The sequence below is a fragment of the Suillus subaureus genome, assembly GCF_016647635.1.
Source record: "Suillus subaureus strain MN1 chromosome Unknown BJ212scaffold_50, whole genome shotgun sequence".
NCBI lineage: Eukaryota > Fungi > Basidiomycota > Agaricomycetes > Boletales > Suillaceae > Suillus > Suillus subaureus.
Window position 1 is genome coordinate 1 of NW_024538606.1, and position 66,476 is coordinate 66,476.

At 47.8% G+C, this 66,476-nt stretch overlaps 14 protein-coding genes across 14 annotated transcripts in view; 7 read left to right on the forward strand and 7 right to left on the reverse strand.

Annotated features, from left to right (window-relative positions):
* Window positions 1-7,425: 7,425 nt before the first annotated feature.
* BJ212DRAFT_1390238 (uncharacterized protein) lies at window positions 7,426-9,137 on the reverse strand. The gene is made up of 4 exons (XM_041336982.1): window positions 9,080-9,137; window positions 8,650-9,019; window positions 8,422-8,595; window positions 7,426-8,372 (listed from the first exon to the last, which is right to left on the reverse strand). The coding sequence occupies exons 2-4, from the start codon at window positions 8,969-8,971 to the stop codon at window positions 7,753-7,755; spliced, it is 1,116 nt and encodes a 371-aa protein (XP_041187425.1). The 5' UTR covers window positions 8,972-9,019; window positions 9,080-9,137; the 3' UTR covers window positions 7,426-7,752.
* BJ212DRAFT_1390239 (uncharacterized protein) lies at window positions 9,043-11,530 on the forward strand. Its single transcript, XM_041336983.1, has 8 exons — window positions 9,043-9,150; window positions 9,207-9,395; window positions 9,452-9,718; window positions 9,767-9,952; window positions 10,005-10,102; window positions 10,155-10,222; window positions 10,281-11,275; window positions 11,327-11,530. The coding sequence occupies exons 1-8, from the start codon at window positions 9,091-9,093 to the stop codon at window positions 11,369-11,371; spliced, it is 1,908 nt and encodes a 635-aa protein (XP_041187426.1). The 5' UTR covers window positions 9,043-9,090; the 3' UTR covers window positions 11,372-11,530.
* Window positions 11,531-11,769: 239 nt separating this feature from the next.
* BJ212DRAFT_1486136 (acyl transferase/acyl hydrolase/lysophospholipase) lies at window positions 11,770-13,225 on the forward strand (the record flags this gene model as incomplete). The annotated part of the gene is made up of 4 exons (XM_041341081.1): window positions 11,770-11,793; window positions 11,844-11,989; window positions 12,045-12,362; window positions 12,418-13,225. 4 exons carry the CDS (start codon window positions 11,770-11,772, stop codon window positions 13,223-13,225), a joined length of 1,296 nt encoding a protein of 431 aa, XP_041187427.1.
* A 798-nt stretch (window positions 13,226-14,023) lies between these two features.
* Window positions 14,024-16,557, reverse strand: BJ212DRAFT_1468757 (Peroxin-3-domain-containing protein). Its single transcript, XM_041338998.1, has 8 exons — window positions 16,523-16,557; window positions 16,234-16,447; window positions 15,722-16,175; window positions 15,586-15,670; window positions 15,163-15,532; window positions 15,002-15,115; window positions 14,344-14,941; window positions 14,024-14,210 (listed from the first exon to the last, which is right to left on the reverse strand). The coding sequence occupies exons 2-8, from the start codon at window positions 16,389-16,391 to the stop codon at window positions 14,133-14,135; spliced, it is 1,857 nt and encodes a 618-aa protein (XP_041187428.1). The 5' UTR covers window positions 16,392-16,447; window positions 16,523-16,557; the 3' UTR covers window positions 14,024-14,132.
* A 2,778-nt stretch (window positions 16,558-19,335) lies between these two features.
* On the reverse strand, window positions 19,336-21,994 carry BJ212DRAFT_1580639 (cytochrome P450). The gene is made up of 9 exons (XM_041342284.1): window positions 21,432-21,994; window positions 21,060-21,381; window positions 20,861-21,009; window positions 20,685-20,800; window positions 20,493-20,624; window positions 20,243-20,432; window positions 19,981-20,190; window positions 19,786-19,921; window positions 19,336-19,737 (listed from the first exon to the last, which is right to left on the reverse strand). The coding sequence occupies exons 1-9, from the start codon at window positions 21,607-21,609 to the stop codon at window positions 19,671-19,673; spliced, it is 1,500 nt and encodes a 499-aa protein (XP_041187429.1). The 5' UTR covers window positions 21,610-21,994; the 3' UTR covers window positions 19,336-19,670.
* Window positions 21,995-25,020: 3,026 nt separating this feature from the next.
* Window positions 25,021-26,659, reverse strand: BJ212DRAFT_1283265 (uncharacterized protein; the record flags this gene model as incomplete). The annotated part of the gene is made up of 5 exons (XM_041331746.1): window positions 25,021-25,201; window positions 25,267-25,468; window positions 25,552-25,812; window positions 25,859-26,040; window positions 26,097-26,659. 5 exons carry the CDS (start codon window positions 26,657-26,659, stop codon window positions 25,021-25,023), a joined length of 1,389 nt encoding a protein of 462 aa, XP_041187430.1.
* A 1,332-nt stretch (window positions 26,660-27,991) lies between these two features.
* BJ212DRAFT_1449504 (eukaryotic translation initiation factor eIF2A-domain-containing protein) lies at window positions 27,992-30,310 on the reverse strand (the record flags this gene model as incomplete). Its single annotated transcript, XM_041338706.1, has 8 exons — window positions 27,992-28,120; window positions 28,181-28,831; window positions 28,852-29,150; window positions 29,207-29,507; window positions 29,554-29,837; window positions 29,900-30,015; window positions 30,074-30,215; window positions 30,280-30,310. 8 exons carry the CDS (start codon window positions 30,308-30,310, stop codon window positions 27,992-27,994), a joined length of 1,953 nt encoding a protein of 650 aa, XP_041187431.1.
* A 2,765-nt stretch (window positions 30,311-33,075) lies between these two features.
* Window positions 33,076-34,151, forward strand: BJ212DRAFT_1390294 (uncharacterized protein). Its single transcript, XM_041336984.1, has 4 exons — window positions 33,076-33,301; window positions 33,352-33,472; window positions 33,540-33,748; window positions 33,803-34,151. The coding sequence occupies exons 2-4, from the start codon at window positions 33,453-33,455 to the stop codon at window positions 34,108-34,110; spliced, it is 537 nt and encodes a 178-aa protein (XP_041187432.1). The 5' UTR covers window positions 33,076-33,301; window positions 33,352-33,452; the 3' UTR covers window positions 34,111-34,151.
* Window positions 34,152-38,176: 4,025 nt separating this feature from the next.
* On the forward strand, window positions 38,177-39,501 carry BJ212DRAFT_843346 (uncharacterized protein). The gene is made up of 8 exons (XM_041344186.1): window positions 38,177-38,279; window positions 38,331-38,587; window positions 38,642-38,671; window positions 38,728-38,790; window positions 38,846-38,908; window positions 38,964-39,026; window positions 39,082-39,144; window positions 39,199-39,501. Exons 2-8 carry the CDS (start codon window positions 38,350-38,352, stop codon window positions 39,411-39,413), a joined length of 735 nt encoding a protein of 244 aa, XP_041187433.1. The 5' UTR covers window positions 38,177-38,279; window positions 38,331-38,349; the 3' UTR covers window positions 39,414-39,501.
* Window positions 39,502-44,125: 4,624 nt separating this feature from the next.
* BJ212DRAFT_1390355 (uncharacterized protein) lies at window positions 44,126-45,182 on the reverse strand. The gene has a single exon (XM_041336985.1). It carries the CDS (start codon window positions 44,713-44,715, stop codon window positions 44,347-44,349), a length of 369 nt encoding a protein of 122 aa, XP_041187434.1. The 5' UTR covers window positions 44,716-45,182; the 3' UTR covers window positions 44,126-44,346.
* Window positions 45,183-52,782: 7,600 nt separating this feature from the next.
* BJ212DRAFT_1390413 (uncharacterized protein) lies at window positions 52,783-54,510 on the forward strand. The gene is made up of 4 exons (XM_041336986.1): window positions 52,783-53,092; window positions 53,141-53,677; window positions 53,731-53,904; window positions 53,960-54,510. The coding sequence occupies exons 2-4, from the start codon at window positions 53,251-53,253 to the stop codon at window positions 54,289-54,291; spliced, it is 933 nt and encodes a 310-aa protein (XP_041187435.1). The 5' UTR covers window positions 52,783-53,092; window positions 53,141-53,250; the 3' UTR covers window positions 54,292-54,510.
* Window positions 54,511-62,206: 7,696 nt separating this feature from the next.
* Window positions 62,207-63,367, forward strand: BJ212DRAFT_1303867 (uncharacterized protein; the record flags this gene model as incomplete). Its single annotated transcript, XM_041333501.1, has 5 exons — window positions 62,207-62,258; window positions 62,406-62,570; window positions 62,623-62,783; window positions 62,840-63,011; window positions 63,066-63,367. 5 exons carry the CDS (start codon window positions 62,207-62,209, stop codon window positions 63,365-63,367), a joined length of 852 nt encoding a protein of 283 aa, XP_041187436.1.
* A 1,003-nt stretch (window positions 63,368-64,370) lies between these two features.
* BJ212DRAFT_1390466 (uncharacterized protein) lies at window positions 64,371-65,395 on the reverse strand. Its single transcript, XM_041336987.1, has 4 exons — window positions 65,238-65,395; window positions 64,982-65,186; window positions 64,779-64,932; window positions 64,371-64,718 (listed from the first exon to the last, which is right to left on the reverse strand). Exons 1-4 carry the CDS (start codon window positions 65,268-65,270, stop codon window positions 64,586-64,588), a joined length of 525 nt encoding a protein of 174 aa, XP_041187437.1. The 5' UTR covers window positions 65,271-65,395; the 3' UTR covers window positions 64,371-64,585.
* Window positions 65,396-66,177: 782 nt separating this feature from the next.
* The window catches only part of BJ212DRAFT_1303869 (glycoside hydrolase superfamily), a gene marked incomplete at both ends in the record, with an annotated part of 2,776 nt that continues 2,477 nt past the window's right edge, over window positions 66,178-66,476 (forward strand). Inside the window, one exon of the mRNA XM_041333502.1 lies at window positions 66,178-66,476. This exon is cut by the window's right edge and continues 6 nt beyond it. Within this exon, the coding sequence (XP_041187438.1) occupies window positions 66,178-66,476 (299 nt within the window).

Here is a 66,476-nt window from a genome sequence, read left to right on the forward strand (position 1 = left end):
ATTGCGGTCATAATATGCTGCCTGGAATGACAAAGAGCTGAGTTTAAAAATGCCCAAAATGCGGCAGTGTATATTAGGGTGTGGCAATATATCATCTGTGGATGCCTGTGGTAAGCCAACACCAGGGATATATCATGGTTGGGTGCTGATTGAAGCAACTGATATATCATACCCACAGGATATTGTGAATGGCTCCAGACACCTGATGGTCAAGCATGGCAGTCCACTCCTGCAGTGTTTGTTTGGGTGATGATGGAAGAATTTTCAAGCACAGTGGAAGCAATCAGCAAGTACACAATATTCCCAGAATTTTCCTTACTGCCAGCTTTCAAGTGGTCCAGCAGTTTGAGAGCTTGCCAGATTTCTTGATGTTCCTGACATTCCTGGCATTAAGATATCAGGATCATTCCACCTCTGCATTGCCAGGTCTTTCTCCACCAAATAGAGAGATCATCCATGCTATGAATGCCTTCATAACTTCCACAAGTAAGGTACACAAACAAAGTCAACTAGCCTCTGAAGCTCTTCACTATGCCTGTCATCACTGGGCTGTACATCTCTTGCGTGCTCCTAATCCGTGGGATGACATACTCAATCATACATTCCAGGCTTTCTGGAATTGACATCTTCTCTCCTGGCTCCAAATGGAGTGGTGTTTGAAGGGTCTGCAGTCTTGCCTCATTGTTTTGTCTGAAGTGCAGGAGCTTGCCAAGGTGTGTGCACAATTCTCGAGGTTCCATCAGCAAAAGTCTTCACAGCTGATATCACTTCATATCAGGGTCAATGATATTTATTTCATGACATTCTTTCTTGAAGTTGTTTCCAGTCAGGACCTGCTGGCATATGGCCCCACACTTTTTGCCAAGAAATTCATCATCACTACATAGTACCATTGACTGTTCACATTATAAAGTCATTTCACGAGAGCTTCCTAACTGTTATTTTTACTCTGTATCTCGTATCGTATCTGTAAGATTACATATCAAGTTTCTCGGTCTCCCTAGCAGTACTACTATACAAGAGGACAGGCGTGGTGCTAGGGTCAAGAACTACAGGAAGACTCGTTCCCGAAATAAAACCTTACATCTCCTGTGCTTCCGCAACGAAGCGCTCGGGGGCGTGAGACCGTTCGGTTCAGCCTCCACTTTGATTGCAGCTGTACGGTAGTAGTACCTGCGGGCAAGTACGACTTAGGCTATATATGTTGTGCTCGTCGCGCTGTATGTGGTGCCTTGCGGCCAGAAATGTCCAGCATAGGGACTATGGTGTGACGAAGGGAGCTGCAGCGGACCATGTAAAGGTCCGGAGTGATGTATTTCAGGACAGGTGAGCGTTGACGTTGAATTTCCCTTAGTTCAAACATTGTTTTCCTTTCGTGCAGCACACATGCGAGCTCTTTGTCAAACAGAGTTGTTTCAATGCACGCGGCCATCTAACTTTACTTCTCTAGTATGTCTGGCATTCCCTTCTAAATATCTTCATTAAACACTTCCCATCGTGATCGTCGTCTATGTATGCATCTACCCTCTCGAAATTTGCTTGAAGTGATCACTTGGTTACCTTTCAAACAAATATCAACGTTTAAATTTCAACTCCCGCACCTCCGAGGCTGACCATCACTCAGTCCATCGAATATGCAGCGCAACGTAAAGCTGAGATAAAGTAGTGACTGTCGGACCTCCCACTCGCATTTCGGACGTCAAGCGGATGGACGAAGAGCCTTTTATCCCATGGCGCTGTCATCCAACACAGCACCAAGTCGACCCTCCTCCGACTCGGCGTCTTGATATATTCAGCACATAGACTCATTATGAGGCTTTACTTGCCATCTTTGCAGCCCCATTCCTCCTCGCCATCCCAATATGAATATGAAACCACCGCGCAGACGAATCAAGCACACATGGTGCGTCGAAGTGGTGCAGACTACCTGTGGAAGATATTTCGTCAGGCTTCCGTTTGTGGTGTTGATGCACCACGATGAAGGAAGTCTTTGCTACAGCCTCGCTCTTGGCATCTGTTCAGGCGCGGTATTTGTGTCACGTATCTCGTATTTTTCTAATTCCGCAGTAAGATTTGACAGGGAAGTAGAAATAGGATATTTGAAAATGTTGTTTGACGCACCAGTCATCTAACCTATCAAGGTCTCTGTGACTGATGAACTCTGAGTCTAATGGATCTTATGATTTATCAGTTGATAACCTTTCTTGCCCTTTTTGCTGCGGTCCTCAAGTTTGACTTTTGCAGCGGACGTACAAACCTTGCGTCGCTTGTGGAATTGGGGAGATGTTGCTGTTATTGGTAGTTTTGAATTTGGGTGGCGATGGCGAGGAAGCGCTGAGTCTGTGTAACGAAACTCGGTTGCATGCGGTGCATACACAGATCTTGGGAATCTACAGGATGATGAAGTGATAGCACAGTAATCTATATGGACAAGTTATTTGATATGCTGGAGTCGTTGCTCGACACGAAAAACACCGAAATTCGCGCGGTTATCCAGGATGGATAGGATCGGGGCGCCAGGAGGTAGTAACTGCCCTATCACGAGTCGATGCGAGGGGACATACCAGAAGCTGTGGAGATAAGAGTCGGGCCCGGTGCAGAGGCGCCAAGAGGATATATTATCGAGGAAGACGGTCATGGTAATAGGCGTAACCGGGATAGTGATGGAGGCGTGGAGGGGAACAGCTTCGTGTCCTGGGCGTCGATGAAAATACAAGGCAGATTAGCGCTGTAAAGCAGCATAAAGCATACAATACACGCACCCCTGCAGTTTAGAACAAGAGACCCACGATTCCTCCAAAGTCGACTTCGACCGTGCTCAACCCCATCAACCTCCAGTAAAATGTCGAAGCTCATTCTAATCACTACACTCACGCGAGACTTCAAGGGTCATGGAGAACGCGCAAACACAGTTGCAGTTTTCCCTGATAAACGACGAATGATTACGGGCTCGCATGACAAGACACTTCGTCTGTGGGACTTGGAGACAGGTGTTGTGTTGAAGAAGATGGAGAGGCATAACAGCAGGGTGTCAAGATTGGCGATGTCAAGAGATGGGAAATTGATAGCAAGCGGTGATGCTGGAGGAGAGGTCATCGTCTGGCACGGAGAAACTGGAAGATCACTCACTAAACCCATCAAAGCCCACTCCGATTGGATCTCGCTGGATTTTTCTCCTGATGGAACAGTGCTGGCCACTGGTTCAAGGGACAAAACGATGAAACTGTGGAATACCAAAACCTGGAAGCAACAGGGAAATCCAATAAAGTGTGGTAGTGAAGTCTACTGCGTTCGGTATTCGCCGTCTGGAGAGGTTCTTGCTATCGCAACACACGACAATATCCAAATTTATAAAGCGGACATCAGGGAATGCGTTGCGTCCTTCAAGGCTCACACAAAATTCAACTACTCACTCGTGTGGACGCCCGACGGCACTCGCCTTCTCACAGGCGGCAATGCGAGCGATTCTACCATACGCGAATGGGATACATTGACCTGGCAGCAGGTCGGTGATCCTTGGACAGGTCACACTGACCAAATCCATTCCATTGCCGTTAATCTTGCTGGCACACTCATCGCCTCTGCATCTCATGACAATCACATCCGTCTCTGGCGGCTCTCAGATCGACAAACTGTTGCCATCTTCAATCACCCATCCTCAGCGAGATGCGTCACTTTCTCCGTGGACGGCAAACACATCCTCAGCGGAGGTGACGATAAGATGATTTCAGAGTGGGCAATACCCAACAACATCAATTCGAAGGCATGTTTCCGTCCTTGACTCGTGTACCACAACTCGAGCATGTTTCGTGCAGGTCCTAGTCATCACAACAGCCCGCGATGCATGCATAAATGGACACTTGTCTACCGCCGAAGAACTACTCACGCAAGAGATCAACATTGATACTAACAACTATACTTCCTACTCCCATCGCTCATTCGTTATGGCCCGAAAACAGGACTGGGACCATGCTCTTCAGGATGCAATCAAGGTGAGATTCACTAACCCACCATCACCCCCTATGAAAGGTTAACCCGATGGTGATATAGTCTATCAGCATCCAACCTTCATTGACAGGATATATCTCCAAGGGTATTGCCCATTGTGGAAAAGGCGACATTCAGGACGCGAGGGCAGCGTTTGATGTTGCATTCATGTACACGGACCAAGATTCGGAAACCGTTCATTTTCTGCTCTTGATCAAGGTATGTTACAGTTACCTCGCATACTCTCTACTTCATGCCAATTTTCAGGCCATCGCGCTCTTCAATGCAGGTCAATATGACGAGGCAAACCTGCTCCTGAGAGAACTAGCTACCGGCTGTCCGAATGCCGATACTCGCGCATGTCATATTGTACAAGTAAGTATCATGCAACCATGCTGGGTCATCAACACTAAGATTCTTTTCAACTCGCATATCAGGCATATCTAAGTGTTCAACTCGGAATCAAAGCCTTGGATGGAGCACGTCATGACGAAGCCATTGACCATTTCACTGCCGCTCTCAACTCCAGCAATTTACCATCTAGATCAACCACTCATGAAGTATATGAGGACCTAGTGGTGGCATGTTAATATACATCCGAAATGCTTTTCGTAACTGAATCCCTTGTCCAGCTCTTCGGCTGGGATCTCAAATCATTGTGGCTCACTGCACACCAGAAACGGTGTCAGGCTTTCCTTTCCGCACGCAAAATCGATGAAGCCCTCGAATCACACAAATCTATGATGGACAACGTCGACGAAATAACGAAGGCCAGCTGCCTTGACTGGCCCACTGGCAAGTCTTCAGTAACGTCACCCGATGTTATAATCCTCACCCATATTTCACTTAGCTTTCACGGAAGAATCCCGCACGCTCTTTCTTACCAACGGAGATACTGCCCTCGCTGCAAGCGATTATGACAGGGCTATTGACCTCTACTCGGCAGTGATCGACATGAATTCTGTATCTGATACCGTCTTTGTGAAGCGCAGCAAGGCAAGGTTGGGAAAAATGTTGCGGACAGACGCACTTCTCGATGCGCAGAAGGTGCGATAGCATTATTGTTTCTTCACCTATACTCAATATGGCGATACACAGGTCATCCAACTCAATCCTTCGTCTTATGTCGGATACAAGTTGAAGCATGCAGCGTTTCATGGCGCACGACGCTATGATGAAGCGATACAGGCCTTCCAAATGATGCTTTCAAAATTGGACAATGCTCCTGACACTGAGACACGAAGTAAGCCCCAACAACTTATACATTAACATGCTTTAATTGTTTTTACAGAGTTGTGCCAGCAGTATCTCAGTCCACCCAAAGTGGACCGTGCTATTCAAAAGGTCACCGATGCTCAGCTCGAGCATGCTCCGTTGCGTGTACTCGACACTACCACCGGTCTGTTATACAATCGAGAGGCGCAGATAAATACCTTTAAATCGAGCACAGAGTACAGAGAGCTCGTGTCATCAATGATCACGCATCGAGATATCGAAATGAATCGTGTCGAAGAAGTGGTGATGACATACTTCCGATACGCCATGCTATCGCACAGGTGGGAAGGCAAGGAACCGCTGCTGCAGGATATCCAGGGCAAGATTGTCTACGAGTTGGATTCGGTTGAAGGCATCACGAAGTTGCAGTCCTTCTGCAAAACTGCTCGTGATTTGGGGTATCGCTGGGCATGGAGCGATACATGCTGCATCGATAAGAGCAACAATGTTGAGCTCCAAGCATCGATCAAGTCCATGTTCGTCTGGTATCATCACTCAGCACTCACTGTCGTATACCTCTCGGATGTTCCACCTTCGTCAAAGTCTGGCGCACTGGCAAAGAGCGCTTGGAACACACGCGGATGGACGGTTCAAGAATTCCTCGCTCCCAAAGTCATTCTCTTCTATCAGGAGGATTGGACTCTTTACCTCAACGATCGGACTCCCAACCACAAGGATTCCGTTGCGATCATGCAGGAATTGGAGGATGCAACGGGCATAGATCAACGAACCGTCGTGAACTTCCGTCCCGGGATGAAAGACGCCCGAGAGAAACTGCAGTGGGCATCGACACGTACTACTACATTGCAAGAAGACATTGCATACTCGTTATTCGGCATCTTTGACGTCCGGCTACGTGTTGATTATGGCGAGAAGAAGCAGAAGGCACTCGGGCGGCTCCTGCAGGAAATTATAGCTCAGTCGGGCGATATCACTGCCCTGGACTGGGTTGGAAAGTCATCAGAGTTCAACAGCTGTCTACCAGCCGACATCACTTCATATGAAGCTTCACCGTGCAAACCGCCACTCCTACCCGAAGATGAGATTCAGTCATCGGTCTCCTCGCTGCAGGATGCTGTGGCTCTAGAGTCGGCTTTGAAATTGTATCAGACACTAGACCACCTGAGCGCTCCTCGTTTCGCGCACCGCCGATTGCATCTGCCTTGTATCGTATTCCCGGTCACAGAAGCCATGTGGGGGCAAGGTCGAGACCAGGATACATGTGTGTATGCAGTGAAGTCAGACGGCCTTCAGTGATCTGCAGATCACCTTGGAAGACAAGTTGATCCCGTTCTCGCCTGTAAGGCCACCACCCGCCTGGCAGACAATCTTACTCGTTCGTCCATGGAGTCGCCATCTCCTCGAGCTGCATGATCCTGCAGAGGATTCACCTGCTGCACAAAACGAGCCGGTTTATTCGGATTCTCACTCGCGAGCATTGCGATTGATTGTTCGTCTTGGACAGCCTTTTAGTGCATTTTTGCTAGCGCGGCAGCGCAACGGAGAATACAAGAGGATCTCGTCGAATCATGATATCATTGCCCAGGTTAAAGACATGACTTCTGTTGATGATATGATGGACATCAAGACATTAGAGATACTGTAGCTGTATGAAGTCTCTTAAAGATGTCTGAGCGGGTTTCGTTTGTACCTTGACGACCAAACCTGTATAGTATCATACAAGGACTCCCCTTCACTCGGCTGTACAACAATATATATAATTGTGTTTGCAGTAGCAACTCAGGAAATACTATAAGACTCCTGTAATATATAATTGTGTTTGCAGTGGCAACTCAGGAAATACTATAATAGCATCGTCTCTGAAAATAGACAGTGTCTCCTCGCATTCTCACTCTCAACAACGCTGTGCACGATCGACTGTGAGCAAAGGGACCAGTCCGGAGGCGTCAAACTTTGACATCCATTAAATCTAGTTGCATATGCGGGTCCCAGAGATTCACTGTCCATAACGAACGGTTTGTATGGAATGCGGGAGATGTAGTGGCTTTCGAATGTATTGGGAAGTTGGACTTTGAGGAAGAGACTTGAATGCAGCGCGACGACGCGCACACGTGCGTTTCTAACCAATCCCATTTCTACTAGGAGATTATACATACTCCAGGATTGGTTAACATTGCAAGGTAGTCGAGTGTGTTCTGGTGTGTTCAATGGAGTCTGCCCACCTTCTTTCAGTCTGTCCGAACTAAAATAAAATTCTACATGACTTCGTCGGTGAAATGTGTGATTGATATCAGTTGCGATACTTGCGAAAATCCATCGACATAGAGGTTGAGAGGAGAAAGGAAGTCAAAATAACGTTTCCGACGTTCCTGAATCCTGACATTACATATTATGGAAGGCACGATGATTATTCCACCTTTGCATTAGCACATAACAAAAGGTTTTGTGCTACATACCAGACAGGGATATCATCCACGCTATGCTATGCGCCATATTGCCCTAGACCACAACTAACTGGCCGATATCCAATTATCCTTCGCTAGGCAGCATCGCTGTGATCTTATCCTTCCGCTGTCTAATGAGATCGATCATGGTCTGTATGCCCTTTAACACACCCTCATCAGGACCTGCACCATCGATAAGTCGAGTATGCGCGAAGTCTATGAGAGAGAGGGAACACAAAGGAGCTTGGGGTTCTTCCTCTTCCTCTATCGCTTCGTCGGGTATAGACTCTAGAACAATCTGTCCGTTTTCATCTATCTCGACCTCTACTTCATCATCCTCGTCTTCTTCAGTCGTGGCAGTCCCGGAAGACGTGGAAAGTGCCTTCGAGGCACGCTCCCAATCTCCCTCATACACTATGAGAGCACTCCCGCCTACCATGCGCATCTCAATGTTCGACATAATAGCTTTCAATTCTTCTAGGTCGGTTTGGAGTGTAGTGAGAACGCAGTGGAGGAGGATAGGGGGAAGACCTGGATTTGACACGTCTGACTCCGGTGTCTCAATAGGGTTAGGCGGTGTGGGATAAGGTGCAGACGAAACAGGAAAGAACAGCTCAATACCATCAGGAAGCTGCTCCTTCTTGATCGATTTCCCGTATGACTTGGGCGTCAAGATAGGTTTGGGAGAGTCGTTGCTGTACACCTGCGCCATTTTCAGCGATAATTGAAATATCGAAACCGTGAGCAAGTACCTGAAATCCCGTGAGGCGAACGCCCGTTTCCCCGCTAGTAGTATTTTGAGCGGCTTTGATCATGCGTGCTTGCTTTTCGGGAGACGCGCCGTTATCGTATAGAACAGTCCCAAGTTTCACATCCAGAATACAAGGCTTCACAAAGCCGTACGCAATATTTTCAAGGACGAGGTGCTGTGCTTAATCGGATAAGAACAAACGGGCGCCGACAGCAATTCAGATTGACATATCTTTATCCTCTGGCGCCATATTGCCATGTACGGGAACTACTTCCACATTTCCGACGCCTCCATTCTCAACTGCACTTGAATCTTTGAGTTGTCCCTCGAGCTTCAACACGCCCAGGAACTTTGGGATCCAATTTCTAAGCTTCGATAGTTCATCGCTATCACTTGCTGCGGTAATTCGTTGATAAAAGTCAATTTCACGAGGAAGAGCTGGCTTGAGCAGAAGGGAATTGTCTTCTGTTGCCTGAACGCCCGCATGGCCACCTACTTGAGCTGCGAAAGGGTAGGTGGCCGCTAACGTTGGCGAGGGCGAAGAATTAGACATGTAGATTAGCACGTGACCTGGCGTGTCTCATTTAAATTTATTACAAAGGCGCGTCAACTTTCAAGTTACATCCGACATCGTCGATAGCCTTCAATCACTTCTTTTCAGTGCTTACAACAATGAGCAGACGTGGAAATAATGTTCGAGGACCTACCTCTGCATTGACTGAGTTCCTTAGGGTACGTTTCGGTTCCCCTAAAATACTTGCGTCGCTTCAATGAAACTTTATTAACAGGAGTCAGGCATTAATCCTACTACAATTGCTCGTCGAGTGGCTACCCAGAATCAGCCCGAGAACCAGTCGCAAAATCCATCTGTGGCTGGTCCGAGCAACTCGGGGGATAATGTGGAAGATGCTCCAGAGGAAGAGCAACCAGAGGAAAGCGCTCCCCGAGCGTCGAATAGCAGACGTGGTCGAGGCAGGGTAAGTTGTGCATATGAAAGCTTCTTATCATTAACCTAACTCTTTGATCGAATAAGAACGCTGGCTACGCCTCAGATGAGCTCGATGAGCCAGCGGAAGAATCTCCTGTCAAAAAACGGAAGAGTACGAAGGGCCGAGCAACTCCCGCCGCGAAGGCCAAGGCTAAGAAGAAAGCCAAAGACGATGGGGAATGTGAAGGCTCCTCTGAGGACGAATACAGGGCAATGTCGAAGAATCTCTGGTCAGCGGGTGGCAACGGTAGTCCCAAACCTCCAGCTGGAAGCTTCGAAACCTGCGCGAGATGCGAAAAGCAGTTCACTGTGGTATGATTTATTTGACTCGGAATACACATGACGTGACGTTGGGTGCAGACAAAGTATACTATGGCAGCCAATCCGCCTCCTGGCTATCTTTGCCACCACTGTGTCAAGGCTTCTGGTACCGACCCTTTCAAGAAGCCTGCAGTCCCTCGCAAACGCGTTAATGTCTCGGAAAAACGGGATATTGTCAGTTATCAGGAACGTCGTTTCCCATCTCTTGCGGCAATGTGCATCGAGGTAGGTCATTAAAAACCTTTCAATGTTATGGCGACCGAGCTTCATGATGCAGCTTATCACCCGCTACATTGACGACGTGGAAGCTTTGGGTGATATTGGTGCCGTGAACATGGATGAAATTGCGAAAGCGCTTTCCAAGAACCGTGGTCTGTGAGTGATGAGTCAGGAATGCTTCTATGAGATTCTCACAGCAGAACAACAGTACCCCTCAGAATGCACATTTGTTCTATGATGTGCTCAATAAGAAACTCAGGTTCTATGATGCAACTAGTATGTTGACTTTCTCTTCTGTTCATACCGGGTGACCCAAGTTCGACTTTTTGTTCAGATTTGACTCCAGACGCACTGATGACCCTTGCTTCCCTCAACCCCAACTTGACCCACTTACATCTCGATTATTGTGGGCGTCTCACATCGCCCGTCCTTTTGGCCTTTTCCACTTCAATGCCGCAGTTGACTTCCCTGACACTCCTTGGCCCGTTCCTCGTACGCGCAGAAGCCTGGATCGAATTCCTCAAGGCTATGCCAGGCTTACAAGTGTTCAAGATTGCACAAAGTCCAAGATTCGACTTAGAATGCATGCGGACACTCGCAGATACCTGCAAAGATATCGGAGAGCTCTCATTGAGGGAAATTGGCCTCATGGACAACGAGTTTGCCGATCCTTTATGCTCTCTGCCGCCATTGAGAGTGCTAGATCTGGCGTTTCCAGGAATAGGCATAGACGAAGACGGTTGGATGAAGATCATAGAAAAGCACGGGAGCACCCTTGAAACACTTGATGCCTCAAGGCATGAAGGATTCACTGACCATGTCCTCCAAGAGAGTGTCAAGGCATACGCCCGTGTTTTGTTGGAATTAAAACTGGACGAGTGTCTTAGTCTCACTGATGAGGGCGTGGCGCAATTCTTTGGCACCTGGGCTTATCCCACATCTGCCCTGAAAGATGAAGACCACGATATGGATGTGGACTCTGACCCTGTGGAGGTCAGACTTACTTCCCTCGAACCATTCACGCCAAATCCGCCGTTGCGCATACTATCCCTTGCCCGAAACCAAGAGCTCTCAAGTGCGGCACTCGCGGCTGCCATCGTGCATTCTGCTCAGTCGCTCACGTGGTTGAGTGTGAATGGACTGCGCAGCGCTTCGTCTGAAGCACTTGCACAACTCAAGAGAGTGAAGGAACTGTGCTATCTAGATGCTGGGTGGTGCCGGGAGCTAGATGATTTTGTGATGAAAGATGTTGTCGCAGCGTGCACGAAGTTGAACGAGATTAAGGTGTGGGGATGTAGTCGCGTAAGGGGTGTTGGTTGGGGTGTGAAGGTGAGTCAAGTAAACTCGTTTACGCCCTTGCAAACTGATCTGGCCTTACAGAGAGCCATCAAGGTTCATGGGATCGAACCGAGCGGGGGCATGTAAAAATATCGTGGTTACCTGGTGCAGTGTTACATGTACATGCTAGAGATGGTGTAGTTATTTACAGGTTTTTCGGCCGCCTTTTTTGTTGAGCGCACTGAAGCCTATTTTCACTACTGACAGATATCCCAATGACCATCCGACATTATTTTGATGTGGTGATTCGCAGGCAAGGCCCATTTTAGAGTGCTGGTATATAATTTGGTAAGGGACGGGGCTTGCTGTGGAGATTCGCCGCCATACCCTCGCACGGAAAGCGGCGCCAAGCCTGTTAAACATCTTGCTGCAAAGCACTCACGAATTTGACGGGGTTTAAGCTGTCTTTTCATTTCCGAGCTCGTCGGTTGCTCCTCGACATTTAACGTTCAACTCTGGAAGTGAAAATTTGCATCCCAACTATCATGGGAGAACTCATACACCCGGAGGTACGTGTTCTATCTCGAATGCTATGTACTTTTACAAAGCGCAGCAACAGGCACCTCTATCCATTCTGCTTGCCCCACTAGACACTCAGGTCGCTGCAATGTCAGAGCACGTGGAGCTGTGCCATGACTCAGGGCGTGTACCTTCAAAGATTGATCCACCAGTCGGAGCACTGTATGAAGACGAAGATCATTGTCAGTGAGTAATCATCCCCATGGTGGGATCTCTCCCCCTCATCTCCACTATCTGATAGAGGATCTGGTCCCAAGCTTTGTGTGGCGTTCGTCGGAATGGGATCGCAACATCCAGCCATGGGTCGTCGGCTCGCGGAAAGATACCCTCCATTCCTTGCTTCCATCAAGGAAAATGATAGGATCCTGATGGAGGTTTATGGCCTACCATCGTTATTGGACCGCACGGGCCTCTTCATTCCGGGCGCTGAGTGCTCCCTGAACGCGAGTGGTGCCTGGTCATTAAATGATGTTATTCTATCATTTGCATACTTACAAATCTCCTTGTGGGATCTCATTCGAAATTTGGGATTTAAAGCAAATTTTGCTGTTGGCACAAGGTATTCAATCGCACTGATCAGAAGTTAAAAGTGCTAATGGGTGTTGAATGTTTAGCATAGGGGAGATAGTGATGGGCTACGCGGCAGGCCATTATGATAGATCAACCACAATCGGGATTGCCGCGGCCTTCGCTACTACCATGTCTGAAGTCGAGGGAAACGGTGCCACCATCTTTGTCGCGGTCAGTCCACGACAAGCACAGTTCATCATCGATGACGTACTGCTTCAAGCGGGGGTGACATCCGGCCTTTGGGTTTCAGCCTTTCATTCTCCCCACGCCGTTGCCATCGCCGGTACCCATCCCCTCATAAACGCATTATTTGCTTTCCTAAACAACTCTAAGACCTTCTCAGATACATTTGCAATGCGGCTTCCTCAAGTTGGGTGCGCATTCCATACACCATTGATGGAACCAATCGAAGTGCCATTCAAGGCAGCACTGGAGAATCTAGACCTAGACCGAAAGTCGGATACGGGGACACGTGAAGTGCGAATAATGTCCACCGTTGACAGTACTTGGCTCAATAGGCCGCTTAATAGCGACTACTTCTGGGACAACGTTCTCCGCCCAACGAAATTCGGTGACATCGTGCAGAAGCTCGTTGATGACGAGGGCGAGAATATCATTATCCTGGAGATCGCTGCTCACTCAGCAATGAAAACTTGCGTAGAACAATGTGGAGCTCGTTATGTCGGGCTGATCCAACGACCTGCCCCGGACTCCGAGTCCTTGGTCGATGGATCAAACGAATGTATTCAGCTTCTTGAAGCAGTCCAGCATCTTTATGATGCTGGGTTCAGGAGCGAACTCCCGCCAGGGGTGTTTGAACAAGCCCTTGAACTCCTTCGTGCCGGTAAATAGGTTACATGATTCGTTTCAGACATGGTAACCCGACCTACCATACTTTCGGTGATTGACGCTGATATAGCTGCCTCCTAGATGAAGGAGTTTCGAGAGGCGCGTCGTCCAAGTGTCGTCTACATTATAAACCCGCTAATGCTGGATATATTCACGCTCAGATCCAGCCATTTAATGTACATCCCAAAGTTTGAAATAAAAATATACTTCTGGACTTACATTGAATCTGTGTTGAATCAGCCGCAATTCGCTGGGTCAAAGGTCGGTGGAAGGACTCAAGCCTAGTATAAATCTATAAAGACAGTCATTCCGATAACTACCATGGCTGTTATTTGTACCCGTGGGTTGCTTCGGACCCAATGTCAAAATGAGATGTGTAGACAATGACAGGAACCGATGGGAAGGAACTAATAGCGGCACTGTTCAAATTATAATGCATCTGTGACTTCCCACCAGCTCACGGGGATGCACTTCCATCAGGCATGAGCCGCGTGGCGTTACTAACGTCGTGTGTTTCTCAAGTGGGCGTCTCTCGATTCGCATTGCATCACAACCAGCAACTGCCGACAAGTCCGGTTCTAATGATACTCTGGTAGCGTGCTCAGGTCAACGCCAGTTCAGCACTTAGTTGACCCCGAAATATCGATCATCGTCTGATGGTGTTTTATACATGTTGAATGCTGGCGCACTGAACGCTGGACGCGCAAGGGGCAGTACGCACTACAGTGCGATGTAGACTCGTAACTAGTTTTGACTACGTTTTGAGATGTTGAAAGCTTGGATGCATCTTCTGTCTCAGTGCTTTGATCTATGCTGACGTTAATGAATTATTCAGGGGGCTATATCCACTAGTCATACATGTCATTAATCAGTCCAAGCAGGTAGTAGATGTCTTTTTTCTTTCTTGACATCAATTAGAGTATCGATTCTCATAATCTGACATGACAATCGCCTCCAGCGCACCGAGTTCGCGCACCGCCATGACATTCTGTTAAAAAAGTCAGCTGAAGCACACAGCATCAAATGAGATGAGCGTAGTGTCCAATGCTCGAAAGAAAGCGATCGCACAAACGCGACAGAAAGCAGAGAACAAAAAGAACAAAAAAAATGCGAACACTCACATCTACCAATTCGTTGGGCACAGCATTCAGCGCCAACTGGCTCCACCGCGCCAGTCCAGGCAAAAGGCCTGCCAACCGTATCTTTATCTCCTCCTTCGTTTCTTCTTCTACAGTCAAATCAATCGGATTGGTCGCTGACAGCCCTTCTGGGACGTTTATCGTATTCGAGTCTATGAACACTTTCGCTCGGAGTCCGTCGACCAGCACCACAGTGGCGCGGTCGAGCGCAGCGCTGAGGGCGTGAGAAAAATCTGGGCCGGCCAGATATGCTCTGGTCTGCGAGAGGAGGGAGGAGAATATTGGATCATTGAACTCAGCGTGAGGTTGTGAGGTTAGGGGTGAGGACGTTGTATTTGGGTCAGGCCGGCTGGAGGATGGCGATGGGGAAGAGGAGGGAATGGATGAGGGAGGGGTTGGAAAGATGCCCACACGAGGGGTGGGACCGGCAACCGGTGGAGAGTCATTGCTGTCGGGTAACGACGAAATGGAAGAACCAATGAGGGGTGAAAATTCAGAGGGGACTTGGGGGAGAGCACCACCTTGTGCAAGTACGTGGGCTGTTGTTTCGGGAGTCGGTGGAAGGAGAGAGCCAAGAAAGCTAAGTGATAGAGTGAGTCAACGAACCCGACGGTGGGGCAGCGAGGGGAACTCTACTCACCGGCCAGGTATGCTTGCTTCATTGTCACCTGGACCGTTCCGCTCAACGCGTCGTCGAACATCAAGGATCAGTACGTGGAGCTCAGAAGGTGACAATTTCGTCTTAAGGGATACTCTGACATTAAAAAATTAGTAAAGCACCTACCTAAAGAAAGTACATACCCCTCAAAGACGGCTTCGACACTACCTCGCACTCTTGCGGCTACATCCTTCCACCCTACATGTAGTATCCACCAGCTAAGTGTCAAGAAGCGCATCTCAGTCTCTTCTGATATGCCTTCGACCTCTTCATTCCAGTCCTCTTGACCTGCAGACCATGCCGGCCATATCACCTCCACGTCAACAACACGAGATACAGCCTCACGGAGGATGAGACCAGAAAGCGTAGGTGCTGCCTCGCTGATGCGTTCGGCACGTTCGGTAGAAAGGACCGAGGTTATGTAGCGTTCACGTGCTAGAAGGGCTAGCTGTATACTTGTGAGGAGGGACAGCAAAGTGGTCGTATAGAGTGTCGTCAGTGTACGTGTCAGTGCTGATATATGTTGTGTGAGCAAATTGTAACGGATACTGGATATAACAACGTACTTAATATTTTTACTTCCTTCCATAATTGTGCTTTCGTTCGGGTGCTACTCTCACTCATGGAGGGAGACATGGAAGCCTGTGGTTCCTAATCTGCGCATAAATATGAATTCGCATATGCCGGATACAAGAAGCTCACATGAAAAGGGGCACCAGGATTGTAGCTCAGTGAGGAACTAGCGGTGGTGATTGAGTCAGATAGTTGACTACCAGCAGAGGCGAGGAAATCGTGAGGTTGTTGTAGCTGCTCACTCGCATTCTTGTATGATGAGGAGCTCGAAAAGCGATCGACCCAACTGTCGGTTGAAGCTGCCATATTCGACGATGTTTCTCTATCAATGCATGAATAGGACGACAATGACGCAGACCCAGCATCTGAATGCACATCTGAGGCAGAGCTAACTTCGGACTCGGAAAGAGACTCTGGATGTTGAAAGCGGGATCGAGGACGGGATGTGCGTGATAGAGATTGAAGCTCGTTGGTGAGCGACTCGACATCCATCTCCTCGAGGATTTGCTCAGCCAGTGTAGGAATAAGTGCCATGATAGTAAAACATGCATCATCATGACTACTCTGAAAGCGTCTTCGAAGTCTGATAACAATGAATGAGCAGGTAAATCAGTGATCTTTGACAAAGTCAGCGAACATACGCCTCTCGAGCAGCTCTTCCTCTGACAACCTTCTCCTTGGCGTCCTCCAATCTCTCATTGATATAGCAGCTCACGGCATAGGCTCCACAGAGAACAACCGACGTCTCAAATAGTCCGCGACGCCGGTCGTACACGTATTTCCTTGCAGCGTCGAACATGAGGTCAGACTCGGAGGAAACTCACTTATGCGACTATGGAGGTCAAAATGGATGATGTAAGCATTACACTAGTACTATGTCCGCAGACTCCGCACGGCGCGCGCCGTAAATGATTCAATCCTTGTTGCAAGTGCAATCACAGTAACTCCAGTCTGACTTCTCTCCGCAATGTCGTATGGTTGGAGTCCAACGCCTCAAATGCCTCGCAGGTCACATGGTGTTGGCGTCCGGATGCTAACCTCGGGCTCTGATTGAACAGCAATTGGTTATGTTGGTATTCGTTGAACACACAAGGCTTTTGATGTTCAAAGCTTACAACCGTCGTGACAAGACCAATACGTCGTATGTACTTCTGTGGCATGTTATGTACTCGTATATTCAGCGCTCACGATTCCAAGTTCTCTTATTGCTCAAGCGGCAGGGAACTTTCTCTAGAAGCAACTTTTCGGTCAATCAGCAACGAACTACTTTAGGCTCACTTGTATCGTACATCAACCACGCTGTGCATCGTTGCAAAACCAGGAACACGATTTACTGCTGCGACATACTACTCAGTCAGGTTTGATATAAATGCCAGACATTTATGAATTGATCCTGTCGAAGCCGGTGAGTCTTGGAGACATCGTGCATAGCAAACTATTCATATCCACTCTTCTCCGGTTCTATAGCGTCCCCGTTGACGACACTTTTCTCCAGGGAAGGCCTTGCAGCAAGAACCGGTGCACATAGTATCATCATCCGCGCTGACAGACCCAGATAATACCAAAGCAGCAACAATAGCAAGGACAAAGGAACGCATTGTACGATATAATATGGGTAGTAATAATTCAGGAGGGGCAAAACTGCTGGCTTTTATGTCCTGATAATAGTGTTCTGAGCAGGACTTCAAAGTTCACTGTGGGTTTAGGCAGAACATACTATCCGAAGGGACGTTATTTGCACGCTGGCAGACCTCAAATCTGATCATCGACAACAGCTGTATGGATTTACGCTCCGCCGTGTATCAGAGCTAAAAAATTCCAGCACCGTAGGATGCCGAATGGCCAATGGCTCTCACAGCACCGTTCACGGACCTGTGTAGTTCCCACGGGATGACGCACGGTGATCATTAGCCCCAGCAAAACTGGTCATGTCGGGGATGATTTTATACCCCTACCTGGAGAATTAAAGCCGAAGTGGAGCAGTTGCCAGTCGGCGTTGATACTATCTCGAGGGACAATGTTTGCCAAAGTACAATCATTCACCAGCTACTGATGTTTTCCTTTGGAGTTGACCAGGGGCCAGACCTATGATAGTCATCGATTCCCACCACAACAAGGAATCCACCGCCCTATAATTCTTCTTGGAGTCCAACTCCTCAACGTTAAACGCATGTGAGACTGTATTCCATCAGCACGGCAGCTAGCTGGCTTGCTGAAATTCCGTTCGGGTGGAATGCGTCTTGTCCAACCCACGAGGCTTTTGATGTTCAAGCTTACAACAAGATCGATAGTATGTCGTAGGTACTTCAGCCGCATGGTCATGGTCTGTATTCAAGTCGTGTTTGTTTCCCTACTGCCTCCATTACTCAAGCGGCAGTGAATTTGTCCAGAAGCAAGCATCTCGGTCGAACCAGCATGAACTACTTATGTATCGTGCATCAACTACGCTGTGCTAACGCCAGAAACACGACTCACTGTCGCGACTTGCCGCTCAGGCTTGATTTATGTCTGACTGCAAATGTTTATAAATTGTTCCTAGCACCACGCCAGTGAGTCTTGACGAAATACTGGATGCAAGCTACTCATACTCACACTGCTGGGGATGTATACCGACTTACATTGCTCACCAAGGCAGCAATCTACAGTCGATTCGCAATTAGTAGGGCATGCGCTGATAGACACAGACGCTGTCAAAGCAGCAACGATGGCGAAAATGAAGGAGAAATACATTGTGCGATGCGACACATGATCAATAAATGTGGGTGGGCACAGTAGGAAAACTGCTACTCTTTATAAGTGTCGTGTTTAGGACTTCACGACTGGGATTTAGGCAGAACCTATTATTCAAACAGATGTGATTTGCATGCCAGCAAGTCTCGAATTTGACTTGCTCTGTCACCGATAGTATGAGTGTAGGAATTTGCACGCTGCCATGCTCTGGAGCTATGTTCCCTCACCATACATAGAATCTTAAAGCTCTCAACGTCCAAATCTCAAACGATATGGTCACCGCATCACAGTCTAGTATAGTCCCGTCGGTCAAGGTACGACGTACTACTGTGATCGCTTACTCTAGTGGATTTGGCCGTGCGCCAACAGTATCACTTTAAAAAAAAATCATATTTATTGTCTTTTGGGGTCGAAGACCATACGTCGAACATAGCCCTTTTCGCGGGAAGCTCGCTGTAACGCTCATCGAATGCCTGCGTCATATATTGGTCTTAGTATCCAATATACTCGCTGGCACTCTCCTTGTTCTTTCTCATTCTCTCCGTTTCTTTTAGATTACTTAAGATACGATACTCTACTATATATAGACTCGCATTGATCTACTGTAGTTTGATCCTTTCTCCCCCCTAATACATTTAGTTCGGACAGTTCTCTTCGTTGGAAACTTAAGTCCATTCTCACAAAAGCCAACTCTTATCGTGTGTAACACATTACAAGTGCCACACTTACTCCCGCCTATCTATCGTAGTTTTATGTATGTAGTCTAATGTGTTTGAGTGGATGAACACGTACTGAGTCCGTCAGCATGGTGTCAGGCGAATGCCAACGTTGATTTGTACATGTCAGTATCGGTTTACCCCCACTCAGGTGAAGCTGCCGCCAGCTGGTGTTGACAAGGCCTGCCTCTAATTTAGTAAGTCTCTCGTTGTCTGCTGATATTTTCTTTTCGGTTGACGTGTCAAGATGAGCCTTTCCCGTTCCTTGACAAACCGCTAAAAAATTAGGTATTCTATCAATAATCACTGCAGAACAGTGAAGTCAAATGTTTTGGTGGTGATTTCAAGTGTCAGACGGATCCAGATTGTCGATTTAGCACGGGATGCCTACACACTTTCCTACACGGTGCACGCCGTGCATACATTACGATGCCAAAGTGACTAGAAGTCGTGCGAAAATGAGTGTTAGCGAAATGCCAATGACGGGAGTGGACAAGGATGAAATAGACGAGCATTTATCCCAGTCAATAGGCTAATACACTGACGATATTGAATAAGATTCATGGCTGCTAGCGCGAAAAAAAAGTGCACATGGCTGCGTGATTCGCCCAGGTCGGTTGATGTGCTGATTATTACGAGAGAGTTGCCAATAGATCTTTGTTCCTTGGGATGAACCTGCACTTGAATGGTTTAGGACGCCTTTGAGTATGTAAGAATGTGTTTCAAGCTCAAGGAGGGACGAGTTACCAGATTATACCAACATTTTCGAACTCTACAGGAGGTGTAATCTCTTCTCCCATCTCATCAAGCTGTTTGGCGATCGTGAACGCAGCAAGGATACAAGAGATATTGAGGTACAACGAGGCTTCGGCAAGATGCAACCCTGAAATAAGATGCCAACATTCAGTGTAGCTTGGATGGTGTCATGTAAATGACACGCACCAGGGCATTTACGGTGTCCGAACCCAAAGACGAACTTGCGGGGGTCCGATTGGGGCGAGGGACCGAGGAAGCGCTCAGGCCTAAACTCCAATGGGTCGGAGTACATTTCTTTATCCCGCGAGACGGAAAAAATGTTTGCGATGACGATCGCACCCTTGGGTATGCGGTATCCTTCGTAGACGTCTTCCCTCATTGCGTGGTGCGGGAGCCCTGCGTCGCTAAGAGTGAGCGGGAGATAGGACAAAAAAGTCATGCGGCTGACCTTGCGGAGTCACGGGTGCCCATCGGAGGAGCTCCTGGATGAGCGCACCGATGTACGGAAGCTTTTCTCTGTCCTTGAACGCGGGAAATTGGTCCTGACCCACGATGACATCGATCTCTGCCTGCGCATGTTTCTGCACCTCGGGATAAAGCATCATCGCCAGAATAAAAGACGTCAAAGATGATGTTATCTGCTCATGTCGATGATTGTTTAAAGTTCACATGAGGGAGGGGTGCAAAAGATATCTTACGGTGTCAGCTCCCGCTCCATATATCTCCTGACTGCACCACGTGACGATTTCTTCTTGTTGGGCGCTGACTGTGGACCCATCCTCCTGAAGGAGCCGCTTTGAAACGAGGGATTGCGTATAATTGCCGCTTTGCTGATCGACGACGACAATGGGTTAGGACTCTGGATAATATGAACTTGTAAAATTGCTTACAATTTGCTGTTTGGTCCAGTTAAGTGGTGTTCCGTTAACCCTACCTAACCTTTGCCCGATCTGAAAGGCCACGCGCTTGAAACCTGCCCCTGGAAACCATGAAGGTAAGAAACGCACTCATGGAAGTTCGACTAGCTTAGTTTTATGATAACTCGAAAAATGAAAGGAGGACCTACGTGATGGCATCACTTCGACGAACCAACGTCCAGGCTGGGATAGAATGGCACTGGATTCAAAGGCATCTTGTAGCCTCCTAATCCAATAATCGTCATTGTCGATGACCTTCCAGCCATATGCGAGATAAAGGATAACGGCCGCTGTATTCCTACACCCCCAGTGAGAAACAAGCAAAACAAGCAATCGCAAGAATTTTACCTCTTGATGTGACCGGCGAAATGTTCGGGGTCCTTGTGTAGACCATCAAGCAGCACACGAGATTGTTCAGTTTGTATCGACTGATAGGTTTGTATAGTGCGGGTATTCAGGCTGTTCTTGAGGACCGTGCGATATGTCTTGAAATACGGGTGAGTGAAAGATATGTTGAACACGTTCAGATTCAGCTTCGCAAGTTCCATCATCCATATTCTTGGACGATCAGAATACGTAGTGGCGCGTAAACCGAGCAATTCAGTAGCCGATTTCAGGGAGCTGAGCACTATGAACTGCTTGTTAGGCACGCGGAAGGAGATTATGGGTCCTATAAGAAATAGGTCAGCGAGTCTCGCAGCAAGACTGAACAATGTGCACCATAGCTTTCAGCCCACGTGGCATACATCCGCCAAGGCTCATTCTTAGGCAGTTGATGAAAATTTCCGGTAAAGAACTTTGGACGTGGCCCAGGGGGTAGTGGTAATCTACTGCGTCGACGGGTGTAGAAGAAAACTGTAGCTGCAGCCACAAAGAGGACAATTATGCTAGAAGACATGTCACAGATAACAGATGGGTCGACTTCTGCGGTTTGCCCTCCGAGATCTTATATGATTGTCCTAATGTGCTGTCACTAGTCAGTTCTTGCGACTCTCGCTCGGTAATTATCAATTGCGTCCACTACGTCACCCGCTGTACATTGGTTTGTCCTCTTGCGCTTTCGCATATGTGCACGAGTACTATTAAGCGCAAATTATTATGTTCGAATTCTGTCCGACATCCGCATCCTCAGATAGATGCGGAACGGGACAGACCAACACAAAAAACGGACATGACGTGGTGGACGCAATAGCCATGCTGCGAGAGTTTTGCAAATGGCGGACCGTTGCATGCTGGCATAGCAGATAAATCGGTGACGAGCCATATGCATGCTGCATGTGCTTGTTCAATGAAAAAGGTATCACAATTGGAGGAAGTTGAATCTACATTCATTGTATTACATTCATCATGTGCCTTGGTCAATACAAATACAAAATCAGCAAGATGTAAATTCAGTTGCTGCAACAATAAATAAACAACAGTCAACAACTGAGCAAGGTCCAGTCTTATTAAGGAAATTTTGGATTGACTGTAACCACTTGGGGGAGATTCACTCAGACCTGAAAAACTAGAGGGAGACCTCTGGAAGAAAGGTGTCCGACCATATATCCCTATATAACAATAGGGTCTCGCATATCAAACCAACTTATCTGCAAAGTGCTGCCAAGGGTGTACCAGCACATATTCGGTGATGTTGCCGACACCAATGGGTTGGATTGTGTTACAGAGTGCTACAGAGTGTTCTGTAGTGAATTACATTTTCCTAATGGAGATAGTGACTTCAACACAGATACAATAAAAGGTGCAAATAAGTCATTAATTTTCGTCACAAGTAGGCCCTTGAAGGAATGTGTGAATTTAATGATCTTGAAGCCCAATCATCTTCGCTCTTGGTCAGTGGGAATACCTATAAAATCCGATTCCCGCTAACATGAACTCGTGCTGGATATAGATGCTGAAAAAACCGAGAATTTGAAAGTCCCCGACTTTGCCACTGCATTGGCGCTGCTGCTGTCCCATCAAGGTCGAAGAAAATTTTGGTGGAGATGACGTAGACTGAGGAGTGTGCGTTTAGGCATAATAGTTGGTGTTTGAAGTCTGTGGTGTACTTCGTTTTGTCACGGTTGGGCTTGCGTCTGCGGCTGTGACGTATGCTTAATATCATCCATCGGAAAGAAGCACTGTATCTGTTGCAATAGGATAGGTAACAGGAAGCACGCCAGAAATTGCGGTGTATCCTCGATTGAATAGAGCGTCAATCGGTTGGTGATAATCAGAAATCGATCGTTTCTGAGGGGAAAAAACCCCAAATTTAGGACGTGAAGTGGGTTTATATCGCTCTAAATTGAGAATCAATGGTCAGTCTTTCAACTAGCCCTGACCAGGGCTCACGCTGGGTATCATCGAACATTGCCAGTCCCAAATCTGCAGCTGCCACATGTCCTTGAAGGGAGACAGAGTCTCGTCTGCCACAACAATCAAGGAGCGCCACGTGGCGATATGCCTCCCAAAAACATTCAGTTTCGCAACACTTGTACTAACGCAGTTGTCCTCGTATTCAGGTGGCCCTGACAGAAACAGTGTCTGTCCAGCAGCTTCGGGGTGAGCACCCCACCGTCCAAGGTTCTAAGGTCAATATAGAGGGTTTCGTCACCATCCAACTAGAAAGTACCATCATCCGATTGGGGATCTTCAATGTCGTCACTAACAGTGTAGAAATTGGCGATCAGGTTTTGCGATAAGTCCATGAATACCCGGAGGATGGCTGAGTGGGAAACTGAACGCAATGTTCTAGGGAACCAGTCGCGCTCGACTAATGCTGGTGAGGGCTGTGGTTGTATTGCAATGACCTTGGCCGAGTCTGCATACTGGACCCAACAATAAAGGCGCCTACCGGCAACTAATTTTTTCAGAATACAGTCCCCCTGATAAAGGGACTGGTTCGATAGAGTGGTGGTAAAACTTGAGCCATGCGTGACCTTTGTGCCACAACAACTAGTAAGCGCTTAATAGGAGTGTGGTTATCCACGTTGGAGTTATCGTTAGCCGCTGAGTTCAACAGTATAGCCTGGGCAATCATCAATACACGGGAACTCCGCTTTAGGATTCATTTCGGGATCCACTCTCTTAACAAAGTGAGATGGACAACCGGTTATGAGTGGGACGTTATTGAAAGGATTCGAGCGACCGCTTCAAGGTTTTTATGTCCTGAAAATAGAGGTCTTTACGGGCGAGAGTGCATACAAGAGCCTACCAAAACAGACGTCAGATTTGACTTGCTCTGCCACCGATAGTCTATACGCGCAGTAAGAAACTTACGAAACGACAATGATTCCCCGCTATGCCGACAGGAGCTAGATTTTTGTACCGCAAGATAGAAGCCTATTGAAGTTTGAATCGCAATAGCCTCCACAAGAGACCACCGACTCCAGTACGGCCACTCCAGTAAAGTTCCGTCGATCACGATTATACAACAGTTCCCACTAGCCCTAGTGCTTCAAGTTGTTGAAACTGATCATATAGCAGGATAGGAACCAAAGGTGTGGTGACCAGGCCCAACTGGTGTTCAAGTTGATGCTATGATTCTCGAGGGATAAAGTCTTTCCCACTCCTCCGCAAGAGGGTGCCCCGCTTCCTTCCTTCCGCCTTCGACGCTCCACATTTCGAAATGAGAATCCTATCCTTGAGCTGCCTGCGTGCAGCGGGAGTGTAGATCACGTACTATTTGCGGACACTATCGCTGTCAGTGGAGTCAACCAAGGCTCAGATTATTTCAAGTTCCTGTTAGATGTGCAACGCGCGTTGGTTGGTAGACGATCCTTTTCATAGTGGTATTTACATGGTAGTATATTGATGGCGTTCATTGCAAAACAAGCGTTGTGCCGCCACAAAGTCTCCTGCATCCGAAATTCCGATCGCCAAAAAATATACCATTCATACGACCACATACCTAACAAGCATGGTGCAAATCAAGACCTCATACATACACACTGCGATATCCAATCCCAGCCCTCGCATAAATTCAATGTCAATCTGAACTTGAACGTCAGATGACGCAGAACGGTAGCAATGAAGTCATAGCATAGAGGAGAGCAATCACTAGCGGTGCACATACCATCCCAACGAAAGCCACACGCCATAATATCTGCTCTGCATATCTCGGAAACAAGAAATTCTAGCCCAGACAATGTATCCCCAACCCAATGACGGATGAATTGATCAATATCACCATCAGGCCAGACGAGTTATGCGTTCTTGTGTAAGGACGATGCGAGCTGGGTTAATTTTAGTATGTTGAATGAGGCGGGCGTCTTTTATATGCCAGTGTAATGTGATTGATCAATGATTTCATAACAGTTCTGCATCCTCCCTACCCCTTCTTAGTCGATATTAACCCTTTCATCATATCAAAACTATTCCCATCAGGCTGTAAATCAATGAACTCTCCACCGCCCATCGGCACAGTACGCAACAACCCGTGGTCGGGAGTGATACCGACGATGCGGACACTTCGATGTGGAGTCCGGTTCGTTAGTGTGACGAGTTGGTCCCTGTTCGAACCACGAATAAGCAAACAGTCAACATCAACGTAGAGCGAAACATGATATCGACGTACGAATGTAACCATGATCGGAGGTATTGATCCATGAACGGGTGAAACCCCTGTTCCTCATTCTGTAAAAAAGAACTCCATATGCGCTCAAAGGAGATGAGGACTGCTGCTGCTACGCGTTCTACAGAGAGCCCTGGGGTAGGTGTAGATGCGAGTTGGGCGAGTGAGGCGATGGGTGGTGCGTTTAGGACGTTAAGACCGCTTCCTATTTATTTTTATTGATGAGTTTGAGTGTGCGTGTCTTGAGCTTTCATGTCACTGAACAAAAAAGGGAGGAAGGTACCGCACCGATTACTATATCTGCCACGCCACCGCCAAAACTCGTGTTTACCAGTATCCCGCCCATTTTCCGTGGTTCCGGCGTTGACTTTGAATTTGATGTTGGGCTGTCTTGGGAAGACGGGAAGAGGCCATAAATGTCATTAGGCCATTTCAGACGGACTTTGTGGGCCCATTCAGAGGTGGGGTTTAGGATGTGACATGCGTCGATGATTGCTAGCGCATAGAGGTATTGGATGAATACGAGGTTAGAGGGGAGGATTGTGGGGCCTGGTACTGCGCAATATCAATTTTCAGATACCAGGCATTCGAACACTATTAAATAAAAAGTCGCCAGTCTTACCTGAAGAACCTTTGAGCCCGACACGAATCTTGAGCGACATCTGCAAGCACCCTGCAGGTGAGAGCCACGCGTTACCACCTCTGCCGCGTCCTGCCAATTGTACTGTGGCAAGGGAGACAATAGGAGAGGGGAGTGTGCGGAAGAAAGATGGGTTTCTGCTCAGAGAGGGTCTCAGCGGGCGGTGGGATGGACGTGATTGGGTGAGACGCACTTGTCAAACATTGTTTGGGTGCTGGAGACTACTTCGCCGTATATGAGTGCTTCGCCGATGCGCCAGGTGTCTGTGTTTGCGTCTTCCGTTCCAGAGCGGAACTCGTCCACGGCACGGAAGAAGGCAGATGGTGAGAATTGTGGGGTGTATATTCGTTCATCCTCTGAAGTTAGAGGTTTTGAAGGTACGAGTACGTGTTTGACTTTCGGGTTTGAGAGGGAATTTGGTGGAATGAGTTCGAGTATGGGGTGATTGGTGATTCTGTCCGCGGGAGGGAAGGATGGGAAGTGGAAGTAGAAATCGTCGTTGACATCTTCAAACACAAATGACTCCCACTTGCGATGTGATTCATTGCCGACAGCTGACCCAAGATTTAAATGATCGAGCAGCGCCTCTACGATGCGATGTTGCACCTGCCACGAATCTGGACGAGCCAGAAAAAACTGAGGTAGAATGTGAGGCTCAAGACTGGGATCAGCTCTCTGTGAGGAGAAGCGCAGACCAAGTGCGGATAGCGATCGTGACAGCAGGATATCGGGAAAGGGTGGTATGCAATTCCACATCGCGATCAGCCCGCTTTGAGATAAGATACCGGCAGGCGCATTCCCCTCCACGTAACGACCAAGGATGTGTGCTTCAAGGTCCAAAGGACATGCGGGTAATCTGGACACAGATACCGCCGTATCGTTAATCAGTACATCCGCGTTTGTTCCAGTAGCAGTTGAAAAGGAGATGTAGAGGGACGTGCTTCCATCAGCTACTCTGAGTATAGTCGTGTCTTTCACCATGCCCAGACCAAGACCCACGGATAGCGATCCAAATTCATGACTCAGTCCAAATAAAGTGCCTTTTTTGATGCCAACACCGAATACTAATATCCTACCTCTAGACTCGATATATTTACGGACAGCTTCATGGTCTGTGGGAGGGGAGAGGAGTAGGAGTAGGGCACAAGAGGTGTGCCATGGGTATTCTTGTACGGAGAGTTGAGAGGGTGTTAGCAGCTGTGGTAGATAGTGCGGTGTCAATATTGAAGCAAGCGTTTGAACGAGAGAAGGAGCGGCTGAGTGTGTGCTGGGATACACTAGCACGTTCATTGAAGTGAATGTTCGGCAAACACCGGAAGTACGACCTCTAATCCTTTTGGCCAGGAGGTGCTCTCACCTCTTTCTGACATCGTTTTGACAGAGCCTATAGAATCACTTCATTCCAATCGAGATAAATTTCTCATATCTGGAAATGCAATCTCAAGCTATCTCCGGGTCATCCTAGTAAGAACTAATGCTGAGGTAGAGTACTTTGCCGCCAGCTGGTGTTCTTGCAAGCTGATGCTATGATGATCTCGAGGGACAAAGTCTTTCCCCACTCTGTAAGAGTGCCCCGTTTCCTTCCTTTTCCTTAAAGAGGGGCCCGTTTTCAAAGCTCTATCTTCCGATCCTTGAGCTGCCTGCGTGCAGCCGCAGCCGTGCAGGTCACTTGCTATTAGTTTGCGGTCACTATCGTTGTCAGTGGAGTTGACCAAGATCCAGATTATTTCAAGATGTGCAACGCGCGTTGCTTGGTGGACAATCCTTTTTGTAGTAGTAATTGGCATGTTGATGTCGTTCATTGCAAATCAAGCGTTGTACCGCCACAAAGTCCCCTCCGCCAAATCACATCCGAAGATCCCCGATCACCAAAAAACATACTATTCATACTACCATATATCAAACAACCATGGTGCAGATCAAAACCTCATACATACATACTGTAATATCTAATGATTATCCAACCCCAGCCCTCGCATAAATGCAATGTCGATCCGAACTTGAATGTCAGACGACGCATAACGATAGCAATGTGTGTTCAACAAAACCTATTATTCGAGAGATTGCATGCGTCGTAATATGAGATGTCTAGGCTGTGATGCCAAGACTAGACAGTTCCTTGCGGATCTCAGCTTCCCCCTCCATTTTCTTGAGCTGCGTCGCTTCTAGCCGCTCCCCGCGGTTCGCTTTCTCCTTGAGCTCGTCGATAGCTTTCAGCTGTAAGTCAATGGTCATCAACACGATACAACGACGACAAGCAGAGAAGCAAACACCAACCTTCTTATTAAGATTCCGAACCTTCTTCGCGACAGGGTCCAACGACTCTGCTCCTGGCGTTGGTGGAACAGAACCTTGGCCAGGCGTTTGCGTCTCCACTACGGTCACATCAATAGACGGTCGCACAGACGCCTCCCCAGTAGGTGTTGCAGCCCCTGAGCCTGCCTCCCCAGATCCTTTCTCTTTCTTCTTCCCCTTTTTCTTCGGCTTCTTGTCACCACCCTCTGCCCCTGGCGCAGCCGAGGGCGTCTTAGGCGCAGCACCAGGTACATGCCTCCGTCCCCCGTTCCCGTTCCCATTCTGGTAGTGGCCATTACCATTGGAAGGTGTGGCTCCATTGGCATACCCCATGCTACCGGGAGGATTCGGTGAGCGGTTGTAGCCCCGCGGAGGTGTTGCGCTGCCACTGCCGGTGGGCATACGAGGAGCACCGCCCTCGTCCTCGCGCTTGAAAATCGCTGGCGTTGCAAGGCCACGTGCACCAGGCGGTCTGTAAGCTCCTGCAGCTTTGGGTGTGACGGGTTTAGCGGTCAGAGCCGCAGTCAATACACTGATTGAGGGCTGGGGTGCGGCAGGGATAGTCGAACCAAACGGAGGAGCTTGATCGAGTAGGGTAGGTCTCCACGATGCCTGGTATAACTCCTCTACTAGCTGGACGTGCATAAGTCCACCAGTGCAATGCCAAACTTGATTCCGTTGTCCACGCGAAGACGAGGAGACAAGGTAGCTGTCAAAAGGAACCTGCCGCAGGGCGACCACTCGCAATAAGAGGTGTTTGGTGCATCGATGGTACAGGTCTTCGTCAACGTTCTCCTGTCGAAGATGTCGATTTTTCCTGCCAGGTTACCAAAGCCGGCAAGTGCGACGAGGCGACCTTGCGGATTGAAAGAGATGAAGTTATGAGGAGAGGATCCAAAATCATGGAGCGTCCGCACTCGTTGATCAAAGAGTGTAGTTTTAGCAGGCATGTCTAAGAAAAGGCGTTGGTCATTAGTATGGCTTCTGCGATCTAAGAAGACAACTAACATCCATAGACAACGCCAAATTCTTTCGAGTTTGGGCTCCACGAAACATCATGGATCGGTCCCTCCTTGTCCAGGGCGACGCGACAATCGAAATTACCTGCCGCGCTGAGTAGGTACATACCGGTCTCACCATAGTAGCTCATGTTTGAGTTGTCGACCTCCGTCTGTGTAAGGACAAGCGCCTGTGTGCCAAGATCGTTCCACTTGATCTGAGCGCGATCAGCCTTGAAAAAAGTTTTAGAGCAGGTTGGAGCGCCAGAAAGGGTGGATAGGCCGTAGATCTTGACAATCGCAGGAGCGCCCTGAGAAGAGTAAGAATGTGTGTATCATGAGGGAAGAATAATATACCTTCTTCTCAGCAACAAACACCGCAACGGACGGGTTCAGTCCAGGACTCAGGGAGACCATTGATGCGCCTTCGACGCGTAGCTTATCGGCGATGCCCTTCCCCCATTCAGCGGGACGGTAGACCTGGATCTCCTGAGCAACAAGACGAATGGCATGCGACTCAGACATGGTGTATTGAAGATCCCAGTTCTCCTGCGACTTTTGTGTGAATGAGATGAGTTCCTCGCCGGTAGAAGCGGAGAAGACGCGGAGATTCTTGTGCTGAGCGCCATCTTCCAGCTTTACTGCGGGCAGGCGTGTGAAGTGAGACTTTACCGATATCCTGGACGACAGACACGAGGCGTACCTGGTCGCTCCCATGTGGAGAGGTATGTTCCGCGCGGGGAGAACTTGAGTTCGATGATATTTGGAACGCTCAGTTCTTGAAGCAACTGTGCACCTTCGGCCAGAAAGATCCGCACACTGCGAGGATCAAATTAAGTCAGCCAGGTGAATCTCGCGAGCGCAAAGCAAATCGTACGCAGTTGGTAGCGCATATGCGAAGAGACGGCCGTCGGGGCTGTAGTGGTATGTGCGAGCTGGGACATCGGGAACGGCGAATCCCTCTATTGGCATGTATGTGGGCGTGCCGCCGACGAGACCCATGCTCTTCTGCGCGCGGACTACAAGATTCCAATTACGTTAGATCAAAAGCAAACTTTGGACTGGACAAATATTTTAACGAACAAGCATATTGCTGGGAGAGCTGAGAGGCCATTTTTTTGTGCTGAGGACGGAGGGGGCGAGAACGAAGCAAGTGAATGCTTCACAGGAGACTGTCGGTGGAGGGAGAAGATCGAGGATATAAAGTACAATCAATGCACAGCTGAATTCAAACAAGATCTACTTTAGGGCAAGCAGTGCAAATTCTCGGCTACTTGCAAGTTGGCCTCGAGGCTCATGCTCTCACTATTATGTTACATGTACCAACCTTCTTTGGTCCTATCCGCATGGAAATCGAGCAGGGCTGATGGGCCCGAAGCATAACAGGGCAAATGCAATGACCACCCAAATAACTCAAGCTCGATGAACATCTTTCGCAGCGATTCCTTGAGTGAAATGTTGAATCAAGTTTCTGGCATCCAACATTACTCTCGAGGAAGAAAAACTAGAGTTCAAGTACTCTCATCCGCCCGGGCTTTGTGATATCTTTCATCGTACGTACGAAGACGGACCATGGCGCAGTCATAAATTATCCCAAATTTAGTGGTGCGTCCTAGATGACTCGCTGACGCATTTATAACATCTTTTCAGGGAAACATGCCATTTCTCACGAATGAGGCCCCAAGATGGATTAGAACTGTCGGCATCACATGCTGGCCGTCAAACCCGGACACCCAGTTGCACTCTTTGGTTGTGCGACGTGTCGCGGCATCCATTCATTCAGCCTTTTTTTGCTACTGCACCTGTGAAATTTTTATACCCCCTTACATCACTGTGAGGTTCGAAACTTGAAGCTTAAAGTACTCATTGGCTTTCGGAAGTTCTGTCAAGCTTTCGAGTTTATCAGGGCCCCAATTTCGAATTACGACTTGGCCTTCTTCAAACTTCCGATGCCGACGCGACTCTTTGTTAACGGTTAACTTCCTGGCGCTTTGAAGAACCCTGGATATCGATGGCATTTTCTACAGGTATGTAGTCACGGTAGTATCTAAACAAAGCTCGACTTCTGAGCCGTTCATCTGCACGGCCCATGCTTTGGTCATCCTGTGAAGGATACGTACTTTGCGGGCTTTGTCGTGTCGTCCGAGTCTCGGCGCATTATTCATTTACATCAACCCGCACCCGTCCATGAGCCATTGTTTTGAACAAACGTTGGTTCAATGTCTTTTTAGTTGCATGCCTTGGGTAACAATTACGTACTGTGGCGCCGAATGGGATGCCAGAACGTAGCTGCCAAGCGAACATCGGATCATCATTTGTTCAGGCGGCGGCTTGTTGCGAGTATGGAACTTGAAAGCAAGGACTAGATCGGGGAAGACCGGCGATACGGAGAAGGCGCACCACCGTAAGTAAGCCATGGTGTTGTCTTCGGACGGGATGATGTGGTTAGTGGTGGTAGATTGGTGGGTGGATCTGTTGAATGATGGAACAACAAAAGTGCGGGAGAGTGGAGAGCAGAGACGGTCATTTGAGACAGGACATTCTTACGTGAGTATAGTTATCTACTCTTCAAACGCAAACCAGTAGCTGATTCCATTGGCTCTTCTCGGCGGCATGCCCTACTGGTAACCGTGAAGACAGCGTCGGTGTCAATCCGGACCTCGAATGTAAATTCATAGTAGGCTCATGTCCCGATTCTACAAAGCGTAAAATTTTTGCGAATTCTGAACGCTGAAGTTGCGCTAAAGCGAATCAATCTGGATTGGCAGGTCAACATAACTAAACACTGTACTCCGTTCTCTGAGCGAAAATTCCAGGAATTAAAATAAGCAGCTCATGCCCTTGACAAGTCAACGTACACTTGGACTGTTCTGTACACGCTCCGAAGTTTGCGGCGGTTTTTACAGAACGGTTTTGGAGAATTTCACAGTGCAAGATCTTGGCTAATATCGCGGTATCACGGCTTTCTTCATAACCTCGTCGGAATGGGCCCAATTAGATTCGCCGTTTTAACTACACTGTACTGCACAGATCTGTTCATAACAACCCGAATGCCCAGGAATCATCGCCTTCCTCCGAACTCACGTTTTCGGGGCTGATATCCAATCCCCACAGCCTGCGTTCTCACGAGGCTCCGAGTCAAATTCGACAGCCGACAACCATGGGTGAGGTGATTCCATGTAAAATTCCATTCGAATGCCACCGTGCATCTATTTATGTAAAGTGTCATTGGCACGACGGAAGTATGCTACTGTGTCAACATGTCGTCGATATATCACCGTTTCAATTTCAGTGCAGGATAAAAAGAGAGTACCCTGGCTTGACCCTGGCAGCATGTATTCCAAACCCGGATCTTGTAAATAGCACCACTACTCTTAAACTTGCGGTGGTACATCTGGGAACCGTATACAAAGAGCCATGACATCACACTTGTTGCTGTGTCCTCACTGGCGAGAAACAAGAGTTAAGCGTTGCATCGTGCTAGATCATTCGTGCACCTTAAGGTTATATCACGCAACTTTATGTCAGGTCTAGAGTGTCATAACAACATACAATGTTTGATACATTGTCAGAACGGTCCATCACTAAACCGGTCAACGCGTTATGCCGAATGATATGAAGAAGCATGAAGAATGGAATGATCGCCATTAATGAGGTTATGAACCATGATACTTACCTTACTGCAACCGCCGAGAGTCAAAAGTGCTCAACCAGTCTGACAGGCCGATCAGACCTCACAATTAATTTCCCATTATATCTTTTCCATGCGGGCAGAAGCTTGGCCATAAAACGAATAGCCGCCGGCTCGGTGTCAATTGTGTCCAACCCGTCATGCTGTGCAGCGCTGACGCAAGCCCTCATAGGCTCTCATCTGTTGCCCCTTCTCATTGCTCCTTTTCACCAGCACTATATGGCGACCACCCGTACTTTTCATAGATTGATTCGTATCCAAAATGCATCTAGGTATCAATAAAAACTACTGGAGATACGGCTTAAGTATGGTGCACATTTATGTGACTGATCAATGTCTCAATAAGTTCCTCTTTCGGTCTTGAGATCTGGACTCCGAGCCCAGTTGTGCGAATTCGGATGAATACAGTATTGGGTTAGATTGACCTTCCATGGCACTAAAATCAAAACTCAGTTTGCAGATAGGTGGGAATATAAAGACGAGGATCTCGCAAAGGCTTGCAAGCATTCCCCTACATTCGTACAACTTCCCGTGCCACCCAGAACCTACAACTCAAGGCTTCAAAATGAGCATGTATTTGCAAAGGTAAGGTTGTTCTACGCTCTGTAGAATCGAGATGAACACATGAGCCTACCATGGGTGTGCATTTAAGGCTCAAATCATCACTAAAAAAGACCCAGTCGACGTCGTCATTCGATGAGCTCGATGCTGTTTTACCGTCGTTGACTCTGCCAGAGCTCCCCATCTTGGCAGAGCCACTGGCATTTGAAAGCCAGTTTTCGGATCTCGAGTACGGTCCTGTAGTGTTTACTAGTACCCTGCCAGAGAATATAGGTCTTCCCGTCGGTAATCTTTCCCAAGGTGGGTTTGCAACATGGACAGCCTTTCCTTTAAGTGCTTACCGTGTACGACCAGACTTGTTGCCTGGTGTCGTTGACTATGGGCTCGGTGTACCGGAACTCCCGCCCCAATACACGTTGATTGAGTCTTCGGCCAGACATGACCAACAACCATGTCCTCCTTTTGCGCAAGGTGGCCGGGACAAAGTAATGTGCACCTGGCCCGGATGCTCGAGAGCTGTCCAGAAGAATAGTCTTGCTCGTCATATAAACGAGATGCATCGGCGGGTGGTCAAGGCTGTCTGTGACAGCTGTGAAAGGGGGTTCGCGCGCCCATATATGCTGAAGAACCACATTTGTCGGGCCAAATATAGGAGGTCCTGAACTTTCACTATACGTATTACGCACTCCCCAGATCTACCGCTTCGTCTACTCGAGGTTACTGAAAGCCCCAAGATAAAATCAGAGTTCTCAAAGGCACGGGAACTTGGGCAATACGTACCAATACACATAAGATTCATTGATATGGTCACTTGTCGTGTGAGCGAATCGATGCAGGAAAGCATGCTACTGAGTTGAGACTTGTCGGTGACAATCTACAAGTCTTTGACCCACGTACGTACTCAATTCTAAGAGGTACCGAGGAAAGTGATCTGCGCGAGATGGGCGGTCGAAAGGCGGTTGCGATTGGACGGAGTGTCAAAATGATTGAATCAGCCATCTAACCGTCTCGGCGATGTCCGAAGTAGGACCCTTGGCTTAGAACCGAAAGTTCGGGATTCATATTAGCCAGTTCTGTGTGAGGTCTATACGGACTTGATGCCGACTTTGCGTGCATGTCTGTATCAGTGCCGCGTCTCTCCAACTAGCGAATATGTCAGCGGCAATGACGGCTAGCACACAAGGCGTGGGTCTAGATCAGTTCCTACCATCTAGTACTTTGAGTCCACCAGCAACTGAGTCGTGCTTACCATGTGATCAGCCAACGGATTCATCGGCGCCCTCTTTGGCGTCTTGCGAGTGCGCCACGGGCTTGCATGGATGTCGCTTCTTGACCTTACTTGCTTCATCCGCTACAAGACAAAGCATAAAGGTAGTAACTGCTGGGAGCGCTGTGAGATGTGAGCTTATCCTAGTAAAGTATGATTTTTCTTTTGATAAAATGATACTACGTGTTACTATAACTACCTTACACTCCCTTGCAGGGCAAGTTCCCCCACACCCTCGTTGTGATTGTCGTCGTAAAATGATATATCTCATCTGGTTTTGAGCACAGATCAAATGTAGCGTCTACTGAAAGCTACAGGGATGATGTATGAACAAATAAAATGATAGAAATGACAAGGAATGACGGAAAAGAGTGTCGGGACTCGCTGTGCAGATACAAAAAGCACCCGAGCCAGCATTATTACCACAGTTTGTGCAGTCGACAACTAGACCGATGGTTGCCATGTGCAATATCATGCCGGGAATATAAGGCAGTAGGGGACGGGACTAAATGGTGGAGTGCTGGAGATGGTGGCCTTGTAGGGACACTGTACTCAGTTCTGATGGAGAGCGTTGAGAGTGATGTTGATGAAGATGAGATCCGAAGAGCGGAAGTTACGTACGTGCGGGGTCTGGGAAGAGCGCTCTGAGTCCAGTGGTTCGAGCTTGAAGCTTGAAGATTGAGTTGCGAAAAACAAAAACCGGACGCGGAGGGGACAGTCTGACAGACCCTCTGAGCGTGTTGCGACCGAGTCTTGGGGTGCGGGATGAAGGGACCACAGAGAAGAAGAAGAAGAAGAAGAAACAAGACCAGACCAAAACATGCTGGTGTAGCGTAGAGAAAGGGAGGTGGGTGAGTGGACAAAAATCGCGTCAAGTGTTGAAGGTGATGGTACGAGACGAAAAAGATTCAAAGTGACTTAGAAAGAAGAGTGGGCTTATCTATATGTCAGTGCACAGACCTGGTACTTTGGAAGTGCTGAAATGTTAGGACCGCGTGCAGGTGAAACGGAGAACGTGCCGATTCAGGTGGTGATAACTTACCCTCCTTCCTGTTTCATGGTGGAAGGATGTCCGTCGGAGTCGTGTTTCTCATGCCACTGCTCTCGGCACACAGCAGTCAAAGATCGAAATGTGATCAAATGTGGAGGAGTATCTTAACCGCCACAGGCTAGTACTGCCAACCATGCCATCAAATTCGAGTTGCCACAATTGGTAATCGTGTGTCAAACTAGCGAGAAATAGGAGATGTTGCTCGACATAGGAGGTAGGGGCCAACTTGATTGGCAGGTGGAAACCATCTTGGCTCAGGTGTCACCCAACGACTGTGGGAAAGGTACACTATAGCACCTGATTTGAACCGATGCAGATATTCAGATCTGACCAGTATAGCATTTTTTCAGGCGGAAGATTGCTATCTCTCCAGGAAGAAATGCATTTACGCATACCCATTGCCGGATTAGGCGGGTTATGTGGGACTAAGCAGCGCTAGCACTACCCACTAAAACTCCCTGGTGGTTGTTGTGGGATTTGAACCCACGACCTTCTACTAAGGCCGGCAACTGCCGAAGCAATCCCAGAGTTGGAGGCATATCCACTAAGCCATCCCGGGCTACTTTTAGTTCCCCGCCAATGAAAAGTGAACAAGGAAATTCTGTATGCTCCGCAGTTCATCTGCTGCATTATTTGGGAATTACTTAAATTCTTACATGGAATCGGTGATTCTGATCTGGGTGGTTAATGGACTGATGACACACTGTACGACTCGCTGGAGAATCTGAACGAATCCGTTTCCAATAAGGGCATTATGGAAGAAAGTCACAAGAGTCGAGATACTGCAATCGAGACCTGGATTGCTCTGTTTAGCACGAAAATAGTACCAGGTAACATTGACGGCCATGGTCTAGGAGAAAGATCCAATTTCGAGGTGCGGGCGGTCTTAGCTTATTTCAACTATCAACTCGTCCAGTGTATCATTCCGGGCTTTGCCTGACGATAAGGAGCTGAGCAGTCCAGATTCAAAATGAGAATCAAAGCCGGGGATGTTGAACACGATACGCGTTGGGCAGCCGTTAACAGAATCGACAATGTCCCATCACACTGGCCGCTGCGTTTCCGTTGGTCACTGTATTTGAGCTGCGCCAAACGAGTGAATGTGGAAGTATTTCATTAGGGCAGGTTGCGCTTTACTTGACGCTAAACCTTTTGACTCTTACCAACATTATTAGTAACATCAGTTTGCAACGTTAACACATTTTTTTCGTTGCTGGCTGACGCCGCAAGACAGTTGGCGTAGCTTCAAGCTGAACATTTGATTCTTTATCTAACAAACAGGTACTGAACTTGCGATTTCGCAGGGATTGGTGTTCTTTCCCGATTCAGTGTGACAGTTATGTTCATATCAAGCAACTCTGTATCACACAGTTTGTGGGAATTTTCCTCCGAGGAAAGTGAGTGCGACATTAGTTCTCCCTATATCCTAATCAGGCATCGACCTCGAAACACACCCCCTTTTCAGGAGTACGGGCTAATTGAGCTCACAGGAATCACAACCTGCTGATTCAACCCAAGTCAGGTTGTCATGAAGTGGTGGTAAGGTGAGAAAGTTCTACTTTCTCTCATAGAGTTTTTCTACTCTAACCCGTAAGAACTAGTGAAATTCCACGGTCATCATGCGCATCCTGAAACGTTCTGTTCAAGCTATAACGTCACAAACCAGACAAGTCGACTCATTTGCTGGGTAGCATACCCAGAGAAGATGATTCAAGCCACAAGGAAGTGACTGTCATTGCGGGTAGTGCTACTGTAAGGACCGCAAGGGTCTTGACTCTTCGATCAAGCGTAATCGAGTTGATCAGGTGTGGGATTCGCCGGCCCGTCGAGCAAAGTCGGCCAGTAACTGGCTCTGTATCGCAGATTTAATGGAAGAAAACAGAACTCTGAGTCCGGTGGACCCTGGATGACGTCATATTGGCACCAGCGAGGGGTAGTGTTGACTGATTGTTTCTACGTGTCACTATTTGGCAGTTGGTCCGGTGGTGGCAAGTGGCCCCTGAAACTAAGTTCAAGGTACGTAAAAACGTATTTTGACGGCCCAGTGGTCCTGCACTAAAGCTCCCACATTCGTTTTCCTTCGTAAGTTTCTGAGCATAATACATCGTTGTTCATCGTAAGCTGACGTATCTTAAGCACAATGAGGTCACTCAAATCATAATTTATTCTAAACCAGTGGAATTCGGTCCAGTTCCATTGAATCTGCGATAGTCAATCACCGGCTGACCTTAGAATAGTCTGTAGCGGAGGTAACCCCCCTCTCTACGTAACAGACCTTACAGATTTAAAGTTTGATTAGGAGGATGTGCTGGCCCCTCCTGTGTTGAGACGCCATTCATTTCCGAACTTGCCAATTAGAGTTGCAACACGAAGTGCGCGCACGATCAGAACCAAGACCGCATTCAGCCCACAGGTGGAAGCCCACCGACGATAAAGCTTCGAAATTCTGTCTGATTGAGCCCACCTTTCACTATTATTACTCATACCACATCTCCTGCAAACACTTCAGTGAGGTGACTTACACTTCCTAGACGAAGACACGAGCTTACTATAAATTCATCCAGACCAAACCCGGAAATTTCAATGGCACAAACCCTGCAGGAAATTCTTGTCTACCTCGACAATTTGGAACGTTGTTTTCTCGAGAGAATCTTGGAGGCCCGCAGACATGTTATGGAGCGTCTTGCCAACTACCAGTCAAACGTCACGATGGGAAGCAATGAGTACTACGCTATCGCACCTTCCGAGACTTTGCTCGACCCTTCACTCGACCCTGTGTTCAGGGGATCACTGCTAGAGGGTACAGGTCCTACTCCCGAAAGTAGGCTCACCATATACACAGCCTTTCTTTGAAATGCTTACCATGTACGAGCAGGCCAATTGTTGCCTCCTCAACGCTTCCAAGGTCAGTTCGATATTCATTTTCAGCTGTTCCTTTAAATGCTTACAATGCACGACCAGGCTCAATTGTCGGCAACGCCCCCATGGTTATCGATGACGGGCCCGTTGTTCAACCTGTTCAAGGTCAGTTCATTGTCATTTTCAGGTTTCCCTTTAAATGCTTACAATGCATAACCAGACTTCAGTTTCGGCGATGCCTTCACAATCGCCGACGACGGACTTGTTGCTCAACCTGTCCAAGGTCAGTTCGTTGTCATTTTCAGGTTTCCCTTTAAATGCTTACAATGCATGACCAGACTTCAATTTCGGCGATGCCTTCACAATCGCCGACGACGGACTTGTTGCTCAACCTGTCCAAGGTCAGTTCGTTGTCATTTGCAGTTTTCCCTTTAAATGCTTACAATGCATGACCAGACTTCAATTTCGGCGATGCCTTCACAATCGCCAACGACGGACTTGTTGCTCAACCTGTCCAAGGTCAATTTGCTATCATATACAGCCTTTCTTTGAATTCTTACACTGTTCGATCAGGTTTCTTTGATGCGGGCTTTCCCCAGGTCCCATCAAACTCCCCAGCCAAGGCAAAGGTAACGTGCCCCAAATGCCCGGCAACCTTCAAGAGGGATAATTTGAGACGCCACCTCAACGAGGTACATGAGGCGAAGCCCAGGACTAGTTGTGACCGTTGTGACAAGAGCTTCAAGCGCAAGTCTAGTATGAAAGGTCATAAATGCAGAGGTTCCTAGGTTATGTTAATAGTATGTACCATGAGTATTAACAATACTCACGATCTCGCTAGTACCGTTCTCGAGGTAAAACATGCGATTCATCAGATGTCAGTGTTCTCTTGCTATGAGGCCACCTGAACGCGCTGACTATCTCGACACCCTCGCTAAGATTCTCATATGTCAGGCAATAGTCATTAAGTAAGTGAATTCCGGCCTGCAATGAGTTCAGTAAGAGTTGTAGCCGCAAGTCCACCCTCAGCTCCACTCATTACTTCGAGGGAGGCTGGGCCATTCATTGACAGGGAAATAGATATAGATATGGTGATCTCAAAAGGAATATAAAAGGCAATGCGCACCAATGTAGATAGGATTGAATATGACTGTTTCTCGTGCGATGACATGGATGCTGATGAAAGAGCATGCAGCTGAATTGTTGGTGACGATCGTGTTTGGCTACTCAACTGTTCAATAGTTTACGTACTGAACGTTCAGCACCTCCGGTACTTATTTGCGTTGCAACTCACCCAGCGATTGGTAAGTCCTCTAGCGGCCAAATGCTATGGTTAATAACAGCGCTTCGAACATGTACTTCATGACAGATTCGGAGGAGAGTCTGGATAGTTTTGATCCAAATCGTTAGTCACATTTACACCGAGGGTTGGAAAAAAATCTAGAAAGTGGGATGTCAGCCATGTTTTTGCCATTGGACCGGAGCGATAGAAATACATAGCCCGTAGGATTTGACGATGATGCCCACTTGTGCGAGCTGACTAGGACATGTATGTATGGTTTCTATACAAATCCTTTATCCGACTTTTGACTTGATTGGAGTCGCAGGCTTCGAGTCGATTGTGGGTAGTACTATCACTGGCAGATAGCGGGTCTGTGTTTACTTCGCCTCCCCAAAGATATATAGATAAGTATAGGCCTTATGTAAAAGACGGGTGACTGACCTTTGAACCAAATAGAGCTCCGGGGAAACAGCGCTGATAATTTTGAACCCTGCAAACTTCGTCGGAAAGTTCTTTTTTTGTATATTTCGTCATTGTCCGGAGCTCGACTACACGTTATCGCAGTTCTACTCAAGCTCGTCGTTCGTGCACCATCCTCTGCTATTTTTTTCAAGTGCCCGCAAATCCTGTTGTCTCTTTTCTTCTTGCCCAGAACTCTTGACACCACTCCCGCCTCAAGCACTTCAAGTCTCAAAACCGTGCGAGTGACACTGGGATGTGTAGAAAGGAGGAGGGCCATTCAAAGGACATAAGGATCATGTATGATCAATCGCCGCATCTGCACTTCAATGAGAATTTCTCTGGTTTCTTCGGCCACGTTTATCCAGCGACATCCAGGCCTTTTTCTACATATATTCATGTTCACCAGATTGGCTTACCTGCACAAAGACAGCAACCTTATGCGCACACCGTCAGGTTCAAACCCCCAAGCTTTACTGGTTGGCCTTCAGAAGATCCGCGTCAAGCTGCCGGATCTACTTTCATACAACTGATAAGTTATCAAAGCCCAAATTAATCTTCTCTCGGATTTCAATTCCGATGGTGCGTCTCTTTCATGTCTAGCTTCCCTGAAGGACCCTGAGTTTTAAAGGTAATTTCGCTCGTTGTGTAGTTACAACCCGTTTACTTCTAAATGAAGCTTGGGCGCTCCATCTGCACAGCCTATGCTTTAGTCGTCCCGTGAGGTAGACGTACCTTATAAACTTTCACGATGATTTACTCGCTAAACACCAACTAGTGGACGGCAGAGGCGAATCTTGACTATGCGTAACTGACTCCAGTCGTGCCTCAATGCGAACTGCGATACGACAAACCAAGGCACTGCTTGGCACTATTATAGAAACTTGTTGCTATGGACAACATGAGGTGGCTGCATGGGTAGAGGCTACTCATTTAATACATACTAGCGCACTAGACTTTGACCCTTGCTGTCCATTATAGGAATAATGTTAGATTCGTAGTCGACAGCGTGGAGGATGCAGATTTTTGGTAGTGGAAGGTGTAGAAAAGCACAGGGGCAGCACCGAACGGCGGGTGGGTATTGCAAGGCAGGTAAGCACTAGCGTACAGTGAGGAGAGAATGGTACGGGAGTGTGCTAGTCTCCTAGACAGATAACAGACGAATGAAGATGTACCCCTTTTTGCTTACCAGCTATCATAGACCGTGAGGGGGCAGCGGCAGGCACCATCAATTATCGATCGTACCATGTCGATCGTCGATTGCTGATTGTCGATCGCATCGATCATCGATCGATCACCCCCCAACTACTCGTTCAAAAGGAAATCTCATGAAAGAAGCAACATACAATTTGATACGAGGAAGCCATCGGAATCAAGATATCGGTGCCGAGAAATATGTCGAGTAAATTAATCCGCGACGTGGCTGCGCGTAAAGACTGCCGATGGATCTATGATGGTTTGCTTTGTGTTGCTGCATGGTGAGATGCTGGTGTCGGGATGTCAGGATTCGAGAGAACTGGCACCTGTGCCCAAGTTGTCTCATCGAGAGAGAACTTGAAAGGTATTCAAGCTTACATGATCTGACCGGAGGTCTTCCAGGCTTTATAGTGGCCTCATAGCAGACACCTCGTATCCCAGCCAGAACTAGTGGCGATGTTCAGGTGGCGGTATGTGTTTTGAAGAGTTCGCTTGTGTTAGCTCATCGAAGCATCCGTTCACCAGTGCATCACTCACCTTCCGTCTGAACTCCAACCCAATGGCACTACACCGTCCTCACCCTTGCTTCCCACTTTAGCTTGCCGTTGCTCCACTTCCTTTGTACTTCCAAGCCTCTCCGACCCGTGTGCTGCTCTCCAAGTCCCAAGCTCGAAGCGGCCATCTGCTGAACTTGTGATGGTCAGGTATCCACTGTCAAGGGCGTCATTTAGTCCTTTTACCTTTTGGTAAGGCGTACTCACTTTCATTTCTGTTTCTTTTTTCGCAACGGCGAGAGAACGCATAGGTTTCTGTATAGGAGAAGGTCAAGTTTAGCTCCCTTCAAAATTATATGAATGATATCAGATACTCACAGATATTTCACTTGTACGGACAAGAATTCGAAAGCTGTGACAGAGTGGACGTTTTGTTCAATGCAGAGTCAAGTGAGAAGGGGTATCGCTTCTACAGGTTTCGAACTTGCTTGATCCATGCTGTATCCTCGTGTTCACTGGTATTCGCCTCCGAACTGCAGATTTAAGCGCCCAAGCCTGGTACTCAGTTTGTTCATACTTTGAGCATTTAGTAAGACTGTTTGCATTTTTTCAGGTAGTCTTATTCCTCGAATCGCTAGTGTCATTCGCCGAGAATTAGGTTTCACAATACGAAAATCACTCCTCTATGTGCATGTGCTAGCCGAATGTCACCAACTGAAGCCAATAGGATGCACCGCGAATGCGACCCAAACCACAAGCTGGATCGAGTCAAACTCCAGGGAAATTTGATCTTTCTTGAATGGACTTTGAAGAGTGTAAGTGCAGTAACACGCCGCAAACGAACAGACTTCAACGAAAGTCTCATAGCACAATAGACTATAATCGCGATCTACATCCGCACCATTCTATAACTTGATACTGATTTTACTTCTGCCAGACAGCTGAAGAACATAAACGTTTGAGTCACTTTGCATTTCCGCTGTGAATCGCGATAGACTGTGTCCCACTCCCCACTCGAGTCAAATAAAGTGGAGACAAAGATTGAGATTGCGACCGATAAGTGGAAGTAAGATGCAACACACATTGTGAACAAATTCATCAACACGCCACGACCCTGGGACGGTCGTTTCGCACTTGCAATAATAATCTGCTGTGGCACGAAATACTGCAGAGTAAGAGCAAGTGGTGAGTCAGTTAGTGCGGGGCACTGCCGCCGTCGCATACAGACTGAAAACTGGTATTAATGCACCGCCCAAGACAAAAAATATGTAGTACCATACCATTCATGGCTGCTTGTAGCTGGAGTAAAGGAGAGTGTGAGGTGGTCCAGGTAAGCTGCGATAGTTCTTAACCCTCGCAGCGACCGCATACAAAATGCGGTAGGAACGCGAGGGAGCCCATAATAGAATGGAGAGAAGAGTAAGCAGGAGATCAGGTAGACGGAGTGAGAGCGTGGAGGATGCACAAGGCTCAGCGGAAGTAAGAGGCCTGGGAGGAAGCCAGTGGATGCCGCTGGCGAAGATACTAGGGTGCTGCTGCTGCTGCCGGGGGGTAAGGGAGTCCAGGGTCTTTCTGGGTTAGAGTGGGTGTCACATGCATATGGCCAGCGAGCCAAGCCAGTGGACCCCGCGCCTGCTGCAGGTGATGGGTGGTGATGTATACCGGGTGATGCATTGATCAATCGATCCGAGACGATTGAGTACGAAAGAAGACACACATCGTGCATGGCGATTTGAAGGGAAAGTGCCTAAAAGGGCACAAAGGAACGCCATTTTTGGCATCCCAATTATATCGACATAGTAAGCTTGACATAAGAACACGAAACAGGGTGGCAAGTCCCTGTGTTCACTGGTGCTGCAGAAATAACTATTGGTCGCCAAGTATCTGGAAGATTCGGTCATTTTCCAACGTGAAGCAAATGGCGTCAACGCCCAATATTCAATGATGGCGTGCTCGCACATTCATTTAATCACGATAAGTTGCCGCACAGATGAGTCGCCACAATTGTGTTGCCAGGAACGTTTCTAAGTTTGGAAGAAAGCAATATTTGTACTAATCCGAGATGCGCCCTGAGGCTGGACCGATTCGATAGCCACGGATTGGTCCTATACACTCATTTACTCGTAACTCGATGATGACTCATGCCTGCAAGACATCGAGATAGTCAGTCGAAAATGCTAGCAGGTGCGTTCCGAGAAAATAAATAGGACATTTTACTACGTTTAACACGACGGATGAGGCCCTTTATCAATTTAGCAAGAAATTGGAGTACGAATAGTGAAAACAAAACTAGGAATCCCTACGTTTCATCCGACAGCTGTGGCCCTTCATCATATACGGCCGCGTGAAACCGTTTCCACACCCATTGCAGATGGCCTTAATCTTCCGCCGATGCATCTCATTGACATGGCGAGTGAGGTTGTCCTTTTTAACGACTCTCGAGCACCCGGACCAGGTGCACTTCACTTTCTCTTGGACACCTTGAACGATGGTGAGAGGCTGTTGTTCATCGAGCCTGGTAGATGAGCCCGACGAGATCTGCCCGTCAGGACGTGTACCATTCTGAGGTAGAAAGTTTCCTGCAGCAAGCTCATAGCTCGAGGTGCCGCAGGGCAATAGGTCTAATCGCACATGGTAAGTGTTGACTAAAATGGTCATGCTTTAGACTGACCTTGGGGAAGCTGAGCAACGAGATCTACACTCTCTTGCAGGGTACCAGCGACCCCGACGGACTCTAGGGAACCAAACTCCAGGTCTGAAAGTTGACCATAGAATGGCAGTGGCTCTGGCAAGAGGGAGAGGTCAAGCGGAGTCGACAATTAGGCCCATCGAGCTTACCTTGTACGATGGTCGGAGGGTTGTCATAGACGGCTGCCTGGAGGTCAACACTGCTATCCCAGGATTCCCATGTACCCTCATCACCCTTGGCGACTTCTGGTTCGCAGTTCATCAGAAGCTCTGCAATAAAGGCACGTATCTCCAGTGTGTCCCTGTAAATCTCTATTATCTTGTCGTTGTGTCGATCAAGACGCTCGAGACATGACTGCAGTGTCGATCTCATTGATTGATCAGGGTCCCGCCCTGACCACAAAGACAACGTCGACGGGGGGGTTGCCAGTGTCGATCTGGGGTAAGCTCATGTTTGTATCCTTGAATCTACTATGAAGTATAAGGCTTACTTGTAGGAATTGCTTATTTTAACAGGCGAATCTGACGCTTTGTGGATTCGAGTGGGAGAAGTAGTACAGATAGTGAGAGAACACTTGCTCGCCTTTGTGGCATTCTTGTTTTTATATTCACTCAGAATATGCCCGTGGCAGGTCTGGCAGGTTAATGTAAATGTAAAGTCTTGGATTGTATTCCGAATCATTGAAGTGTTGTGTCAGAACGGAAATGAAATCAGCAATTCACGATTTCGATTGTGGTAGGTTGGCAGTGAGAGAATCGATTCACTAATAGACCACGAAATGGTACAAGCAATAAGTGCTGGATCAGGTGAGAATTACGATGGCGTTAGACCCTATCCTCCCAATCCTGACAAACACACCTGATTGTGTCCTATAATCAAGCTCCTATCACGCTCAATCCCGACAATGACGTAGTAGATGTGGCACCGCGTTTTTTGATGGATCACTATTTTAAATGAATACAGCCGGAAGAGGTAAATACGTGTATGGCCTTCTGGCTACCAATCACTACCAGTACATAATATGTACCTACCGCCATGAGTGAAACACGAGTCTCTAGTCGGGCAGAAGTTTATTAGCCGATGGGCGCTCTTTGATCTAAGATTTCAAGGTACCATGGCGCCAACAGGATCGATCCAGCTGGCCACCGCATCAAACACGCACGCAAGGGCCAGCAGTTCCCAACGGGAATTGAAAAATTAGTTCTATACGAAGTCCTCAAAGCGTGCTAGTGTTACTCACGTACCTAGGGTGAACCAGAAAAGCATCTTCTCGGCGCATCTCAGATGATTTGGGTGGCTTCCAATAAGTAGCTTCTTAAGTACTTGAGGTCGAACCTTAGTGGCCTGAGGAATCATTGATGATCAATTGATCACGATTGGTGGTATCAATTCTGTGGTACAAAGGATTGAATCTACGGCATGTGCCCTCGACCAGTTTACAAAAACTTGGACTGTATTCCAAAATCATTCCCATAGCGGAATCAAATCGAGCAAATTGATTAGAGAAGAGGCCTATGACACTGGCAACAGTGAGCGGGAGCAGGGTGTAACACCAGCATAGTGCATCGTAATCCTCACCTGAGTCTGACACAGTAACGAAGCAACTGATCATCTACCATGACGTGGATAAGGAACTGCTATGTTTGCAATAAAGTTCATTGAGAGATGCGAGAAGCTACATTGATAACACACACCTATGACTAGCTTCGCCACACTCGACTCAGTCAACTCGAACTGTACCAGTCCCTGGACCGCTATAAACCAATTTAAGTCTGATTTTGCAGATCAGCGCTTGATACCAGCATATGAGATAGCTATGATAGTACAGGACATTTTGTCAGAAGGTGTGATGGGCAAGCCATGCGAAAATTTACGCAATGAACTAGCCTGCGGGTAGAGGATGGAAACACCAGGTTGCTATGGCGGAAAGGGTTCCATCAGACACACTTTCGCATAGTATGCAAAATAAGGATGAGGATAGGCGCATCTGCTGCGATTACTATTGGCACAACGGCTGCCAACACAGTAGTCAGTGAGAACTCGACATCATTTTTTGATGAAACACATTAGCGTCATACCTTCGCGTTTCTATCGCTCTTCATGACCTTCTTTATGCGAGGAAAAGGGAGTGGAGAATTAGTGTAATTTGGGGTGTCTGGCTCTGCTACTATCCGCTTGCTGGTGAAACTTGAAAGAATGAACGTTCAACTGCGACACGTGGGATAACCTTAACCCTAATCTAATGGATTCAGAATCGTCGTCTCGGTAGGGGCAACAAAGTCTCACGTGCATATCTTACGCTGTGCTTTGGCAGTTTCTCTTGACAACACCTCTTGACTAAGGTATGTGTAACGTCTCTGCACTGATTGGGGCAAGATCAGGGTACCATGTCACGTCTACGAAAAAATTACCCATTCTCTCTGCGCTTAATGGAACTCCCGATAGAACTTTCTCGCTATCCAAGACTCATCTCCGCTGAACTTGTCAAGAGCCTCATTCTGAAAGGAGCTGCCAACCTAGTACCGTTTTGGTGGCCCTCTTCCCAATCAGCGGTAATTTTACGATTCGGGACCAGTGGAGTTTCAGCGTTAAGGACTGCGTTCATTGTATTAGCGCTCAGAATGTTTCCGGGTAACAATAGTGGCAGTCAGAGTTGGCGATTACCACGTTATTCTGTGAGTGATTCAAATTACGATTTTGGGTGCTCAGAATCGTACTGAATGATCGAATCGCCTCTAGAAATACTTCACGCAATTATGTTCTTGACCGTCAGCAAAATATGCATCGCTAACTACCAATTTCTATCACAGCAACCATAAATCATTGGACTTTGACTGTGTTTGCTCCCCGTGACAGCTGGGCAGCCTGCATGGCTTGTACAATTATGCCCGTCAGTGCCAGTGTCATGATTTCGATCAAATTTTGATAGTAGCTGCAGTCAGAATTCCCTGTTGAGTCTTTTGTCGTTATTTGATACCCTTTTATTCCAGAACGGGCTGTGGCGCCACAGCCCATGCATTCGAGAACGTGAATGGCAAAGAAAATGACCGAAGAAGCATAGTAAAGTGGCATGTTCTCACACTCTTTTTTACAGTCGCAGCTGATATGACCCTCGATGGCCATGCCGATGATCGACGGACTATCTCGTGGTTATTATCGAAAACACGAGATTTGAGGCTCGGGCGGTGGACTAAGTATGGGCTTCTGACTCAATGTACCATCCTAATCCAGACCTTTGACACCAGGAGTAAGGTATGATGGCCTGTGTCGGAGAATTCCTGACATCGAGATGGTAATATTTAATACGCCAGGTCTGCCAATACTAGCTGATATTTGCGGCTTCCCTGTTCTTATTTGTTCGGACCGGAAGCCATACTGGGACGTTCACAATGGCCACCGCTGGGTTGTTGGAATCGTTCGGTACCCTTGGGCTTGCTGCAGGAATTTACAGGAACATAGTTGCCTTGGCACACGGGCAATGTTCTTACCAAATGTTCGTCAGAATTTTGTGTCGGAAAATGCGAAGCTGTGCAATACAGCACGCTAATTGAGGTGCAAGACTGCTGGACAGAGATGTTGAAAGCGGTGCATATTCTACAGGACAATGTCAAAAAAAACGCAAATAAACCAGATTTCAATCTAATAGCGTAATAACAGTGATGGCTGTGTTAATTTGTGCATATGCCATCACAGAGCTGTAGGTACCCTGTTACCTTTCCAAAGTACTTCGACTCATCAAAGCTCCCAAAAACAAAGTGCGCATGTTACCTCATTTGCAGCAGAGGTCAAGACCTCCAGCACCGTTCGGTAAGGTATTTTCTGCTTGTGTGTAAGGTTAAGCGCCTTGCCATCGAGCGTTTACTTCTGCCCACCACGCCCAGCCTGCAGTCTCCTGCCACTTACCACACCTAACCTCCAACCTGCGCCCTCATGAAACCTGGCGCTGCCTCCGAGCCTCAAAATCTCACGGTGGCTCTGAGCCCGTGCCAGAGCGCTCTATGTTTTTAAAGCTCGTCCAGCTTCAATGAAGGATCCCGAAAAAGACAACATGTAAGTTATCGTTATTGTTCATGAATGCGAGGATGATGGCTGATAGAGGTGATGCAGTTGCAGGCTCGTGTTTTGGAATGCATGGTGAGGATACACGAGCCTCCATCAATGCTAAATAACTCGGTGACAGCATGCCCGGCATTGTCGGCAGGATAATGTAGGATGAGTTTGGCAGAGGGAAGACAGGCCTTGGCAGAGAATGATGATCGTGGCCATACGAGAGCGTAGGGGCAAAAGGTGCACCTTCGATCACCAAAAAAGGAGGGCAGCGAAGGTGACCGTCACAGATGGGTGATGTTTGGTGTGGTGGAGGGTATCCGAGACTCACGGAGATGTGGTCTAAATTCCTGATAACACAGTTCGAATTCAAGAGAACTTGAAAAACGCGACAATTTCGAGCGCCTGGAACGAGCTGACAACAATTCACATCGTTACTACAGGAAATACAAACATTGCGGTGACACTGGTAACTCAGTACTCGTTGATCATCAGGTGCTCGAATCCAGGATCGTGACAACAACTTACCGAACCATCTTATCAAATGCTGTCACAATGCAACTGCTCCTCTGCGCCTGTCTGTAAAGACGGGGAACTCTGTGGCACCACTGATTCAACTGCTATTCTTAGTATTTTGGCTGCTTCAAATTCTCAATCTGCTTCTAGAAGTTCTGCTGCCGCCGTCATTCCCATTAAGAGGCGCAAAGCTTCAAACCTGGATGAACATACCCTTGAGTAAAAAACAAAATAGCCTAGCAAATGCAAAGCTGCTCCAAGTGTGTCGTATCATCGAATTTTGAGAGTCAAATCTAAATCTTGAAACTAGGTCTTTCTTACGTTATGTTGTCAACATTTGGGAGCCAGGCACTCATCACTCTAAAAAAAGATTCGTCCCTTTCTCCAATACAGTTTGTGGGGTCCAACAGGGTCCAACCTCTACTCGTCCGACTGTCGAGGGCTGTTGAGTGACCATGACCAATTATTGAGTCCTCACAGCATTTCCGAGGAAACTTAGTGACCGATTGCAATGGCCGTTTGACTCCTGATAGCATGATGATCTCAGATTCGCGCGGCCGAAGTTTGTGGACAACGTTTACACAACACCACCATTTTCCAAATAGAGACCCCTGCCAGTGGATATCCATCAAACAATCTCTCTTCTTCCAAGAACTTCCATCGCTCCACGCCAAAGATACCTGCTGGGCGGACAGCGGTCTATCACCTGTTCAATTCGAGCGATGGCTTGCTGTGAGAGTGGGAAACAGTGCGATGTACACCTTGGCGCTGCCTCGTGACAAAAACGTGGTCGCAGTGGAAGGACAGTAGTTCTCGGCGTAAGTGACTCTTCTGCGATGACGGCGATCGGATCTTACTTCTTTTTGGCAGTAACATGAGGATAATGATCGACCCGATGATCAATTATTGGTGGTTCCTGCTGCTGCGCCCTCGAGAGCCCTTCCGCGCACTTCGCATTTATGATTTCCTTCTTTCACAAAACTGATACGAAAACATTTCCAGATGTCGATGGACGAGTGGAAACTACTGCAGCACGATGTTATTCTTCTGTACGGTATCACCTATTCGTTTGGCCCAGCATCAGCTACGGCTATTTTTCTTCTGGATGCACAACGGATCATCCTGACATCAAGTCCTACAGCACCTACAACTGTCGTTTGCTGCTGGTCTCCAATGTTGTAATCACATCATTTTCGCATTGCATCAAAGTAAGCTGCATTCCACTCTAACGTCAAAATAATATATACGTTGCGGACCTCACAACTGTAGGCACAGTGCGATATGCCTAGCGAACCTTCTCATGTTTGCAATGTAATCATTGGCAGCAGCAGAAGACCTCATCGGGTAGATTGGCTACTGACCACATGTCAAACTTTTATACTGGGGATGCGCCTGGCTCACCAAAACTAGAAAATTGCCTTTCGATGGGTTGCATACCAGGTCTGTTAACTGTGTATATTTGCAGTATTCTTGTTCTCATTTATGTTAAGTTTTGTCGTGTCGGTAGTCATACCACGATATCCGTGGAAATCATCAGTTCTTTGTTGCCATACTCCTTGGAGGTGTCAAACCTCAGCGCTCAGCGTCCAGAAATGCCTGTTGTTGAATTGGATAGTCCGAGATCATCATGATGTATCGCTATAGAGATGCTATGTGAACTCGACCAGACGGGCCTTGCAATCATTAGTGTTGCTCAAATCAACTTTTGAAACTCGCTTAGACGCCGCCTAAATGCTTTCAACTCTCGGCTAAAGTCTTGAAGCCACCTCGACCGATGACCTAGATTCAAGGTCAGGCCGGCATCGTACGGCAGACTTTGAAACCACCATGCCTCCTGCCCGTCATCAACGTGCCTGTCGTTCTGCACGCCTCAAAGCTAGTACTCCACCGCACTTGGGGGCGATGGACGAAGAATCAAATAATCGAGCTAATTTCCCCTCAAACCCACCTCTAGAACAGTCTGGACCCCGGCTCACCATCCAGTGGCACAATGACCAGTGCACTTACTGACACGCTGGTAAACTACCTGATCACTCACCCTGCCGATTGTAGGATTTTATTCTATTCTGATGACAAGAAAGCCATGGCTGCTGCAGATGATTGGTCCCTCAGGCTCAGATAAGGGGCAGATCTATAGTGTCATTGCTAAGCTCGTCCGTCCTCCACCTTATCATCATTCCCTCCACCTTCTTCACCTACCCTCTGGAGAAGCCGACCCTTCGTTTGTTCCGATCCGGCTGGCTCGAGGCTCTTGGCGATCTTGCGCACTATCGCATGACCGTGGCTGCGATGGTTACTAATACCACGCCATCTTCACCCTTCACTTGGTCTTGCGTCTCCCTAGAGGCATGCAGATCTTGTCCCTGAGGGTTATCCTCCTCCCCCACCTTCCTCTAGTACTTACCTTGTTCTCTCCGGCACTCCATATGTACAGCTGATTTTATTCTTGTGGGGACTTTGTTTTTTTTTTCAATAATTCGATTAGCGCCGTCATTCGAAATGCTAAGCCTATCTACGACTCGTTGTGAACTACGTCCCGGTTACCCCATACTCTCTAAAACATATGTACATAGCACACTTCGAAAACCCTAAGTCTTTGAATGTCCGATTTCGTGCCAAAGTGCGCCGAGCATGATTCAACTGTTCTTGAGCAAACTTTAGCCGGGAGTTTGAAGCGTTTAGCCGGCGTCTAAGGGAGTTTTCAAAAGTTTCAAAATTTGTTTTGAGTAACACTATTAACCCCTACTCCATTGTGTGTCACATCCAGAATGACGGCAGTACAGGCGTTTAATAGATATTACGTGCAAGCACCGCCCGCGAGGCAGTCCACAGAAATACCCAGCACACGCTGTATCAATAATCTGGTAATCACATGGGAATAATACCACAGCGTAATTGCACGTAATCCATGCAGTAGTGAAAACAGAGTTAAGATCCAGGCCACGATCATGGCGCGCATGACGAGGGAAATATGGATAAAGATACCGAACGTTTTTGTTGAAGGTACATGAGAGTTTGCGGTATACGTTAATTAAAGCGCCAAGGAGAATTTTTTTTTTAATGGCGGGTGGCGTTGCGATAAAGATCGTATGGGGGACTGATGGTCTAGTGCTGGTGGAATCTAGCGTGATTGGGCAAAATTCTGTGCCATTGAGCAGAGGCAAGCGGCGATTTTTTCTATACCGTTGATTCGATGGAAGAGAACACAGGGACCAGCGTAGCTATAAGCGGCCACTAGACTATAGTCGACCTCCTCGATTTAGAATGGCGATGCCAATCAAAAGTGGGACGCTTATTATGTCCCTGCCATACGTGCTAGAACAGGACTGTCTTCGTCAGCATCACGAAGCATGAATTTATTAACCTAAACGATCCTTTCTTATCATATCTTGATCAGGATGGACGGGATGAAGTCACCGCGATGGAGATCGCCGAACGGAACTACCACTGGTGGTAGCTAGACATACCCCGACAACCAGTAAGTTCATGATAGTACCTGTGAACTTCTGAGTCATGTTGACCTCTAATACAACCTACCTAAACTTGCGGTATTCCTATCCAAGGAGCCGTTCAGTGACATAGCACACGGTTGTTTCGGGGATGTAAATTCGTGTTCGACCGTCACCCGAAAGCAAGCAGGCCGCGTATGGCTGTCAAGTATTCTGGATCCATAACAGGTAGCATCCAAGTCCATGGTGAAGTGGGAAACAATGATTCCGCTTTGATTCTGAAACGCTTCATTTCCGGTCAGGCTTGCCAACTAATTTCACACAACGAGGCAAACTGCACATAGATTATCCATCTATTCAGAGTGATCCAGATTTGGCCTACCAGACGTGCCATGGGAATAGGGCATATGATATAAAGGCCTTGGGGTGACGTTCCATTGTGTTCAATTTCCCAACTTTTGCGACGTATTCCTTACCACCTAGAGTATCCAAATGGATAGCTTACACGCCCATCGCAGACAAAGACATGAGCGCACCATGAAATCATCCAGATTGACGCTACAAAACCCATCGTCCTCACAGCCAGGGCAGGACTCTGACCAACATTCAACAAGACTAGCCCTGCAGTCATGTCTTGAGCGCCTTGAGCACCTTAAGCGCGTCAACAGGTTAGACCCTCGCGTGCACGCGGAAATCCAGGAGATACACAGCCTCTTTATGGATCTTCTTGACAACTACCAGTCAGATGTCATGATGGCGGATTCGGGCGGATACGGTGGCACCGTCGTCCCCCAAGCAGGAATTGCCATTCCACCGTTCGTATCTTCGCACGACAGCGGCTTCGTGCCACAGCCTGCACCCTATAGAACATCGTTCGGGGTCATGGGATCGCTGTCCGAGGGTAGAGGTGCTCTCCAGGGTAAATGTGCTGTACACACAGCCTTTCCTTTAAATACTTACCTGTACGAGCAGGCCTATTGCCCCACAGCGTCCGCAGTTCCACAGACTATAGGCCCGCTGCTCAACCTTCCCTAACTCAGCCTCAGCACAGTATGAACTCTGAGGCCTTTTCAGGATTCCGTGATCCGTGTATTACGGAATCGTTGACAGAGGGTGTGAATCCTCGCTTCGGTCAACTTTTCCAAGGTCAATCAGCTATCATCCGCAGCTTTTCCTTTAACAGCTTACAATATATCACTAGACCTATCGCTCCGTGACACGTCCGATCCCGTCCATAAGCCCACTGCGCTACCCTTCCAGGGCATTTATTATGAGCATGTCGCACCAAGTTCTTCAGCCAGACCCGACGAGCGACTGTCTGTCCCTGTTGTGCAAGTTAGTCAAGTAAAGGACAAAGTAAAATGCACCTGGCATGGGTGCGCAGTACTCGTTAACAAGGATAACCTCACTCGTCACGTCGAAGAGGTGCACGAGGGGAAGATTAAGGTTGTTTGTGCAGGCTGCGGAAGGAAGTTCAAGCGCCAGTATCAGATGAATGAGCATGTTCTTCGGTTTAAATGTGGAAGATCCTAGATTGTTATCTTGTACAACAAAGTCGCTAGCTAGTCATGATTATGTTGATATAGATTGGGTATATGTTCGGAAGTACTTACAATATTTGTTGAAGTGGTTCCTTATGAAAAAGATGCGATCTAAGAGATGTTAGTATTCGCTTGCTACAATTAAAAGTTTACCCTTGATTTCATTCGCTACTTTGAGGGAGGATGAGCCATCAATGGACAGGGAAAGCCCTAGAGATAGATATGGAGATCTCGAAAAGAACAGGAAAGGCGATGCGCACCGATGCGATCTTGTTTGCAATGTCAAGAAGCGCGCTACAATAACAGATAAACAACACTATTAGACACAAGGTGAAGGTGGTGGAAAGGTATACTCGAATCTTCGCGTTATTACTGGGATGAATTGACGCGGGGCTATGTAGTGCGTGACTAATGCTGGGCAGATCATTCTGTGCCTCCCGTACCACTGACATTGTTGCACATCCAAAAATGGTACGCGCTTGGGCAGCCAGATGCCTTGATCACAACTATTGTTACGGGGCTAAATGGCATGCACGCTTTGAACATGCACTCCACGGCAGACTCGGCAGAGATGCTTGAGGGTGGGGAAGCTGGCTTGGAGAGTCCGGATGGTTCGAAGTTAGACATGTAGCGAGCAGTGATATTCGCGGCGAGGAAACTAAAGTTGGGTTTCAGAAGTGATGGAAAGTAGAATTTGACGGTCTCAAAACCAATTGGTCCCGCTTCTGCCTGAGGTTGAGTGACGAGATCATAAACTAGCTAAGGGCCGTAATATGTAAGTTTTTCAATTTTGAGTAATTTCGTTGTTAGACTCCGACTGCTCACCTGGCTTTTTGGGAGAAGGAGAACCACGATCGGGTCATGAATTGACCGGTCATGTTCAATGCAACAAGAAATCATCCCACAGGTTCATATTTCCCATGCAGCATTAAAATAGCTTGTATTGTGCTTGGAAGCTCAGCTCAAGCCGGAAACGTCTAGCAGAGCATTGCGAGGCAGACCACGACCTTAGCCATTGCAGTCACCCGTCTCCTAGGATAAGGACCTGTTAGCTAGGGCAAGAGGGATGCTAGATGGCGGGGATAGTAGAGGTTTCGAACCTGCGAAAGTTCTCGTCGGGAGGCTACCGCTACCCCAACCGCGCCCACCACATCTCGTTCTGTTTAGGAATAATACTATATATCCAGTGGAGTAAAAGTTCCGAGGCACAACTGCAACCGCGATCGGTGACCGGCCAGCTGCTCAAGGTAACTATGACCCACCGAGAGGGTAGGTTGGGGGAGGGCTCTAGTGGGGGGATAGATCCCAGATCCAGTGTCCTTTAGCACATCCAGACCCTAAAACCACTCACCGACTTGAAGGAACCTAATCGGCCGTTTCCGAACCGAACTGAACCGACCAGGAAATTTTGGCGTCCCCATGCGGAGAGATTAAGCTTCATCTTGGCTCCTTACATAATTAATTATCGCAACGGTGCTTGCGCACCGAGTCCCCGACTCTGACACCTTCATTAGGACCTGTAGAAGGTGCTATGAGAAGTGATGAAGTTATTCTCGTCGTGTTGGTTTAGTATGCCAGAATATAAGTGGAAATAATATCGGCACAGGATAAGCAGGTGTGTGGATACTGACCCGATGACATAAATAAATTCAGGTGCATACCATACGATTGAGCAAGCCGTTACATTAGACCAGCGGGATAGTTTAATATTGGACAAGTGACATCCGAGAGCTGATGGAGGCTTTGCGAGCACAACGCGTTGTTGATAATTCTCTTCGTGTCGAGAAACTATTTTCGAATGTTTATGTGCCATCCACGTGAAAGCGCATTCACCCATGATTCAGGCCTGTGCCCGAAATGAAACTAAAGTTTAGTGTAGAAGTCTTGAGAAACTCGTCGACAGGAATGGCCTGCATAGATTCTCGATCAAAGAAAACATGATTATAATCTGACCAGTATCCGATAATTGGGTCTGTGCATTCCAGATCGCCTTCTTCTGTTTCGCCTTCAAGACAAGCGTGATATGCCCTTTGAGGGATCGGATCTGCATCTTGCGAACTGCCCTTCCTTGCTTGCAACATATCAGTTTGTACGACGAACAGCTTTCACAATCACACTCACCAGATCGTATCAAGTAGAGTATCGGTAGCTGTATTAGCTTGGCTCATTCTTGTGAGCGTCCCGAATTTTACTGCTCAGATGCAGCTCAGACGATAGGACAAATAGGCCAATGAAGGCATACACTTCTGGTCGAATGCCAACAGACATGAACAAAGCATTGGCCGATTCCTAGCAAGACGCAACGGCAGCATACATTAACTTAGGGATCTCACTTGGAAATAGTACACATACCTGAGGATTCCGTCCTTCTTCGAACGAAAGGTAGAATGGACAGGGAGCTGGGTACCTGTCACATTTGTCTGGCTGTCTTGACAGACTGACACATCGAGATGACGAGCGCGTCAATGAGTGCCTTCGGGAAGATGTCAGAACGAGCTGCATGAGGTTACAAATGAGTCCAAGACATTGAAACAAGCTAGCAGGGATAATGGCGCTCGCAGAATTGGTCCCGAAAGAGATACGAAAGATGGAATAGACTTTCCACGGATTGGGAAAAGCTCTAGGGATTGACAGGACCCGAATTGTTCGAGATAAGCCTGATCTGAATCGCGCCTTTAATATCATAACCCTGTAAATGAAAAAGACCCACTTCACTGATGCAAATGGTCATACTGCATTTCGCTGACTGTCCCTCGCTAATGTCGACTTGCCAGGTCTGGCGCCAGCTGTTCTGAGCCTAAATTGATACCACACGCATGACCGGGATGGTCAGAATTTGAGTTAAGGGACGTTGCACAGGAAGCACAGCGATGTACTCACTTAATTAGCTATCTGATGGTCTGTGAACAAAGGAATGTGAAATCTTGTAAACTGAAACAGTAAGCCGGTCTGACACGACGCAGATGAATAAGAAATAGGAAGTAATAATCGGATACTTACTTGGAAAAGGCCCTCAGTTCTAACTTCTGCCGTCAAGGACTCCGATCGGGTTGATGGTTCATTAGCGTCGCCATCAAATGGGCGCACAAAGCATTAGGTATGTCACTGGGAGCGGAGTTAGACATAGGTCCGCGATTGCTGTGAGAGATGGGGTTGCTGAAGGGTGGTTCCAGAGCAGAGGAATGTTCGGTTATGTATGCTGGCCATATCTGACGTAGCTCATAAGTCTACCAGTTGTGGGAGTATCAAACTTGTAACTCACAGCAAACTTTGGATAGTGGAATGCGCACTGCAGGGGAAGAGCACCAAACAACATGTGGATGATGAAGAGTAGGCGAGTAGTAGGAGGTGGACGGAGACGCCCAATTGGTTCGGAAACGGCCGACCTGAGGGTTCCTCGGTTTGAATGTGCTACAGCCTACCGGATCTTGGATCTGAAGCTTCCTATCCCCCCACTAGCTCCCCAACCGTAAACTACCCTCTTGGTGGGTCATAGTTTCCTTGAGCAGCTGGCCGGTCACCGAACGCGGTTGCAGTCGTGCCTCAGAACTTTTACTCCCACTGGGCATACATGCTCAGTAGTATTAAAGAATGAGATGATCGGCGCGGTTGGGGTAGCGGTAGCCCCCTGGCGAGAACTTCCGCAGGTTTGAAACCGCTGCCATTCCCTCTACCTAGTGTCCCTCTTACCCTGGATAACAGACCTTTATCCTACTAGGAGACGGGTGACTGCAGTGGGTGTCAAGGATGTAGTCTGCCTCGCGACGCTCCGCTAGACACTTCCGGCTTCGGCTTCGCTTTTCCAATACCCGAGTCTGGTTCCAGCGGCAGGCACCATTAATAATCGATCATCCGTGGGCCTACTCGATCGAAAGAAATCTCGAGTTCCGAATCAAAGAAGCTCTAAGGCTACACGAAGCCACCTGGAGCCGCGTATCTGTGCCGAGAAGTATGGCTGCGCTGACAATAAAACCGCCACGTGCACGTGGCCTGCAGGAGATGTACATGTGTGTAGGCGCTTCAAGATCTGTATTGTTTATGCTTTACTAAGTCGTCCCGTGAGGTACACACACTTTTTGATCTTTGCACGATCATCTATTTGCTAATCGCAGGATGGTGGATGTGCACAACTAACTCCAGGGCTTGAGCTAACCGTTTCAGTCAGCGAGTCTCGCAGAATGTGTGAGTATTTGCATCTATCATATATGTGATTCGAGTTTTTCACCTTTAATCCCCATAGACGAAGCGCAGCTCAAATTCTGCGATGAGACTCCACGACGACCTGCGATGCTGAATGGCCTGCGGTGCTCAACTAATTTTTGACTCCTGCGTCGTCACGATCTCCTACCGGTTGTACTGAGTTTCCACCTTCCTATCATCCTAGACGAGACACGAGGGAAGTATTCTTAACAGTATTTTTTTTGTCCCGTTGACTGCGCCATTTAGTTTTTTTGCTCTTGAGTATTCAATGCGAGGCTTAAACTGTGTTTACTCATCCATTCTTCGCATACTTAGGCTCTGATGTGTTTATATTTTCGTCACATTCAATGCAAGATTTGACCATTCCACTTGGTTTCAGAATATTTACTGCATTGTCCTGCGCTCTGCCATACTTGAAATATAGTCCATTCAGGTGGTCTCACAGCAAGAGAATATCGGCACTTTCAGACTATGCTTTTCTACTAACAGGTGGTGTCAAATATATTTTGAACATCCAAGCAGTAGAATTGAAATCGGGGAACAAGTCGCGCAAATCTAGGAACATCTACATCTACTGAACATCAGACACGACGGATATGGTCTCTCTTCATATGCGAACCCATTTCTACAGCCGGCACGGACAGCTTCAACCTCCCGCAAACGTGTCTCGTTCACATGACAAATGCGGGCTCATCGAGTTCAACGGTGCTATGGGCCAAACTTTGCCCGAATCCCTCGGTCATCTTTGATTGGGGGTTGACAAGAAGTTTCGTAATGTGGGTGCGGATCTCCAAGTTCCCGGTAAATGCCTTTCGCATGCTGCATGCCCAACATTGATCTTTCATACGTCCGAGCCTCACTTTCGCCCTGGAGGCCTGTTTAGCACACCTTGGTCATGCCCCACTGAGGGGGGATGCACGCGGTGATTTGGGTGGTGAAAAGTGCAACCTGAACAAGAATCAAGGCACAAAGAACACCGTATTTTTAGCGTATGCCAATACCCAGCAATATCCTCATTTGCTGGATAGTCGGATCTGCTATAGTTAATGTCTGCCCGCAAATCACACACATCCACACCTCAGTTTCGCCTTGGGTGTCCGTTGAACATGACTTGGTGAGGGAGAAAGTTTTATCGTCTCCAACCGGCTGCAAAAATTCGACTTAAAGCGCAAGTTCCGGTATCCAACTAATTTTGTGCGTTATAGTAGCGCTCATACTGATTACCTCTGATCGGCGTAGGGGCCATGATCTTGAATATTCTGGAATAGCGGCCGGGAGGCACGACGTCCTTGGCTCTGCGGCAGAAATGGCCATTGGTAGTCAAGTTGGCAATTTTTTTTCGGAATACAGGTACATGAACGGAACAGCATGCGTGGCGAATTTGAGACCATCGTGCGTCTGCTGCCAAGTTGAACGGCCAACGCATCAGTCACCAAGTTTACTTCGAAACGCTGCCATGGTGCCAGGACTCATTCATTGGCCGTAGGCAAGATGTCACGATGATAGTACTCACTCGGCTTGCCTTCTCCAAGATGTCGTCAATGGTCATATTGCTCCAAGGATCATCTTGCCAAGTGTGCCTGCTGCAGGCATTTTACAGGCTGTTACTACAGCCTTCGTCCGGTATTCTCTTTGTCGGTTCAGCCCATGTCTTCATGTAGCAAGAAAAATCGGTTATGGCGCGAGGAGGCAGGACTGTCCAATTTTACATAGAAAAGTAACATAATAATCCTCGGGAACCGCGCGTACGATAAAAGCTGGATGAGTAGTACTCGGAGCCGAGTCGAATGGATCACTTTCATGACAACACCTTCAAGTTACTAAGCCCTAATATTAATAGTAGTAATCATTTCACGTCATCTGCATGACATCACCACTTCTCCAGTGTCCACTCGTCGCGAGGTCTCAGGCATGCTACTCGCCTTACTCGGAGATCCCACATGTACCATCCAAACAATGTTCGACCTCTCTTCTTCCGAATATGCAATTGTACTCCGCGCCACAAGCTCGTGAAAGCTCCTGCCACTGCCAGGCGGAATCACCACCTGTTCAACATGAGTGATGTATGGAACCTGTGAAGAGTAGGAAACAGTGCGGTGTATGCCATGGCGTTGTCTTCTAACGGAAGGAAACTTGGTAGATGGAGGAGGATGTTAGTTCTCCTGGTTCGAGCGCTGAGTCCAGTTTGTAGCTTCTCTGATTGCTCAGCTTGAGGTTGCATCCCACTTCTTTTCATCCAGTGCGTAGCCTGAGGAGGGTCGACTGCGGCCAATGATCTATGATTGACAGTTCCTGCTGTTGTGCTCTCTGCACATTCCAAGAATACCCAAATGACTTCCGTGGCATTGAGTGGAAATCGATCTTTGCAGAATTACTACATACCCACATGTTTACCGGTACATGCCATGATAGATACTCAACGGATCGTCCCGGCATCAAACTCTACCTGATATGTCATAAGGCATCTCATGACCATTTGCCGATGCTAGTAGCTGCTCGCAATCGCATCGTTTTCGCGCCAAAGTCAGTCAAATACATTTTGTATAGCCTAGTCCCCTCTAACGAAATGGCACATGTTGTAAATCTTGCAGGTATAGACGAATTGCGGAATGCGTAGTGAACATTGATTCACGTCCACTCGAAACAATATATTCATCAACAGCAGCGGAAGAGCTCATCGGGTACTCAGTATATTAAATTGCGACATTCTTATTCTCGTTTGGCCTCGTTTTATCGGGCCAACCGCCGTACTGCAAACATAGTTATCGCCGGTTTGTTGCAGCCACACTCGGGGTATCAAGCCCGAGCGGCCAGAGATGCTGTGTTAAAATCATATTTGTGTATCAGACAAATTTGGCAAGCGACTTCTTGGAGTTCCGTGCGTATGAGATAATGATTCATCGGTTTGGAGCTCAACTCAGGGGACCCATGGTTTGATTGTTGCACTGCACTCTGAGGTGTGTGGCTCACATTTGTCTTCTGCCAATAAATGAAATCATCGCATGCACAGGGAACGAAACCATACATGCAGTACCAAGTCTACTTCTACATACCTTGTGGACTGAATAAGCACCTTGTAATCCCCGCACGTCGTGGCGGTTGCGGGGATACCGCTAAATCCCGTGAGTTAACGTGCATTCCAACGGGAATGAACATAATTGCTCAGGAAATACGTTATGAGCCAGATAAATCAATTCATTTGATGTGCGTGATGATGGAATGCTCGGAGAAGATCATTCAAGCGGCGGGGAAGCACTCACAGGTGGTAGTGACACAGACCCCGTAAAAGAGAGGTACCACTGGAATTTACCGTAAATGCGTTGATTTCCGGAATTTGCCCAAGGTCAGACAGTGATTGACTCTATATCACGAAGTAGGAGAGAACATACAGACTAACGCGGCCAACGCGACGTCTGATTTTGATTCGATGGCCATCCTGGAATGAGCGATACTGATTAATTAATTTTGCTCAAGGCTGCAGCGCATGAATCACCAGAGTAATCCAACGCCAGACCGTCAGGGGCATGAGTATGAATCAGGCGACAACCATGAGGCTTGAACATAAAGGTACTCTCGCAAGTTCTCCCTCAAAAAGGAGGAATATCCTCTAATAAAGGATAGCAAATGACCTACATCACTTTACCCACTACCCAGGATATACAAATGAAAAATTATTCGCGCACCGTAGACAAAGACATGGACCTACCATGAATACGCAGCTAGGTGTGCCCCATCCGGCACCTCCGAGTCACGGTCATGGTCCGTTTTCGGACCAAGGATATGTGTCATCTTTCTGGACCACAGAATCAATGTCAGAGGGTACAGATTCTCGCATAGGTCAACCCCCCCAAGGTAGACTCGCTATATGCGCAACCTTTCCTTGAAACGCTCACCATGTACGACCAGGGTTGTCTTACTACGGCCCATATGAGCCCACTAGCTATGAGCCCGAAGCACAAAACTTATTACCTCAGTATGTTACAAACGCTGAGGGTCAGAGCTGGACGGCACTCCACGATACGAGATCGCTGCCAGAGGTTGCAGATCCTTACCTAGGTCAAAACCCCCAAGGTAAGTTCTCTAGTGCAGCCTTTTCTTTTAAACACTTACCATGTCCGACCAGTGCTGTTGCCCTACGACACCTTCGGGTCCGGTACCTATGAGCCTGGGGCGCAAGCGTTCCTACCTCAGCATCGCTTTGAGGAGCAGAACCTGTCGGTGCTCCGTAGACTGTGGGGATCATCATCGGAGGTTGCAGGTCCTCGTCTAGTTCAATACCCCAAGGTAAGTTGTTAACGCAGCTTTTTATTATTATTAACGCTTACCATGTACGATCAGAGCTGTTGCCCTACCCTAATTCTGGGTTCACTAGCTACGAGCTCGAAGTACAAGACCTCTTGTCTCAGTATGCCGCATACTCTGAAGGACAAACCTGGCCGGCACTCTGCGATCCGTGGGTTACGCAAACGCTGCCAGAGGAAGCGGGTCCTCACCTCGGACAACCCCCTCAAGGTAAATTCGCTATGCGTGCAGCCTTTTATTTAAATACTCACCACGTACGGCCAGACCCGTCGCCCTATGGCACCGAGTCTACTAGCTATGTGCCCGGTGCACATGACATTTTACCTCAGCCTGAGCACAGCTCATACTCTGAGGAGCAGACCTGGCCGGGTTCTTCATCCAGACACGACCAATTACCGCCTCCCCCCATGGTGCAGGGCCGCCAAAACAGAGTGATGTGCGCACACCCGGGTGCGGCATATTCCTTGAGAAGGAAAACCTCACTCGCCACATCAATGAGGTACACGAGCGGAAGATTAAGGCTCGTTGTGACTATTGTGGAAGAGGGTTTACGCGCCCGTATTTGAAGAAAGACCATGTTCGTCAGGGTAAATGTAGAATTACCTAGACTGCGTTGATATCGATTATATACATATTTATGCATAAATACTCACTTTCTTGTCGAAAGGGTGGATCCCTAGAATACCAGTGTTCTTTCTACGAGGCCACTCGAATGCGCTGACCATCTTGAACCTGTGCTGCGGGTCTCACTTGCCAGGCAATAGACGTTGAGTGAGGGAATGGATGGGATCAATACGGACCTCGGGTGACCACAGGCGTGTGCCATGGTTGACCGCTGCTACTACCATGGAGCCGGACGGTATGTCGGAGAGCGCTTCGAACGTGCGCTTCACAGCAGAAGGCTCAGCGAAAAGCCTGATCGCACCAATAATAGATAAGCGGAGTGAGCCCCCCGCGAACAGGGCTATGCCTGGCATAGGGCCTTCGACCCTAAAGACTAATAAATATGGGGGTTTTTTACATATAAAAAACTGATCGCAGGGAATCTGGCCTGGAGAGTCTGAATGGTTTCAAGTTAGACATATAACGAGTGGTGACATCTGCGGCGATTCAAGGAAAGTTGGTTTTTGGAAGCGATGAAAAATTAAACATACACAGGTAGAGCTTGAACTTCAAGCTTCGACTTTGATGGTTTCAGGGATGAGCTGATCAGTGACCAGAAGTGCCATGTAAAGATCGAAATACCGTATGGCTCAAGCGACTTGCTGGCTTTGGAGAAAGAGAATGAAGGGGAACCACGATCAGGTCATATTAATTTCTACGTTCTACAAGTTCGTATTTCCCATGCATGCGTTAAAATAGCTTGTCAACGTTAATAGGCAACGACACGGATAATGTTTTTGTTCTCTTACGATTCTTTTCATGATGCCTCGTCCGTGTGAGATTGACAGTGCAATGGCTACTAGCAGACAGTGTGATAAGGTATGTGATATCGTTTGGCATGATGCGCTTGCGGCACTTGGAGCCTATGTCATGGTGGAGTTGTCTAAAGCTTCATCTTAGTTTGGATTAATTGATGCTAAATATTAATTAATTAACATCCTGCATACACTCTTCATTCTAAAAAGATCCCAATGTCTGGCTGGAAATACTCACGTCTATACTACAAATCATTTGTGCGCTCTGGGCAAAATTCGTGCGGTGAAAATGAAATTCCCGAAACTATTTCGAGTACTATACCCAGCCACAAATCCTGCATTTCAAATCACTCACTCGTAGTTAACTCAGAGGTCTCCTACACAACCGCCTTCTACGAAGATTACCTGCCCAGTTACATGTCCTGAGACCGCTGATGAAGACAGTATCGCTATCTGGTTTGCAACGTCGAGAGGCGTCGCAAATTTTTTCAACGGAGTGCTGTTATAGTAGATAAGCCACGCTAAGTAGATACGTCTCCCGGTGAAGATAACAACTCACGCAGCTAATATAGGTCCGCTGACGGCCGGATCATTCAGTGCCTCTTGTACCATTGGCGTCGGAACCCATCCAGGTGCAATACAATTCACGCGTCCCCTCGGTGCGATCTTCACAATCTCGCTTTTGAGTGTCGTCGTCAAACCATACATCATCGCTGCCAGCGCTCAGCATATAGCTGATTCACGACAAATATAAAAACTCACCACTCTTGCTGATAGCATAATCGCCATGATTTGCCTCGCCATATTTGCCTGATGTGCTCCCGATGAGCACAATTGCAGCCCTGTCTTTCACGCTTTCTGTTGCTGCACGCATGTGGCGCAAGAATTCGCGGCAGACCAGGAAGCTCGAGGTGAGGTTTGCGCCGATGGTGTGGTCCCATTGTTCAATGGTCATATCGACGATGGGTACGTCCTGGGGGTGCCATATGCCGTGGTTGACCACGATTACTGCCACAGGGCCGAACGGCGTTTCCGAGAGCGCATCGAACATACTCTTCACGGCAGACTCGGAGGAGAGGTCTGCTTGGGTACATTGAAGTGCAGGGAAGCTGACTTGAAGAGTTTGGATGGGTTTGGTGTTAGAATTGTAATGTGCAGTCACGTTTGCGCCGAGGGCTGAAAAAAGAGCTGGATGTCAGTCACATCTTTGGATGCACAAAGACGATGGAATTACACAGGTAGAGTTTGACGGTTTCAAGGCCGATGCCTCCACTTGCGCCTGGAATAAGGGTAAGGGAATCATGAACAAGCTGACGAGGGAATGACCGCACCTGTTACGAGGACGTGAATGCTTTTCAGCCCTAAATCCATTGTTTGACAAGGAAACAAGGTCAGGCTCAGGTGAGTTATTTCTACAGTGGTTAATCCCACGAATTTGCGTTTCCAAAGCCTCGGAGAGTCACTGGTTCTAAGCGAGAGAGAAGCCAAGCTGGATTATGTCTCTACGTAGTATGTATTCACAAACATTGTTGCTGTTACTCCCGCATGTCTAGGGAAGCATTTGATCTTGATGCACCTCGGGCTGGTCGTCGTGTTTTGCCACCTAATAATTCGTTATCAAAGACGTTTATCTCGAGTCGAGTGTTCCAGCTGCTGTCTTGACCGGGAAGGAGAGATAAGCTATTTGGGGTGACACCTGTGCATGTGGAAACGCAAAGTTGAATTTGCCTCCGCTGTCAGCTGCCGTCCCGTCGGAGCAGCTATTACCATAAGTGATAATGCCGGCGGTAGTTCATATTAAGGAATTGTGCCTTTGTTTCGTATGGTACGATAATTGCAGCTGGCACTTCTCCACAGTCCTTTACCACACCAGTACGACCACTACGCTTGCGACGACGGCTAAATTGCTAGAAAAAAATAAGAACTTCGAATTTAATAAAATTCCTACCGTCACAACCATGCCTCGTGTGCCGTCTGGCGACGCCTCATTTATCCATACGCTCGATGGTAACTTCGTTGACAACGCTGGTCGTACCCTTCTGCTGCGTGGCGTGAACCTGTCTGGCTCCTCCAAAGCACCCGTGAACCAGCCTTCCCAGGTCCTAGATGGATTTTGGGAAGAAGCAAAGATTGGCGGCGAGAGCTTCATAGGCCGGCCGCTAAAGCTGGATGACGCGGACGAGCACCTCACCCGCCTGCGGGGTTGGGGTTTCAATATGCTGCGCTTTCCTGTAACTTGGGAAGCCTTAGAGCATGA

Bases quoted from the DNA above. Each gene is read 5' to 3' on its own strand.
- BJ212DRAFT_1580639 (XM_041342284.1), bottom strand. From the start codon at position 21,609: ATGTCTTCTAGCATAATTGTCCTCTTTGTGGCTGCAGCTACAGTTTTC. The intron at 20,801-20,860 runs GTAGGTCCTCCT...AACTTCCATGAG, and splicing joins CGTCGAAGTGATGCCATCAC to TGCGTTTCTTACCTTCATGG. The intron at 19,922-19,980 runs GTGCGTGTCATT...ATCTTATTTCAG, and splicing joins CGGACACCGTAAATGCCCTG to GGTTGCATCTTGCCGAAGCC.
- BJ212DRAFT_843346 (XM_041344186.1), top strand. From the start codon at position 38,350: ATGGCACAAACCCTGCAGGAAATTCTTGTCTACCTCGACAATTTGGAA. The intron at 38,672-38,727 runs GTCAGTTCGATA...ATGCACGACCAG, and splicing joins GCCTCCTCAACGCTTCCAAG to GCTCAATTGTCGGCAACGCC. The intron at 39,027-39,081 runs GTCAGTTCGTTG...ATGCATGACCAG, and splicing joins TGTTGCTCAACCTGTCCAAG to ACTTCAATTTCGGCGATGCC.
- BJ212DRAFT_1390294 (XM_041336984.1), top strand. From the start codon at position 33,453: ATGAGCATGTATTTGCAAAG. The intron at 33,473-33,539 runs GTAAGGTTGTTC...TGTGCATTTAAG, and splicing joins ATGAGCATGTATTTGCAAAG to GCTCAAATCATCACTAAAAA. The intron at 33,749-33,802 runs GTGGGTTTGCAA...GTGTACGACCAG, and splicing joins CGTCGGTAATCTTTCCCAAG to ACTTGTTGCCTGGTGTCGTT.
- BJ212DRAFT_1390466 (XM_041336987.1), bottom strand. From the start codon at position 65,270: ATGTTCGATGCGCTCTCGGAAACGCCGTTCGGC. The intron at 65,187-65,237 runs CCTGTGGCAGTA...CCCCAGGACGTA, and splicing joins TCTCGGAAACGCCGTTCGGC to CCCATCGTCGATATGACCAT. The intron at 64,933-64,981 runs GTGAGTTTTTAT...GAGCGCTGGCAG, and splicing joins TTATGCTATCAGCAAGAGTG to CGATGATGTATGGTTTGACG.
- BJ212DRAFT_1390355 (XM_041336985.1), bottom strand. From the start codon at position 44,715: ATGACCATTTTAGTCAACACTTACCATGTGCGATTAGACCTATTGCCC.
- BJ212DRAFT_1390239 (XM_041336983.1), top strand. From the start codon at position 9,091: ATGAGCAGACGTGGAAATAATGTTCGAGGACCTACCTCTGCATTGACT. The intron at 9,953-10,004 runs GTAGGTCATTAA...TTCATGATGCAG, and splicing joins TTGCGGCAATGTGCATCGAG to CTTATCACCCGCTACATTGA. The intron at 11,276-11,326 runs GTGAGTCAAGTA...CTGGCCTTACAG, and splicing joins GTGTTGGTTGGGGTGTGAAG to AGAGCCATCAAGGTTCATGG.
- BJ212DRAFT_1468757 (XM_041338998.1), bottom strand. From the start codon at position 16,391: ATGTTCGACGCTGCAAGGAAATACGTGTACGACCGGCGTCGCGGACTA. The intron at 16,176-16,233 runs GTATGTTCGCTG...CATTGTTATCAG, and splicing joins GGAAGAGCTGCTCGAGAGGC to ACTTCGAAGACGCTTTCAGA. The intron at 14,942-15,001 runs GTGAGTAGAGTT...TCTATCACTTAG, and splicing joins GAAGCAAGCATACCTGGCCG to CTTTCTTGGCTCTCTCCTTC.
- BJ212DRAFT_1390413 (XM_041336986.1), top strand. From the start codon at position 53,251: ATGGATAGCTTACACGCCCATCGCAGACAAAGACATGAGCGCACCATG. The intron at 53,678-53,730 runs GTAAATGTGCTG...CTGTACGAGCAG, and splicing joins GGGTAGAGGTGCTCTCCAGG to GCCTATTGCCCCACAGCGTC. The intron at 53,905-53,959 runs GTCAATCAGCTA...ATATATCACTAG, and splicing joins CTTCGGTCAACTTTTCCAAG to ACCTATCGCTCCGTGACACG.
- BJ212DRAFT_1390238 (XM_041336982.1), bottom strand. From the start codon at position 8,971: ATGTCTAATTCTTCGCCCTCGCCAACGTTAGCGGCCACCTACCCTTTC. The intron at 8,596-8,649 runs ATATGTCAATCT...CCGATTAAGCAC, and splicing joins TATGGCGCCAGAGGATAAAG to AGCACCTCGTCCTTGAAAAT. The intron at 8,373-8,421 runs AGGTACTTGCTC...TGAAAATGGCGC, and splicing joins CGTTCGCCTCACGGGATTTC to AGGTGTACAGCAACGACTCT.